Here is a 54,413-nt window from a genome sequence, read left to right as displayed (position 1 = left end):
AAAGGATATGTCATCTTCGGCATAGGATTTGATTATTGGGAAGATATCTTTATTTAGCGACTCTCGATCCCTTTGTTTGAAGCCATTTTATGTTGCATTTGTGTGTGAGAAAGGAAAGTTTCTAAGCAACCGTATCATTTGCTAACTGTCTAATCCCAGGAAAATCACCTTTCCCCCCTAGAAATAAGGCTACGTGTCTATTTCTTATAAACTGAATCCTTCAAGCATATGTTGCTTGGTTATCAGAATTGTTTGGAAATTGATAATATATTTGACATCAAAGTTTTCAGGTGAGAGAAAAGATAAAGCCAAAGGGATAACAGACAGAGCCCCTAGATCATTTTGCTCTGCCCACAAATAAAGTACCTACAGCGCATTCCCATTTGATCTCTTATCCTTGCCTACACATGGAAAACTCAGATGAGTTTTCTTTTTCCACCCAACAAACCCATTGATGGCTACGATGATAAACTGATGACGTGTCTGACGCCCAGAGGAATAACTGGTTTGGACTTGTGCAGACAGTGTTCCACCAGAAGAGATGTTTTCTCAAAACAAGGCAGTCTGGCCCATTTCTGTCATGTCCCCTCCATTTGTTAATGGAAAAAGCAATTTTTCTAAGCCTCCCAGTGAAGTTAGTTTTATCCCATGGCTTGGGGAGTTCATTTAGATGATTGCCTTTGCATGTTCATCTGCTTTGCTCCTGATAGATAGTATCTGGTTGTTTTTGACACAACAGTGTTCAATTCATTATATTCTGCTTACAAGACAACACTATAAGACAATAATTATAGGACCAATAATAAGTAGTGGCTCTTTTTTTTTTTTTTGGCTCCTTAGAGTTGGATGTTAAATTCTGAGAGGATATATTTCTGTAGATAAACATGCAGATTGGCAAGATGAACTACATTTACATCTTGGACCTGCCATTCACTACCTGTTTTTCTGGACAAATTAGCCTGTGTCTTTCCATTTCTTCTTTAGAAAATGGAGCTAACAGCTTCTCTTGTATTGTGATGTAAATGCTCAACTGATGTTACCTATTATGTTAGATTCTGTGCTTAGCATTACAATTTCTCCACGAAATAGATATTTATGTCAAATTTAAAGTGTGTGGAGGGTTTTATTTTCTAAAATTTCTTTACTTATATCTATACAAGGGATGGCACATTTGAGCATATCTGACCTCCATTTGGGAATCGTCTAATCTTATTGACGTGTTCTTTGAAATATTTACTTTGAGAAAAAATTTAAAAATTAAAAATCCTGGGCCCTATTTCTGACTTAAAGAGCAGAGATTTGGCTGACATAATTGTGACTTTTGTGGTCAGTGGTCCTGCCAAAGGATTTTGTATTTTGGTAGAAACAAAAAATATCTCTACTTGCGTTTGGACAGGTTGGAGGGAGAACAGTTTGGTTCTGAGCAAGACCATGAAGTGATGTGTCTTTGTTCGTCAGCATCCTTTCTCTGCTGCCCTTGTTTCACTGCACTTCTCTTTCAGTGGGAACTTCTCCACCAGAAGCAGAGTAACCAAGGAGAGACCAGGATAGAATACTAAATACAAAATGGCCAAAGGATTCAACCCTGGGTTCACTGCCAGGTCAGCTGGAAGCAAAGAGAGAAGAAAAGAAGCCAAGAGAACAACGAAGCTGCAAAGTGTGGAACTTGGAACAGGGCAGCCCTAAGTGGACATGTGCCAGGGAGTGTCTGAGCGTGCACTGTGCATGCGTGTGCCCTAGGAGGGAAGAGGAAAGAGACCTCATGCTTTGTGATCTCCTGGGATGCTCTAGTGACTAGTCTATCTCCATGTACATTAGTTTTTTAAACTTTGGTAGCACAAGATGTAGCTTTAGGGAAATGAAAAGAAAAAAACACCACCACCTTGAATACCCACTAAATGCACATCATGTACATCGCACACCTTCTCCTAGGATACAGGGGGCTTGATCAAGGGTGTGGAGGGAGTCACAGGAAGCAGGCATTCTCCAAACCCGAAAGAGTGGGTGGAGAAGCTACGTGGTCTTTGTGCTTCAGTTCCTGGGAGAATCATGGACTTTGCCAACTTTTGCCTGTGGCATTGAGGAAAAGTAGACAGCAACACAATCAGTGGCATATTTGCAAGAGCAGAGTGAAGGTAGGAAAGGATAAGGAAAGGAGAAAAATTATGTCCTACTGCTCCTCCATGTTCCCACAACCTATCTGGCCCCTACAATCATTCCGTCCTTGGGTAATTACACACCCGAGGAAGGCCGGGTTCCATGGCTTCAGTTAATGCCTATAGGTTAAAGGGGAGGCCCTGCAAGGAAGAGAATCTTAGGGTTGGAGATCCCTGGTTATCATTTTCTCTTTCCTGCAACACTGGGACCTGGAATGCCCCATGGAGCCCAGCTCCTCCCATTGACCTAGCCACCCACTTCCCTCTCCCTCTTCCTCTTGTCTTCCCCTCACCAAGACCTGAAGTTCCAGCAACAGGGAGTGACTGCCCTGGGTTCTCAGTGCTGCCAAGCCTCCTTTGAGGATGGGTGCCTTCACATCCCAGCTCTGTAACATCCCTGGATAATTTGGCAGAAAGCTCAAGGAAGGTCAGTGTGTGCTGCTGGCCCTCCTTCCCTCACTCCAGGCATCTGCATCTCAAATATTAATAGCAAGCATCCCAGTTTGTGGTTGTGGAATCATTTTGGTTGGTCATGATCCTTGTGTTTTTAATGAACTAGAATAGAGTAGAAACAAAATTCACCATATGTGGCATACAGTAAGCACTGGTATTACTTAGTGAACATTTTGTCCTAGGGTGTGTGTGCATGTGTGTGTGTGTATGGGTGGAAGCATGCACATATGAGGTTTTACAGCGTGTAAAATACATTTCTTAACATGGGTCATGGTCTAGGAAGTCATAGTTAGAGCAGAATTCCACAAGACCAGGACTGATATACATAGAACGTGACCACCCTACCTGGCACCCAGGCACACCTGATGTGAACGGGCAGGGGCTGACCTTTCCAGACATTGCAATTGAACTTGGCTCACAACTCTACTCAAATTACTCTTTAAGAAGTCACTAATGGCCCTGACCAGTTTGGCTCAGGGGATAGAGTGTCGGCCTGCGGACTGAAAGGTCCCAGGTTCGATTCCGGTCAAGGGCATGTATCTTGGTTGCGGGGACATCCCCAGTAGGAGATGTGCAGGAGGCAGCTGATCGATGTTTCTCTTTCATCGATGTTTCTAACTCTCTATCCCTCTCTCTTCCTCTGTAAAAAATCAATAAAATATATTTTAAAAAAAGAAGTCACTAATGACTTCAGATATAGCAAGTTTTCAATTTTCAATTATTTTCAGTTCTTACTTTATTGCATTTGATTCCTAATTCCTGATTTTATTTCCTTTGATTCCCTGCTTGGTGTTTCCTCATTCCCTTTCATCTCTTCTTCACATCCATAAAATAACTGTCTGCTGGGGCATGGCCCTTGGTGCTGTCCTCAGCTCTTAACAACCATGACTGTGATTAATATGACCAAACTAACTTTATTAAATGCAGGTGTTCAAAATGCAACATTTGACTGTGTGGTTATAGTCTTCTCTTACTTAGCATGGCTTTCTGCTCATAAACTTAATATAATGGGTAGACCCCTTACATGTGGTTACACAGTTTTCATAATTATGAAATTCATAATTTCAAAATTTACTATATATAAAATTAGAAAGAAAGAGAGACTTCCTGATATTCCCTTGTCAGTGCATAATGCTTGTAAAAAATGCTTTGCACAGCATACATCATGTGCCAACGTACTACTTGTAAAGATGTATAACAAGAACTCAAGTATAACAATAATAATGTGGACTCTTCAGTGTAGAGCCCCATCTCAGGTCAGGGAAAGCTTCCCAGGAAGTGACGTTTCTTGGAACTGATGGTTGGCCAGCCTGAGACTGCCCTGATAACTTGACACTCTTTGCTGGGGAGTGTTTAATACATCTGCGTGGTTGTTTGCAGGGACCACGAGGGACAATTAAAACACTTCCATGCTGCATGCTCTGCTCTCAAATTATTCCCACTGTCCAGAATTCTTCACCGAGTGATCTTTTCCTGTAAGTTCTACTGTGCAATTTTCTATGCAGCTTGTTGTTCCTAATTCTATAGCTAAATTGATCTTCAGCCCCACATTCAGAAGAGGGAAATGAAGCTTTCACAACTTTTATTCTCTCTATTGACTGACATCTATATTCAGAAATTTTCACAACTGCATTACATGGGCGGGAGAGGGAGGGGGTTGAGTATTACCCTGAGGATGCCAGTCTGAATAATTTGGACCCACGTGATAATTGCTAACATGGGGACTGAGGGTCCCGCTGTTATTTTCATTTGGTCTTTGGGTCTATAGCTCTTTCCCACTAACCTACTTCTTAATGGGAACAATAACTTAGTTACTCCGATGCCCATTCCATATGTGCCGGCATTTGTTATCTGTGTTCAGATAACAATGTGTAGCTCTGCTCTCACTGGGAGAATGCAAGGCTAAGTCCTTACAGTCACATGTGAATCTGTTGTGATGGAGGAAGAAAGTCCTCATTCCCTAGTTGTTTTGTTGTTCAAAATATTCACGTTTTCCCCCTGGGGCATTGCACTTCTTTGCCTGTGAATATCAGGGTTGGCCATGGTACTGTGATTCCTCTAATAGGAGAACTGGGAGGATCGCATAAGGCCAGCACCTACCTTGCTGTGTGTCATGTCTCTTGTGTGGACAATGTAATGTGAGAGGAAGTGACATGCACTGTCTCTGGGCAGGAGCCTTGAAAGCCAGCTCATGGGACCACTCCTTTCTCTTATTCTTCTGCAACAAGTCTGACAATGTTCCAGATAGTGGTTCCATTAGACTAGGTCCCAGATTGATGATAGCACTGAGCAGAGCTGAAGCTGATGCCAGATAGACATAGAATAGAAGTAAGAAATAAACCTGTGCTATTGGCCAACCTGAGTAACCCCTGAGAAGTCAGCGGCATTTGTTAGTAAGTAGTGTATCCTAGATCATCCTGACTGATACATTTTCTAATCTGTGAGCATTTCCCATAGAGTTACATACCTTGGAACCTGGAGCTACTATATATCATTCTCTTTTACCTCTCATATTACAAGATCTTAGTTCTATTTCTCCTCCTCAGTAAATATTCTGACAAATACATTTTTTATTTTTGTTACAAAGTTGTACAAAGACTTTTAAGGAAAGGTGTCTGCTCCAGCAATGGCAACCCTGGTGATGGAAGACACATGACCAAGGAGAGTAGCTGAGGTTACTTGGAGAAAGGTTTGTAGCCACAGTGCAGAAGGCACATGATAGAGACGGGATGTGCCTGTCCTGGGTGGAGGCTGCCATGGCTGCAGCTACAGGGGCTGGGCCAGCTCAGAGCTCTACTGCAGGACGTGTAGGGTCTCAAACACAAAATTCATAAACAGGTCGCCTCTCTGCATTCCACCACAAGTTTACATCCCATCTAATACTATGGCCTTTACAAATTTTTATTAAAGCTCAAAAGATAGGAAATACTAAATGAAGTCCACTGACACCATTGCACTGAGGTCATACGACTTCCATATATCAGATTCAATAGTGCCAGAGATAGACTGTGAAAAAAATTGGCAGGGTGAATCTTGATCACTTAAAAATATGTTCCTAAGTGAAACGCTGTGTAAATTTGGTGGGCCTATGATGCTTATCTGTCTATTTATGTAGTGAAGTGCATTGGTTTTGATAGGTACATTAAGTACAAAGAGCTTGTAATGTACACGGAAAAGAAGAAACTTAGGCCACTGTCTAAAATGTTAGAACATTTCAGAACCAAAGAGGAAGGTTTCTGGATGAGTCTTCAGAGAGGTGGAGAAAATGTGCCAGCAGGGTGGAGGTAGTAAGTTATATCTGATTTCACAATGATGCATAGCCTTGTCTCCCCAGACTGCACTGGCCTTGGAAAAAACAAGGGTGTGACGAATAATTATGAAAATACGAATAATTATGACTATCTAACAAAGCCAATAAAATTCCATAGTTTTGTGTTTTCCCCTTAAGGTTCTAGTTGCTACTATTCTGTTCTGAATAACTTTTGTCATTTTTCTATAGGGTTAGAATATAGACTCTAAAATTAGATCACCTGGGTTCATTCCCATATCTGATAAACTACAATTTCTTGGGCAATTTAACTAATTTGTCTTATAGATGTATTTACATCTATAAAATGGGCGTTTTGAAAACTACCTACCTTAGAAGATTGTTCAGAGTATTAAATGAGATGATTCATGTAAGTGCTTAGGATAGAGGCTGGCATTGATAAATATTATCTGCTGTACTCTGTGTTATTTTGTTTAATTTAGTCATTATTTGATACAGTTTTTTGATGGTTCTCTGCTCCATCTATTTACTCCTTACACTTACCTTTTATAACTTTAGAAAAATAGATATTGATTATTTTGATTTTTCTTCTGACCAAGATGAAGATTCAGGGACTGGATTTCTCTCCTAAGGGAAACAACAAAAGGAACAGGCAAAAATAAGGAACAGAGGTTTTCTGACATTAGATATCAGATATTAGCACAGGACAGTGATCCTGAGAGAAAGGAAACAAACAGGATAACCGTGTAATTGCCACCAGTACTGCCAGGAGAGTGTCTCCAGCGGCAGCATAGGAAGATGATTCCCCAGGAAGAACTGTTTCCCTGAATAGAGGAGATGGCACTAAGAACCCATAGAGGCCAAAGTGGATAGAGTACCCTCTGTAAAGTACCAGGGAGAAGAGAGATGGAGAGAAAGAGAGAGAGAGAGAGAGAGAGAGAGAGAGAGAGAGAGAGAGAGAGCACATTGAAGAGGGGTCTCCTTAAGTCTTCAGCGGAGGGTCATTGCATGCTCAAGAGGAAACTATCCTCATCTGGGGAAAGGATCACCTGAAAGAATCATGGGAATAGTCCCTGAACTTCTCACAAGACCAGGAATAGTGTGTTCCCACTAACCAGAGAGAAAAGCTTATGGTGTTCCAGTAGGGTGCTGTGAGGGGTTTTGCCTGAGTAGTGGGCACACATAACCCTGGACTAAAGATTGCTTTGGTCCCAGTGAAAGCAAGACCTAAAAAGACCAAACTATTCCCAAGTAATGCAACTGTGTCCTAGTACAAAGACTAAGGTTACTTACTAGCATACAGAAATAGTTATCACAGATAAGATACACGATGTCTGCCATTTAATGAAAAATTACCAGTATTAAAAGAAGCAGAAAAATAGAAACAAACCCTAAACAGATCTGAAAATAACACAGAGGATACAATTATTAATAAAAACATTAAATCAATTGTTGTAAATGTATTCTATATGGTCCATTCTATGTTTAATATACTATAGAAAAGACTTGAGCATGTTTTTGAGCATTGAGAATAAATCAAGGCAGAGACCCAGAAGATATAAATATGAGTCTAATCAAAGTTATAATGATGAAAACTATAATATCTTAGGAGAAAAATATACTAGATGAGAGTAGTAGTATACTAGACACTGCAGAGGAAAAGATCAGTGAACTTGAAAATGTAGAAAAAGAAACTATCCAGAATGAAACACAGAGCAGAAAACAATAACAACAAATAAACAAAAACAAAACAAAAAGAGGCTAGCAAAAAAAAAAAATGAACAGAGCATCATTAAATTGTGGGACAATTTTAAACAGCCTCAAATATGTATAATTGGAGTCCCTAAAGAAGAAAAGAGAAACAAACCAAGAAAACAATTTGAAAACTATTGTCCAAACATTTCCCAAATTTTGGAACAACTATAAAATTACTCCTCCCACAAGCTCAAGCAACCTGAGCACAAAAAAGCTTGAAGAAAGGGCACCAAGGCACATCATAATGAAATTGCATGAAGAGCTTTCTTAGACAAACTTTCAAACGTTTGGCATGACGGCAAATAGATATTTTAATTTTGCTCCCCAAAGGCAGTGTGCCCTCTTTTTATTTAGCTGGTTGTGACAAACAAGTCCCAGGACTTGATCTGGAGGGCCATTCATTAAAGCTCTTTGGGCTGAACAGGAACTTTGCCCTCAGACTCTTCCCAGGCACCTCAAGTCTCTTACTTCATTTGGAGTTTTGGGGTTAAGTTTCTCTCTCTCTTTTGGCTTTCATCCCTCTGCCTGGGGCCCCTCTGATTTATTCTGTCTTTGGATGTCCACTATAAACAAATTCCTGATGGCCTGTGCTGTTATTTCTACATATCCAAGGCAGACAATTGTACACTTCCCCCCCCCCGCCGCCTCCCCCCCCCCGCCTCCCCGTAGAAATGTAAGATACCTTTGTCTTTTTCACTTTTCTGCTTCTGGTTGACTCACATGTTCCTATTGATTATTGATAGACATTGAAAGATCAAAAGTAAACCTGTAGTCACCTTAACTATACTCCATGTAGGGCCTTTAGATATCATCATTTTCCCTCTTTGGACAGGACAGGTTTTATTTCATAAGAAGACTTCACATTTGTGTTTTCTTTCACGTTGGGAACATTCCCCTTTGCATTTCACAGGACTGGGATGTCTTCATTCACATCTCAGCTTGGATGGCCTCCCTATATCAAGTGGACTCCATTGTCATTCTCCATCAGACCACCATTTCTTTTCTTCAAAAACCTGATCACATCTTGTAATAAGGCAAATTTTGATGGAATGTTCTCTGTCACTTCCTCTCTGATATGTGAAAAGTCATAGGAGGGACCAAAATGTTAGGGGAGGGGATATTTTAATCAGGAACCCAGAAAGCTGCAGGTCAATGGGTGAATTCACACCACAGATGGAAAGGCATTGCCCACTTAGCCCTGGGAGAGAAACTGAGAGATCTGCCTTCCATGCAGCTTCTGAAGCATACCATGTCCACCTCCTGTTGATCACACAGATCACTGTCACCCCAGGACACAGCATTTTACCCCAGACACAGACCCAGCTCACACTGCATGAGGTGCTCCCCGGATGCACAGATGATGCTAGGCAGAGGCTGCCACACCACTTGTGCCCCTGGGAGGGTTTCAGAAGTAAACAAAGTTGCTTTAAAAACAAAGGGCAGGGATAGAGGAGGATGGGGCTTGCTGTTCCTGGAATTACTCCCAGGACGCACTGTATAACAGAATGAATGCATTTGTGAGTTAACTGGAAGAGCCATGAAATTCATGGATAAAAATGGAGTGTGTTTTGATCTGAAGGGAGGGGAAAATACCCTTTTCATGATGTTATAAAGTAGTAAAGTTTGGCATAACTGGTGAAAATGAATGGTAGTTTTACAGAATATACAGAAAAATATGTACTATAGTAAACTTAGGCAAATACTGTCAGTGAAAGGAATTTTCACATACTCATGATTTTAAAATGCAATAAAGAGTGATTCTTTTATGAGGCACAGGTAATTTGGTAATGATAGAATGTGCTAGGTGGGTTGTTTATTTTGCATTAATTAGAAGTTAGGGATTAAAAAACATTATTATAAACAAGGTGCTACTTTAAAAATAGCTCAGCCATATAAGTTCTCATTTTACTATAGTTAGGAAACTATTTACATTGCATTTATGTGCTCCTATACACAGATGGTAGATATGTTTCTAACTTCATGAATTTTATTATAATATTTTATTCACCAATTCTGTTTTATTATCTTCAACCTATACACATACATTGAGCTATCTTTTTATATTTGTCTGCTATTAGGCCTCTCATGTGTAAGAAGCATTTGAATATGTTCTCTCTCTCTCTCTCTCTCTCTCTCTCTCTCTCTCTCTCTCTCTCTACCTCCCTCTTTCCTTCTATCTCTCTTTCATTCTTTACTCAGCAAATTTGCCCTTCTCTGTACTGAAATAATGTAAAACACTTAGAATAACTTCAAAATCCACAAAAACACTACATTTTGAAAGTGGCATGTGAAGGAACACACTTCCCTATGCTGAGGAATTCTTTGAAATAGAAAGGAAAATCCCAACCATGAAAAGAGGTTCACTTAACAGTAAATTTAATCAAGAATAAAGATCAATAGTGTAAATGTTACAAAGGACAGATCACTTATTGCTTATAATTTACAAAACTACAAAAGATGAAGCATATTAATAAGACTCCTAATAAAATAATACAGCAAAACCGGGAAAGATTTTCAAATCCTTTGAAATCCCTAATTGGTTAATTCCTGAGAGTTTAGGGCTATTTTTCCAAGTTATATAGATGAGGAAATTGAGGGAGGCTATGGCTCAAGGCCATGAAACCAACAAATAAAAGGGTAAAACTTGTAACCGACAGCCTGTACTCAGACCACAGAGAGAGACAGCGTTCCCAATGTACAGAAAACAAAATGAAACAAATACGTTGCTGTTTGCTGAATTATGGGTTCAGCTGACATATGTATTTGCAACAGACAGAATCTGTTTTTTGCTCTCGACTTTCTCCCACACAAAGCACAGTGTTTGGCACAATAAGCATTTGTTAAAGGAATGAATGAAAAGAACAAACAGGTAAACAAATAGGCTTTTGAGAGAATATTTGGTGTGTGTTGTGCAAACTCAGTTACCGAATGTTTGACCATGATGTTCCTAAAGAGAACCTGATCACGTCAACAAAGTCAGAAAAGCCAGGAAATGAGTTCTTTGACAGATTAGCACTGTGGCCCATTCAAACGATCACATTTGATACTAAGCCAGAAGTGGCTGGGGATTCTAGTGGAAGGACAGTATGCCAGTGAGCGTGACATTGAGTCCAGGCTTCTCAGCCTTCCTTAGTCTACATACTAAAAATCATTTCATTTTATGTTTATGGACTAAGAATAATCCTGTTTAATGGCTAACATTTCCCTTTTTTTTTTCTTTTCAACTATTCAAAATGACATTGGCAGCAGTGAGCTCTATAGTCTTCTTCACTTAGATTTATGGGTTTTGTAACTGAGGTTGTGACACATGAAAATTCACTTAAACAGCAAAATTTAATCATGGAGTGTGCTGTTCTCCAACTTCTTTTGCCTGACTTCCCTTTCTTTGCTTAACATGGCCAAGTACACCAAATAATGTCTCCTAATGTTACACTGATCTGGCCATCTTCCTCTTGCTGTGCTCTCTTCTTCAGATAAGACTGGCTGCTGAATTAGAATTCAATGAAGTGAGGTGGAAATGGGACTGAACAGATATGTGCCAGTTATGGAAGCTGGCACCACGCTGAAGCTTCAGAGAGGAGAGACCAAGGAAATGCTTGAAGGACATCCTTCTTCAACATGCCAGCGTGAAACACACTTAGAATAAGAAGACCCTTATGGTTGGTTGCAAGTTAGAAAATATATGTGGAAGTCATCAGAAAAGCCAGTAGTGGGCCAAAGGAATTATGAACAAAAATAATCAGACCAAGATGAATTTCCTCTCATACAAGATCTCTTACTTCCTTTATCAAGTGTGAGAGGTACTTACTATGAATATCAAGAATAAAGCCTTCAGTTCGAGAGTTGTTTGTCTTTAGGAAATATAGACAAAAATAGATAAAATTATATAGAAGATAGGTAAAATATAGTCAAGGGAATATTTTTCTGGACTGCATAAAGTTACTTACTGATAGGTGTTTTATTTTAAATTTTTTCAAATATGGGTATGAAAATTTCTGCCAATTGGTTTAAATTGTTCTTTTTTTTTTATAGTGACATTAAATTTGAACATTAGTGACTTCCATGCTTGCTTTGCAATAGCATAGTACATTTCTAAATATGTTTATTGTAAATGTCTCAATCTATTATCAGCAAAATGTATTTTAATGCACTTTAATTTGAGAAATTTATTCCACCACAGTGAAAGAGGTTTGGTTATGTAGGCATGGGGAGTGTTGAAAAAACAAACAATGAAAAGGTTAGATAAGTCGCGAAGGCTTGAGAATCGCAGTCTGGATCCTCTTGAAGTTTTCTTCCCTACTTTCCCTTCATTCATTGGCCCCTGAGCTCAAAAATATACCATCACAGTGACATGAGCAGCTTAAAAAACCTGTCTGAATTTTCAACATCCTTCGCAATCTATATATATAAAGTCTAAGTGGCCATCCGACCATCCGACCATCCGACCATCTGACTGGCCAGGGCATATGATGTACACTGACTACCAGGGGGCAGACACTCAACGCAGGAGCTGCAGAGCTATGGTGACTTGGCAGTGGCTGTTCTTGGGTGATGCATCCTGGAACCAGAGAGGAGGGATCCTGATTTTCCACGGGGCTGTACGATTCCACCTTTGGCCACAGGTTATGTTGTTGCTGGGGCACTGTCGGCCCCAAATCTGGTTTACTGCCAAGCTGCAGTGACTTGGCAGTGGCAGTTCTCGAGTCATGCACCCTGGAACCAGAGAGGAGGAGTGTGGCCCCACTTCCTTTCAATGTGCACAAATCCATGAACCAGGCCACTGGTTGTTTTAGAATTCTCCCTTATGTTCCCATTCCTGGAGCTCACTTGGTGAACTGGCCCAGTTCTAGCACAGCACAAGGAGTATCTGTCAGGGCTAGTCAGCATCCATTCTCATTCTTCTTTGGTTAGATGGAAGCTAAGCTTTGTAGCCCTTGTTTCATGCAAAGAATCACATCGAGACAGATCTAGGTTTGAATTTTGACTTTCTAGGTTCTTTCTCACACTCAGCCAACTAGTCATCAACAGTCACAAGTATATGTAGGGCTCTTCTTTTTAGTTCCAGACACAATGACAGATGTTAGATTTTACCCCACAAAAAGTGGGGTTTGAAAGTAGTCTTTTGCTATCTCACATCTGGGGGCTGAAGTACCAGGCAGAAAGACCCATCAGAAATGTCCTCAGTTGTCCGGGCGCTAAGTGTTCAAGGCTTCCATCATTCTGGTTCTCTGGATCCTGATGGGTTTGTTCCTGGCCACTGCCTTGCTGTCTACCCTCACCCCATTCTTGTCAAATCTGCTGCCAAGAGCTCAGCCCTATTTCTGACTGTGCTGCTCATGTCAGAGTCATGGGCACAAGTTGATAAATTTGATAAGGCCACAATTCTCCCAACCCCAGCACCTTTTTCTTTGTTTGTTTCTGTCCTGTCTTCTCATAGCTTGAGCCTGAAGTTGGATTCCAGAATGAAAAGGTCAGCTGAACCAAGAAAGCAACACTATGCTTCCCTTCCTTGGCTTCTTTGTTGCCCTCTTTTAGGTCTATGGGGAGAGAAAGGATCCCACTTCCACTCATGATTCCATAGGCTAGTTCTTCTTGTCTCTGGTCTTGTCCTTGAGGGAATCTATAATGACCCTAATTATGTGGGTTTGGGACAAAGTCCCCTCAAGTGTAAAAAACATAATCTCTTCGCACTGGTGATTGCAATAATTCAATTTGGTAACATATGTAACAAATGCTCTATAACATCTCTATTTTCCTTCTCATTATGAAATAGTATCTAAAACAGCTAAATGCTCGATGTGACAACGTTTGATTTGTAGATACTGGATTATCAAAGACAATAAAAGAAAAGGATGCTCGCCTCAGCCCAAACTGACTTGAAGTTACAACAGCAAAATATGTTTTCTCTCTCTTACAGAAATACAGAGGATGTCATGGTGCCATGAACATCAGCCACAGTGGCATCAGCTTAGCTAGATTTTCAATACTACAATATCTTCTAGGAACAGCCATGGTCCCTAAGATGTTTTTGACACTATTTTAAATTTATGCATTATTATGCTTCTCCCCCAAAAGGCTGAGAGAAAGGATAATAAGAGCTGTACTAGGAAACTGTAGGCTATGGAAACAGAACTTCAGATGGGTGTATATTGTAGACCTCATCTTCTGAGTATTCACTCAGACAAATGGGCAGGGAATTCTGTCTGCTTGTTCAATGCTAAAACCTATTATGATGGCTGGCATAGTCAATAAAGATTTGATGAATGAATGATATGCATTTTACAAGGTCACAAGCAAGACTTAGGGGACACTCTATAAAAATAAGATTCAATATTGCCTGAGTCTGACATTTAGATTATAATGCATTAATGACTCAAAATATCCTTCTTAAATCTTAAAAATTAAGTAAACAAAAGTTGGTATTCTTTTCTTTTTAGAAGTTCTATTTTCATTTTGAAGCTTATCATTTTATTAGACTATCTGAAAGAAGGACAAGGTCAGCTGAACCAAGAAAGCAGCACAATACTCAATATAGAAGGGAATTGCAGCATTCATATCCATAAGAGCAAATTGTAATCCAATAACCAAAAAGAAAAGGAGAAATACAATGATAATATGGTGGCTAATGGAGACTTCCTATCTCCATTTTTGGCTGAAAATAATGCACTCGTCATTTTTCTCCTCTCAAAAATGAAAGCCATAAAACAAACGAGAAATCTAATCTTTATTTCAAATAAATGAAATGAGCTGAGATCTACTTAGTTCCTTAATAAAAAGAAAGAATACAAATGAAGTTGATTATGAGGCCTTTGGTAACCAATGATCAAAAGTCGATTATAAATTTGTGCTCGTTGACATTTGGTTAATCAATGCTGTTAGAAGAAACCTCTACCTTAAGATTCAACTTGGTCTAAAAGGGTGTGCTTTTGCTGCAAAGACTTGAATGTGCTCCACATTGGCGAAGAATGTGTGGTATTTCTGGTATAGATGGCTTTACCCTATCCCACTCCCATCTGTTTTTAATGCATAATTTCACAAACATCTCTGAGCTACCATTTTGGTTCAATGGGATCAGCTGCTGTGAATGAGGGCTGACATTCTTTTGGGCCAGGCTTGTACACTTGCATTAGCACAGACTTCATCCCAGATCCCATCCACCTTCTTCTAAATGCACACATTTCCTCACAAGGGTGTGTATGCAGAGTCTAGAGGGCATCAGCAAATATTTTTGAAGTTACCAAATGAAAAAACATGATTTAAGAATGTCAGATTAATATTCTCATCTTTAACTTTCATCTGAAGTCCAGATGGAAAGAGAAACATCTGTCTTACTGTTTACAATTTCCTTTCCTACTTGCCTCCCCTCTGCCCTCACCAGACTAAAATTTTATCCACCAATAGCTATGGGAAAACGTGGTGGTAATGATCAGATTCCTCATTCTGCACCATTTATTAAGATGACCATCTTGTTTACTAGGATTTTCACACACAACAACATTTTAGTACTTTGCATGTGCTATGACAGTTATGGAGTAGAAGGAGCTGGACTAAAAGTTCATTTGTAACAAGCTATATTTTAAATTTATTATATAGCCAAAGAGAATGGAGATAAACTTGTTTCAATCCACATTCTAGATCAAATGTCAAAATTAACTCTGATAAACAGCTTAAAAATAACCAAGAATTTATGACAAAACAAATAAATAAAAACATTTCTTACAAATTTGGAATAAGTATGCCAGACAAGAAATGAAATAATGAAAGAAATGGTTAACAGACTCTTTACTATAAAAATGTTAATCATATAAAAGATGGAAAGCAACAGAAATGAAAGAAATAAGAAAAACTAATTGAAAATAACTGTCACTTCTAGTCTGCCTCAAATAAATCAGATAAAGGATTAGTGTCTATAATAAATAAATTGTTCACAAACATAATAACATTATAAAGACCACAGTAAATGAAAGAGCTCAGGATATTAGCAAAAATTCATAATGGAATATAAATAGTAAGGAAAAATATCTATCTTTCTAGTTATCAAAGAACTGTAAATTACAGCAAGACTTACAACCTTTTTGTCCTTGATGAAAGCAATTGGATAATATTTCAATGCCCCAATTTTTCAGTCAATCTCTCATTCATTCAAGAAATACTTGCTGAGCATCTTAGATGTGCCCATGATTCTACCATATGTTGAAAATTCAGTGATGGAAAACACTAAACATATTATTGCCAATATATTTCTTACAGTTTCTCTAAGGCAGTGGTTCTCAACCTTTCTAATGCTGCGACCCTTTAATACAGTTCCTCATGTTGTGGTGACCCCCAACCATAAAATTATTTTCATTGCTACTTCATAACTGTAATTTTGCTACTGTTATGAATCATAATGTAAATATATGTGTTTTCCGATGGTCTTAGGCAATCCTGCTAGTGGTTCTCAACCTGTGGGTCGCGACGCACAGGTTGAGAACTGCTGCTGTAGAGCCTAAGTTTGAGTAGAGCCCAGCAGGTCAAGAGGGAAAGAGGAAATATTTCAGAAGTATAGCAGTAAGGGGGAGGCACTCAGGTAGAAGGGAGGGAGCTGTAGGCTCAGAGGGCTCCTCCACGGTGAGTACAAGGGTGACTGCAGGGTCCAGGAGGGTCTAGGTCATACAAGGCCAGTAGGCAATGCTGAGAATTTGCTTCTTTGTCCCAAGAACCATGGGAATCCATCTGGAAGGGATTAGGAGAGATGAGGCATGACTTCAAATTATAAAATATCCCTCTGGCTGAAATAAGCATAATATTGAATCTCCATAAATTCTTGCTTTTTTCAGTTCTCTTTTTGCACAATGTGGATAACCAGGTGAAACACCTGAAACAATGCCCATTGGGAGGATTTCCCCTCACCATTGATTTCGAGAGCCATCCCAATGGGACTGTAGTTCAGTACCAGTACATTTTCAACCTGTACCCATGTACTGAGACAATCCATTTTCCTCCCAAACAAGTTTTGTAAAACTTAAAAGTTTGCAATATGTAGTTATTAAAGGGACTTTCTTGGCCATTTTTTATTAGCTTTTTGTATTTATTGGATTATGAAAATGTACTTCTTAAAAATTTTACAATTCATGTATTGATCATATTTTAGTCTTTATTATTCAACAGAGACTTCACATTCTATTCAAGTGTGGTGCCTTTTGGTGAACTTATGGGATGCAAAGTAAGTTTGTTCAGATCTATCTAGACAAAGACTCCAAGATAGGATTAGACCTGTGAGAGATGGATTGGGGTGGGTGCAGGATATGATGCAGAGAGCATGCAGACCATGATACAAGTCTGACACCTATGAAAGGAGTGAGGAAAGGAAAAGTCTTGGATTTCAGTGCAGTTCCAAGAGAGGATCAGTGAGGACAGTGGAGAATACTGAACTAAAATTGCCCAGTAGAGGAATCCTGCATAATTATTATGTGAAAGTCTGCTGTGTTTAGTCATTGTCTGTGAACAGCCTACAGGAAGTGATTGTAGTAGTGCATCCAGAAAGGCAGCAGCTGGGGGAATCAGTCATTGGTGCTCCCTACAACAGGAGACCTGAGTACTGCATTTTCATGGCAACTATATCAACTCTCCTGGGGCAGGATCTCTTTTCTGTGATCTACACCTGGATTGCCACCAGGAGAAACAGCTATGCTGAAGTTGGGCATCAAAATCAAACAGGCCAAAGCTTCGTAAGTTACAGTAATGCTTTTTCAGTCTTACCAAAATGTTAAATGAGGATCATAAAATTTTATTTCAATGAAATAAAATGCCAGGAAAGATTTTCCCAGAAGCATGTAATGCAGAATCTAGGACTATACTTTCCTAGTGATTATAGGCAATATTAGCACAAAACACTAAGTTTCTGGAATATTCCTATCTTTCCATAAATTATTTTTGTAAACTCACCTCTGCTCTGCATGAATATAAAAACTTTGCTATGTCCCACCCCAGAGTTTCTTCCTGAGAGCTAACTAATATGTCCTATGATTGGAAGAAGTGTATGACCTGTGTTTTGTTGACTTCAAAAGGGTAAGTGTTATACTGTAATCACTGTGGCGTCTGTTAAAGCTTTATAGTAAGTAAACATTCATGAATGTACCTCGGCATGTAAGTTGCTATTTTTAGCCTAAACTGAGCCCCCCTTTTTAATTTATTTTAAAAATATATTTTTATTGATTTCAGAGGGAGTGAGAGATAGAAACATCGATGATGAGATAGAATCACTGATCAGCTGCCTCCTGAATGCCCCCCACTGGGGATTGAACCTGCAACCCGGGCCTGTGCTCTTGACTGGAATCAAACCCGGAACCCTTCAGTTCACAGGCCAACGCTCTATCCACTGAGCCAAACCGGCCAGGGCAAGACCTCATTTTTAGCAATAAAAATTTTCACTTTGGTTCTCACATTTTAAGAGTTGAAAAACCATTTCTTTGATTGACTATTTAAAAAAAAGCAATATTTTCTCATGAAATTACTTGGGGAGGGGCTGAAGCCTCAAGTCTTGTTTTAGGCATTTGTATTGTGCTTATAAAGTATGTTGCTTGGCTCACAGTCTTCCAGTTGATGGTAATGGAAAGTTTTTCTACGTTTTAAGTGGAGACTAAGTGCTTCCTCTGAATAGATAATCAGTGTGTAAATCAGAAAGAAGAATGATGCCCACAGTGAAACAGGAATCTGCCTCAGGAACTATTTGCCATTGCTTTTTCAAGTAGAAATTGCCTTTTTGCATCAAATACCTCGTGGCAGGGACACACATTTTAAGCTTGGATTAAAAATAATAAAGAACTACAGAGGTTTTGTAAACATATTTAGAAAAGTCAGCATAAATTCGGACATAAATCCCAAAATAAGCAGAAGAGAAAAATAAATAAATAAGCTAGTCCCAAACTGAGGTTTCTTTATTTGAAGTTCTAGCTTCTAGTTGAAATAGTACATTTAGTAGATGCTGAAAAAATTACATGTGGGAAGAAGGTCTTGACACTTTTCTAACTCTTCTTATGAGGTGTAACTAACACTTGAAATATTACTAAATTCAGCTGGCAGTTGTTTCATCTGAATATAAAGGAGATGGTCTTTTTCAAAAAATAAAGGTTGGCAGGATGACGGACCATTTCACCTTATTCCCGATGGACTTGGAAACCTCTTCCAGTTTTAAGTTCCTTGACCGTATCAGACCTTACAGCCCTTGTTTTCCAAGAAAGGCAGAAACTAAGGGTCACCTACCTCCTAGCTATGGCCAATTCTCCTTCCTAGGAAAGTTTACATACCCTTTAAAGGGGCCATGAAGTTAGGGCAGGGGGCACAACTGCAATTCTTGGAGTGGCTCTTGCTTAACTCAAACCATCCCTGGGGAAAGATTACTCTTTATTGGAATTGAGTTCAGGCAAGGAAATGTGATGTAATTGTAGCCAATGATGTTAAAGAACAGATTTGCTAGGGAAATTTGGGAAGTTCTTTTGCTCTTAAAAAACACTCTGAAAGAAGTAAAGGATAATTATAACCATGCTGTGATGCTTGGCTATATGGGAGCTACCTTCTTACCATGAGGGGCATTAGGCTAAGATGTCTATGTCGCAATCCCCAGAACCTGTGGATGTGTTACTTCAATGGAAAAAGAGACTTTGCAAATGTGACTAAGTTAAGAACCCTGAGATGGGGAGACTATTCTAGACTATCCAGGTGGGCCTTCTGTAATCACAAGGACCCTAATCAGAGGAAGAAGTAGGCAGAAGAGAATGAGAGGAAGATGTGAGGATGGAAGAAGTTAGAGTGATGTGATGTGATGTGATGTGATGTGATGTGATGTGATGTGATGTGATGTGATGTGATGTGAGAAGGACTCACCCACCATTGTTGACTTTAAAGGTGACTGAAAGAGGCCATAGGCCAAGGAAGGTGGGTGCCTAGAAGCTGCAGAGATAAGAATACAGATTCTCCTCTAGAGCCTCTTAAAGGAATTCAACCCTGCTGAACCTTGTCAGACTTCTGACTTATGGAACTGTTAGATAATAAGTTAGTGTTCTTTTAAGGCACTAACTTTGGTAATGATTTGCTATAGTACCCATAGAAACTTACTATAGTGTTCAATAAATATTTATTGAAATTGAACCAATGAACTTACAAATATATAATACATTAAATATACATGGAGGGAAAAGAATTTTAATGGTACAAGTTCCAGTTATTAAGTTCTTGATTTTCATGTTTCAGGGTCTGAGACAAAAGATTCAGAAAGGAGAAAATTTCCCAATTATGAGACATTGAAACCAAGTTGAAGAAACATTATGCACCAACTTCTTTGAAGCATCTCCTGAAATAGTGTTTGAGAAAGACAAAATATTAGACAAGACATAGAAATCGCTATATTTCCATTGCTTTCATATCTTTGTTGAACTTGCATTTCTGCAGCACATTAAGAAGTTATTTAAAACCCAGTTAGTGGCTTTTCTTTTGGAATATATTCCTTAGGAATCCTCACTCCCCTTTTCTGGTTAATGACTTCTCTCTGTAAGCCTTTGCTTTCAAGAGCTCTGCATGAGAAATAATGGTTTCTTTAAGAAAACTATTTTGCAAAGTAAAAGGCATATCTGTCCTCCCATCATTTGTGTCTGATGACATAACTGAGGGACATTACATTTTCCCAAGATAAATTTTATAAATCTAATTCTGATACATGGTCATAGTGACTAAACACTGAAATCTATGTTATTGTAAATACTTCCTTAACCCTCCAGGAATGGTATATTACTTAAAATCTTTATTTTTTCCCCTAATAGTCATATAGATCTAATGTTCTATAATGAGACTTGGAAAAATACCCCAATTATTTTGAAAAAAATGGGGTGTTTTCTTTTTTTATCCTTTAATTTCTAAAAATAGGCTGGAATTAAATGTCATGTACCTTTGGAATGCACTTTATAAATACACTTGGTAACTAGGAAACTCACATTGTCATTATTTATAATCGAGGAATTCTTTCCATGGTAACTGTTATAAGGTCACAATTATGGAGCCACCATGGAGGCTAAGAGGCTATTTAAGAATTCACCAAAAAAGCCTATTCACAGAAGGTGGTACAGTCTGATGTCCTGATTAACCAGATTAATGAGGTGAGGGCTTATGGATTTAAGTGAGTGTCCACACCTACAGTTCAGCTGTCTTCTGTGCCATGGACCTTCTTTCAGCCAAGAAATGTTGTTGCCAGCAGTACCAACCCTTTCATTCACAGCCCTGGGAGACTCTGTGTGCCATTTATAGTGTTTTCTTCTTCTTGAGACATCATGTGTAGGTTAATTATATATTGGCACACAGTAGGGCTGCCAAAGCCCAAGATTTTGAGAAATGGGAGGCAACCTCCATCGGAGGCTCGGTCTGTGCAAGTTCAAGTGCAGCCTTCACTATGTCCCAGAGCTGTGCTAGGCAGCTTCTGAGGGAGCCCGGGGAACAAGCCCCAAAGAATAAGTCCCTTTAGAAGCTTTTACTCAAGTCCCAAAAGAGGTAGAATTTGTCTCTGAATTTTTCACACAACTAAAACTTGCTCCAAGATGCCTTCATAATAATATGGGACGTGACCTTCTGTCATTAAGCTGGCAACCCTTATAGTGCGGACATCTGACCTCACCCCTCCCAAATGTGGGAAGGAAGTGGAACCAGAACTGTAAGGTGATCACAGACAGCAGTCAAAGAAGATCCAGGTATCTAAAAATGACAAAGAATTTTGATTTTCTTACAACCAGAGTTGTTAAGGACATAAACCCCATTCTTTAGATGTAACAATAAGGAGAGATATTGGTATAATCAAACACTTAAAGAGAAATTATGTGAATTAATAATTTAGAGAATAAAATTCATTAAAATTAATACCTCATGCCCTAGCTGGTTTTGCTCAGTGATTAGAGTGTTGGCCTGAGGACTGAAGAGTCTCAGGTTCAATTCTAGTCAAGGGCATGTACCTCTGTTATAGGCTCAATCCCTGCCCCTGGTTGGGGCATGTGCAGGAGGCAACCAATTCATGTGTTTCTCTCACATTGATGTTTTTCTCTCTGTGTCTCTTCCCCTCCTTTCCACTCTCTCTAAAATCAATAGGAATAATATCCTTGGGTGAGGATTAACAACAACAAGAATAAATAAATAAATAAATAATAAATACCTCATAAATTCTAGAAAAACATACAACTTCAGAAACATCTCCTTGGGGTAAATCACATGGTTCATGAGATTTGTTCACATAATTCCAATGAAATTAGCAGTAGCTGTCTGACCCAGCTTGGCCTCACTAAAGTTTGTTATTGAAAGGACATGAACAAGCAGTTTAAATAAATATCAATATGAAGACAGGGAAATAAGCACCACCTTACTCATAATTAAATAATAACAAATAAAAATAAGATGCTATTTTTCTAACCTAACAGATTGGCAAGGACTAAAAAACTGTATTTCACAGTGTACAGAGGATATGGGCCATCAAATGGTATCATCTGTTATTGGTATGAGTGAAAATTGGTGGGATCTCTTTGGAGAGCATTTTGATAATATCCAATAAAATAAAATGCATATTTATTTTGACTTACCAATTCCACTTTAGGAACTTAACTTAGAAGTATTTTTTATTATCTGCATGAAGGCCTGCAAAAATTTTCCTTGTAGCATTGCTTGAAATGCTAAAAGTGAAAATGCTATAAATGTCCATCAATAGGGAATTGATTAATTAAATTATGGTACATCTAGAAAGTAGAGCTAGTTTAAAAATAAGATAGATAAATCTGAACAAATATGGAAATCTATTCAAGATATTAATTTTTAAAAAGATGCACAGCAATGCAAAGAATATATTCCCATCTGTATCATAAAACAAAGGAAAGGAAAAAATATATATGTTTTTATAGACCTAGAAAATTCTGAAAGATACATAAGAAACTGTTAATGTTGGTTGGTTTCTTCCAAAGCTAATAAATATAGATCCATGAGAAAGATTTCTTTTCATTTTAATTCTACTTGACTCTGTGAAGGGGGGAAAGGTGTACAATATACATATGTTTCCTTTATTGTAAAATAAATCAATTAAAATTATTCATTTATTAATGAAGCATGCCGGGGTATAGCTAAAAGGAACAGTACAATTAGAGGAAATTTTCATAAGCTCTATATCTTGACTCAGTATTATTACTTTTAATAAGTAGTCAAAGAGAATCATTTGGGGTATTTGTATATAGAAAGCTAAACATATATCCACTGGAGATTTGTTTTTAACAGCAGAACAATTTTACAAGTGAAACAAGACAACTAGTTTGGGGCATGATAAAGTAACTGGGACCAGAATAGATCCCCTGTCGTAAGCAACTACAAAACCACAGAACATAGAAAAAACAACAACCTTTTTCAGTTATCAGAAAACAGGAAGTGTAGGACTGTGTTCCTAGAGAGAAGAGAAATGAACAAGTTAGTCCCAGATTACCCCAGTTTTCAGCTTAGCGGCCCTTGTGGACTGAAGACAGGGAAGTAGAGCCCACGCAAATCACCATTGGGGCTGCTGAGTAGCTGGAATTTGTAGGCGGGACATGAGAGAGAAGGAAGCTGTGCAGTGAAAGAACTCTAGAAAAATGCCTAGGGTCCTCGCAAGTCTTTGGACAAATAAAAGCTGTACTTCAGGATGGGACTCCGTGGAGCCTGAGAAAGAAGAGCTCTGGGAAGCTGTGAGCTGCAGCAGATGCTGGCTGGCATTGCAGCCTGCTGGAGACAGAAATTCCAGCCAGCCAACCAGAGAGAAGATGCCTCACAGAATATCCAGGTTATTCAATCTTGACCCAAGAAAAAGCATGTCTTAAAGAGGGTTACTCTGGTCTTTTCCTAACAAATTTTAAATAAACCTTGAATGGATCAAAGTGGCAGAAAATACCCAAGACTAGACTGTCTCATACAATGAGCTACTATAAATATATCAATATGATGTTAAAAAAGAATATTTAATAATGTAAAAATATATTGTCTTAGTCAGTTTGGGACTCTATAACAAAGTCCCATAGATTGGGTGGATTAAACAAAAACCACTTATTTCTCATAGTTTTGGAAGCTGAATGTTTGAGATCAGGGTGCCATCTTTCTGAAGGCCCTCTTCCTGGTATTGTCCTCACATGGCCTTTCCTTGGAATCTTGTGTCATCCTCTCTTTATAAGGACATTAATTTCATCATTGGACCCCATCTTACTGACCTCAGCTAATAACCCCCCAAAGGCCCCATCTCCAAATTCCAGCCCATGGGGGATAAGATTTAACACATAAATTTTGAGAGAATAAATTCAGTCCATAGCAGGTATTCACCATATTATATTCAATAAAATGTGTGTGTGTGTGTGTGTGTGTGTGTGTGTGAGAGAGAGAGAGAGAGAGATCTAGAAACACATAACCTGAAATGTTAATCATGTTTATGTCTGTATTTTCCATATGCTCACGTATAACAATTTTCTCCCCACCAAAACACCTCCATTCTGCCAAACCAACTTTCTCAACATTGCCCAGGAGTATGTAGGAACTTCTTCTGGTCCCTCTTTCTTGGGAGTGCTAATCCAGTCTTTGTCTCTAACTAAACACAAAGTCCCACAGAAACAGTGCATGGTACCTCACAGCAGAATCTTCTCATTGGGTCTTGTGCGGGGCCCACCCAGTGGTCATTTCCCAAGTCCTTGAATGTATAGTTGGATTGACTTCTTCAGTATTTGGTGAAAGGGCATATTAGGTCCTCTTCATGTAGGATAAGGACTGTGATAGTGGGGATAGCGCTATGTACACTTCTGGGAAGCTAAGAGAGCTGGCTTCCCTTCTACTTGTCCCAGACACTTTCTCATGTCGCATCACCCTCCTTTCTGAGGTGGCAGCAGTTACCTTTCCATTATCTTATGCTATTATGGTGGTCATACGGCCAGGAAAAATCATTTTTAAGAAAGAGGTATTTATTAAGCATTTTGAAAATGTAATCTCTGTTACACAAAACATAAGGGGGGAAAGGAAGAATGCCCCTACTGGGAGATAATTCTCAGTGGTCTCTCATGCTTCTCTGTGTTGTATGAACAGAGCCACAAATAGCTGAGTTCTGAACTCTGTCTTGAAGAATGTTTTTGTAGCACATAGTCTTAGAAGATAGAAGTGGTAACTTCTTCCAGAGCAAAGGGTTAAGTTTGCTAACAGCTTCGGAAGATGAAGATAATGTCTCTCCAGAGCAAACTGAATACTGGTTTATTTGTTTTTTTTAATATATTTTTAATTTGTTTCAGAGAGGAAGGGAGAGGGAGAGAGGGAGATAGAAACACCAATGATGAGAGAGAATCATTGATCAGCTACCTCCTGCATGCCCTCCACTGGGGATTGATCCTACTACCCAGGCATAAGTCCTTGACCAGAATCGAACTCGGGAACCTTCAGTACACAGGCGGACACTCTATCCACTGAGCCAAAATAGCCAGGGAGTGAATACTGGCTTATTGTCCAGTATAATGACTTGGTTCCTCTCCTCTAAAGGCACCTGCTGTGTACCCATCTGTATTGACCCTTTGGGACATGGGGGCAAAGAAAACAGATGCAAATAGGTGCATGCTCCTGCTGCTTATTGTGCTGTGAATATTAGTTTTTGGCCTCTGACTCAGGAGTCTTGTGTCTTTTGCCAATATCCACGAAACTATGCCAGTCTAGCTCCATGGCTTGTAAATAAAGTAGAATCTCAGGCTCTTCATGGCTCTCAACAGCTCTAACAGAGCCTAGAGGCAGGCATTCTTGCATATAGATGCTGAGCCACCTGTTTGATTAAGTATGGACACACTCTATTCTTCTCAACTTCCTTTGATATTGAACATCACTTTATTATGGCTGAACTTGGGTATAGGTGACAATGTACAGCTTCTGACTCTGGATGCTGGTCTCTGTGCTTCTCTCTAAGCTCAGTGAGTCTCCATATTTGTTAAGGCACATCCCCACTGCAGGAACCACCTTGCTGGTGCATGACTCTTGCTGGCAGCTCCACCTGAGGGCTTCAGCCGAATGGGAGCAACGTAGCAGAGGATTACACTGAGGGTGGAAATGGCAGTTCTAAGACAGCTCTTTGATCCAACAATAAGTCAAATAAGTTTTCAGGACTCTCTGCCAGAGTTGGTCAAAAGGAGGCTATCTCAAAGGGATCTGGAGTCTAGGAGAATTTGTCTACCTCTCACAAATAGAACATGCTCCATAATAATTTATTGAATTAATGAATCAATGAACTAAAGCCAATTATTGGTCTTTAGACATGAAATAATTATAGTCTCTCAGCAATTTTATGGAGAAAAAGCAACCTAAAGGAAAGTTAAAGTTTAATCTGAAAGATAGAGTATAAGTTGACAAATGATCAACAAAGAGCTTGGATAACTTTAAGGGGAAAAAGATAGAGCTAATCTGTAGTCTTCCAATAGGACACTAAAAAAAAATTATAATAATACGAATGTTGCATTGGTTTCCCTGTGTCTTTGATCTGGTTAAAATTGTATCATTCTTCTTTACACTAATGTTAACTTTCCATAAACATAATTTGGCTTTAAAATAAGATCCTTTAAATAATCAAAGTCAATCATAAATTAAAGAATTATATGGATGTGTTTCTGGATATTTTTGCAATGAGAAGCTTTTGTTCAGTTGTGGTATCAGATTGGCTGGTGAATAAACTATCAATAGAAATCAGTTTTTAGAAAAATAAAAATATGGTAAAAGAAGAATCGGAAGGGTTATTGTCTTTTACTTTAAAATGAGCTATCCTATATAAAAAAGAGGTAATATGCAAATTGACCATCACTTCAACACATAAGATGGCCACCCCCATGTGATCAAAGATGGCCGCCCCCATGTGGACACAAGATGGGTGCCACAAGATGGCCATCAGGAGAGGGCAGTTGGGGGCAACCAGACTGGCAGGGGAGGGCAGTTGGAAGGGACCAGGCCTGCAGGGGAGGGCAGTTGGGGGGGAACCAAGCCTGCAGGGGAGCAGGGGAGGGCAGTTGGGGGCAACCAGGCCTGCAGGGGAGGATAGTTAGGGGTGACCAGGCCAGCAGGGGAGCAGGGGAGGGCAGTTGCGGGTGACCAGGCCTACAGGGGAGGACAGTTAGGGGTGACCAGGCCCGCAGGGGAGGGCAGTTAGGGGCAACCAGGCTTGCAAGGGAGGGCAGTTAGGGGCAATCAGGCTGACAGGGAAGCAGTTAGGTGTTGATCAGGCTGGCAGGGGAGTGGTTAGGGGTGATCAGGCTGGCAGGCAGAAGCAGTTAGGGGCAATCCGGCAGGCAGGCAGGCGAGCGGTTGGGAGCCAGCAGTCCTGGATTGTGAGAGGGATGTCCCAGATTGGAGCGGGTGCAGGCTGGGCTGAGGGACACACCCCTCCCCGTGCACGAATTTCATTCACTGGGCCTCTAGTTATAGTAATAAACTTCCTAACATAAAATTTATTAAGTTAGTGATACAGTTGTGGCCTAATTATTTTATTTTTTTAAATATATTTTTATTAACTTCAGAGAGGAAGGAAGACAGAGAGAGAGAGATAGAAACATCATTGTTGAGAATCATTGATCGGCTGCCTGTTGGCATGCCTCTACTGGGGATTAAACCCACACCCTGGGCATGTGCCCTGACCAGGAATCGAACCCTGACCTCCTGGTTCATAGGTCGATGCTCAACCATGGAGCCACATTGGCTGGGCCCTAATTACTTTATTGATGACTGTAAATGCATCTTGCTTAACATTTGGCTGTTTCTCTGTTTGTGAACAGATAGAGTAAATACTATTTCATGGCTTGGGTCACAGTGCATAACATTTTAGAGAATAAAGTCTTTACAATGGTCCATATTCAATGTAGAAAGGAAAATAGATGCATTGTAGGTGGAGAAACAGATTTTAGAACATGTGTGCATGTGTTAAACCATGTGTTAAAATTAGGGTAGAAATTATATGTGCAGTATGAATTCCAAAGGTATGAAAGCTATGGTAGCATCATGGACAAGGTCTTTATTCTTAGGGCTTAATTACATTTGGATACAATGAATGGAAGGGAAGTTGAACTGAATTCACCACCTTTATGTGTATGTCTGTGTGAATGCTGTGGTATGGTTGAGACCTCTTACAATATGGAACCAGATAAAAAGACTTCTTTAAAATGCTCATTTTTTAAATCATTTTTCTATGAAGGCCAAAGATATGAAGGGATACATCTAAAAATACCTGAACACAAAATAACAAACAGCAGGAAATGAAAATAACCCAACAAGCAAGACAGTAGTGCCCCCACCACCACACACACACACACACACACACACAAACACAAAAAAAAAAAAAAAAAGGTCAAAAAAGGTCCTTTAGTGTGCATCTAACAAATAAACCCCAATAACTAATTAAATTTAGAGATTTAACTTCTAGTAGGCAAAACTACTTCAGAAATTAAAGAAGATATAGTGCTGCTGTTTGGAGACGCCTGACGGCTTTATTTAATCAACTTATCTAATGAAACTGAAGAACTCGTGGAATACAGAGGTAATAGATACCCTGGTGGTCAGCCAAGTAAGGAGACCTTCCCTTGTGCCCTTGGACTTGAAACCTCGCTCCCTCTGTCACGGTCCCATCGGCCTTATTTCCTGCACCCACCTCTGTTTGCTGGGATGGCTAAGGTAGACAGGGAGGATGTGTGCTCCAGGCCAGAACAAAAATAAAGGATGACAGTGTTTCTTTTGTTGTCTCTTCTAGACTTTCATTGGTAACATTTTCTCTCTCTCTCTCTCTCTCAATATGTACACATGCACACATATATATGTACATATAGTATACATACATGTATATGCATACATCCAAATATATGCATTATATATTATATATACCGATTGTGTATCTATGCTTTATAATTCCAAAATATCTTCACATCCATTACTTACTTTATGCTTTTGCAGACAGCTGGTTTGCAAGATAAGGCAGATATCAGTTTATTTGTTATTTATAATTCACTTAATAATAAAAGCAAAAAACACTAGGAACATGTTGCATAGCATAAAGAACTTAACAAGAAGGCTGAAAGGAATAACACAGAATGAAAGGAAAATTAAAAATTGTAGTAGATAAACACGATTGAGGATGTCAAAAGGATTGCAGATAAAACTTAAGAGCCAAGAATTCTAAAATTTTAAAATTCTCACTACCTAAAGGGGGGAAACCATAGGAAATAGTGGTTTTGTTTTCCAGACACAAAGCTGAGACACAGGGTGATTTAGAGACATTTTCATGTCACATGACCATCAGGCATGACTCAGTTGAAATCTGGACCTCCTGATTGCAGTACTGTTGTCTGTCTACCGGGCCCTGTATTAAGATAGGCTTATTCCATGCTAGTTACGATTTTAGGTGATGCTACTTCCATTTAAAAGAGCCTGAGTTTTGATATTTTCAGCACAGTCATTCCAGTAACTTAGGATGTCTTTTAGCTCAATGACAATTTTTATACAATTGAGTTGGCCAGAGTAATGGGTATTGATTGTGGCAACTGGCCCAAATGGTGATTGGGTTGGCAAAGCCACATTCTGATTCATGGTTGATAAATAGACAGACAATACCTACAGTGAGGAAAATTTAAATGTTGTTTTAATAGCAAGAAATGCTTATCCTTCCTGGGTGTTGCTCGTTCCCAGGTGGCTATTGAAGCATTCACTATCAGGAAGTCCGCAGACTGCAGCCACCTGTGGAACAGACACATGGTTGTCCATCTCGTGCATGGACAAACATGGCCTACGTGGGCTGACCATGGTGGCCCACACACTTGTGGAGAACAACCCCCAGGAATGCATGTAAGTTCACTGTGCAGAAACTGGTGTGGAAGAGGGGGACCTGTGGTGTGCACCATACCAGGGTGTGTGTTTGGATGTGCCTGACATGCTTTGGTTTGGAAAAACAAAGCACAGAGAACTTAATTCACCTGCGCAAAGGCTGTGCACTCTCAGACTGGGATGAATAGAACACAAAGGCAGCTTCCAGTCTGCTCCAAGCACTCAACAGCAAACCACAAGCTCTCTCAACAGCTGGTGACGGGTTTCCACCAGGGATGATTTATCACTGACAACACTCACATTCTCCTGTTATCAAAGTGCTTGCCTAAGCTTAGAGCAGGCAAGCAACCTTCCTACGAGTAGTTCTAACTCAACTGTCTTCCTACATCTCTCCATAGCTTTCAATTAACTCCAGTTGAATTCCTCCCCGAGGATCGGAGTTAAACTGAAGCGTGGCAGAACCATTCTTTTCCTGAAAATACATTTCATTTCCAGCTCACTAGAAGTCAGTTCTTATTTGGCTTGTTATTTTGTTCAACGCAGATTAGAGGGAGTCTTTGCATGTGGGAAACCAGTTGCCACTGGACGTGGAGGGCATCCTCTGGAAGGCGAAGCTCCCATTAAGAGTTTCAGCAGCCGTCATCACCACGCGGGAAAAAGTGCAGTTTTGTTTTAAAAATCCCTCTTTTCATTTTCAGGAATTACATTATTTTTATCAGCTACAGAGATACTTTTACTCACTGTGTGTTTCTCTTCTTTATGCCATTTATAGCATTGAACATCAAATTCTATTCCTCTTTTACCTTACCAATAATTGTAATTGATTTTTTGTAGTATCAAAATCCTTAAAATGTTTATTTTAAGGTGCTAAGAATTTATTTAAATTTGCCCATATAATTTTAAATGATAGTTTCGATAAAAACTGGGGTTAATTTTATAAAGAAAAATTTTAAAACCACTTTGTTCTTAAAATAGTTATACCAATTTACCAAATAATTCTTGCTCCAGGTGATACAGATGGGTATATGACAAGAGGAGTCAAATGGGATCACAACAATGAAAATAAAATCAGAGAAAAAAATCTAGAGGGAAGTAAGCCAAAAATTAACCTTGGTTATATGGAATCATGTGACTACTAAGTGACTTGTTTTCTTTCCTCACTTCTAATTTTTCAATGCGAGGATATTTTGCAGAGGGAGAAAAGTCTCATTAACACTTATTCTTCATTTTTCACCAATGAGAATGTGTCAGTAGATGCTGGACAGTATAAAAACTGACAATACATTTTTTTGAAAAATTCTTCAATGATATAGTTATAATTATTCAGGCTATTTTGCATACAGGTTAGGTGCTCAACTGTTTATGCTCTTTGGTCTTTGTGGCCAACGTGCCTGTAAGTGGATACACGTGCTCAGGAATCAGCTCGCGCATTCCCAAGTCACCATTGGCTTGCACACAGGCCATGAAAGTAGCCCCCCCTCACAGCCTTCCCACCAGAAATTTCTTCCTTGTCCTGAAATCAAATCTCTCTCCCTGTTTTCATTTTGTGTCTACGTAGCTACCGAAAATAAGCACATACCACTTCTACCTCACAGCCATTCACATATCTGAAGATAACTCAAAACACTTAAAAACAAACAAACACAGTTTTGAATCTCAGATTCTCTAATTCCTTTTTTTCTGTATATGGAATGATTTGAAATTTCCCCACTAGGCTTTTGTCTCTAATCTGAACATGCATCTGTAGAAACTTAAAATGCATGAAATTCCCTTTTCTACTTCTGTTGTTGGTAGGCACAGATGTATTATTTCATCTCTGTCAACTAGATGTGGCTGCCTGGGTTTGACTTGGGAGCAGATGATGGGAGAAATAAGAATGGTAGGTCATATCCAAAGAAACCTGAAACATTAATTCAAAAGCACATGTGCACCTCTATGTTCATTCCAGCGTTATTTACAACAGCTGAGATTTGGAAGCAGCCCAAGTGCTATACCAAGTGGATAAAAAAATCTGTGGTACATTTACACAATGGAACACTACTCAGCCATAAAAGAGAAGGAAATCTTACCTTTTGCAACAGCATGGATGGACCTGAAGAGTATTATGTTAAGTGAAATAAGCCAGTCAGAGAAAGACAAGTATTATATGATTTCACTTATTTTGTTCAATCTAATGAACAAAAGTAACTAACAAAATAGAAACAGACTCATAGATAGAGAACAGACTGACAGCTGTCAGAGGGGAGGAGAGGAGGGGCTTTGTGAAAAAGGAATCAAGGAAAACAAACAAACACCTCACAGACACAGACAACAGTAAGGTGATTACCAGAGGGAAAGGGGGGTAAGGGTAAATAGAGGAGGATAAAGTGGAGATAAATGGTGATGGAAGGAGACTTGACTTGGGTGGTAAATCTCCAATGCAATATACAGATGATGTATTATATAATTGCTCCAGGTGATACAGCAGGGTACACTGAATTGTACACTGAAATCTATATAATTTTATGAAATAATGTCACCCAAATAAATTTAGTAAAAATTAAGAAAAAGAATGGTAGATCAATATCTTAATATTACTGTCTCTCTCTCAATATTTGTCTCTGTCTCTCAATATTTCTTCCCCCCTCCACCATTCCAGCAAAGAGAGGTAATGTTGCAATTGCTTTCTTCACCAGTACTGGAAATTGTAGTTTTAGAAATTGTTGCTAGAAGCTTTTAGCCCCAGGCCAGGGCCAAAACTATTCTAGTGATTCTGTAAACCCCACAATAGGCTCTCAATAAATTCATTTACTTTCCTGAATTCAGCAGGAATCTGTTTCAATTGTTTATAAATAAGAACTCTAACAAGTCATTCTCTCTCTAAGGAAGAGCTTCCCCAAATTTTCTCTATTCATGGCACCTTCAATGGCTCAGTATTTTTTTTTTCACAGCATGCCTAGGCCAAAATAAATATATATATATACTTTAGATACTTATTTATACTTATTAAATACTTACTTATACTTAGTATTTATTCAGCATCTTAATAAGTGTTTTTATCCTAACAACTTAGTTGTCATTTAAAAAATAATACATACATGTTTAAAAAATATTTACTTCACTCTTAAATAATCACAATTACTTACCAAAGGATGTGCATGCCTGCTGGGCACTTACAACTTGTCTAATTTTGGATTGGACTGAATAAAATACTCCCCTCTTCTGTTCACATTGATATTCATAGAGAACTTGCTTCTCATCACAATAGCCAAAAATCCAGCTTTACCAAGATACGATGTCATAAAACAAAGTGTAACTTGATCTAATGTTGAAACTGAATTATTTTGAGCTGGTAGTTTTTGAGATGCCCAACACATGGATAATAAAGTTATATTTCCCTCAAATCTGCAAAATATCCTGGAGGCACTTCAGCATACTGTTTAATAACCATGGCTCTCGGGCAATATATCATTTCATCAAAAATGCATGATACAAGATAATATGCAACTCAAGATTGATTCATATATTCAACAAGCATTTATTGAGTGCTGCTCTATGCCCAGTGCTGCACTAGCAGCCCAGTTGTAAAGATGCATAGTTCCTGCATTCAAGGACCTTGGAGGCCATTGAGAAAACAAACATCTGCAGAACCTATTATACAGTAATACATTTTATTTTTTTAAAGTATGAAAATGGTATTGGGAACACAGAAAAAAGAGAACTAAACTCTGTACAATATAAGAAAGGGATTTGTGGAAAAGTCAACATGAGGTGAGACATGAAGGATGGGCAGAACCTTTGACTGTTGGGAAGACAGAATAAGGGCATTTCAGGCCAAGGAAAAGATGCACAAAAGCCAGAGGTCATGGGAAACTGGTGTGACATGTTCTGGAATCATAGCTTGAGTTGGAGGAGGGAGAGGCAGCAGCTGAAGCTCAATGCCCAACATGACCCAGCAGGACTGGTCATGCGATAGGTTTCAGACCATAATCTGTGGATGAGGCTGCAATGAGAAACTGTGAGCAGGACACTGCTGTCTCATTTTCGTGACTGGATGATGAACAGAGACATTTTGTCATTTGGGAGTTAGACTGGGGGAAAAGGGAGATGGAAAGGTGATACCAAAGCTAATAAAGTATTACTATTATATTAAGGAAGTATAATGTAGATAAATCACCAAAAAAGACACAAATGGAACTTATGTTTTTTTTTTAATAGACAAGGAGAGATAGATACTAAACAAATAAAAGAGGTAAAATGGACAAGTTGGGGATAAATACTAAGGAGAAAATTGAAGGAGATGAATGAGATGGAGATAATATGGGGGTCCAGTATGGATGCAGGATGGGTTGCAGTTTTAATAGGATGGTTAGGTATGGCTTCACTAGCAAACACTGTGGCATTTGGGTAAATATCTGAGGGAGGCAAGTGAACAGAACATGCCTAGATCTTGGAGAAAGCATTGCACTGGTTCTCAACTGGGCATGCTTTTGCCCCCGAGGAGACATTTGCCTCTTTCTGCAGACATTTCTGATTGTCACAACTAGGGAAGGGGTGGCAGCTGATAATCAGTGTATAGTTCCCAGGGATGCTGCAATGCACAGAACATTTCCCACATCCCTACCACAATCAAAAATATAATTTACTCCGAATCCAGCCCAAATTGTCAACAGTACTGAGGTTCAGAAACCCTAGATAGAAAGAGAAACTAGGACCTAGTCCTACACCACTCCAATAATTGAGGCATGAGTGTCTGACCTGAACATGTAACAGTGGAGGTAAAAAAGTCAGTGGTTGTATTAGAAAATATGTTTAAGGGGTAGAATTCACAGAACTAGGAATTGGCTAGAGATGAGCTAGAGGAATAAGGCTGGATTCAGGATGACATTCTGGTTTCTGAGAAGATCAGTCCTGCAAATGGTAGTGCTATTTATCACAGCAGGGAGCATTCGGGGAAATAGCCTGGGGAAATGCAACCCATCCTGCATCCATAAAAAAAAATCTAGAGATAAGTTAAAGAAAGAAAATCATGGAGATAGAAATATAAATCAAATTAATGAATTTTACGCTTCTGTAATGCCTTGACCTGGTAGGAGATCAACACCTGTTGAGTGACTGAAAATTGATTTTGAATGTGTTTGAAGTCCCAGGTGGAGATATTGAGTGGTGCTGCCCTAGGAATCTATCATATCACACAACATTCTCCTTTTCTTATATCAGTGTCTTAAGGGGGTTTTCTTTTTATACATCTGTTCACTTGTTTATCATCTTTCTTTCTTCTAGAATGTAAGTTCCATGGATGTGGGACTCTTGTCTACCTTCTCAGTTACCATGTCCCCAAATCTCACAACTGTATTTGTCACACTGTTTATGAGGGTGCTGAACATATAATTGTAGAATGAATGAATGGATGGATGAATGAATGAATGAATGGGTACATACATACGTGCATACGTAAAAGAAATGTGTATGGAACTTAGCAAAGTTCTAGGATGGAAAATCAATGGTAGAGTAGGTGCTGCATGTGCTTTGACATGATGATGATAATCTTGGGAAAACTCTTACAAGAAAAGAGAACCAAACATGAAAACCAAACTTGGCAAAACTCAATTTTGAACATTTGAAGTCGGGGGAGGAAAACTCTAGAAAGAAGTTAAAGAAAGAAAATCAGGGAGATAGAAATAAAAATCAAATAAGCAATCCATCAAACAAACAAACAAACAAACCAAAAAAAAAAACCAAAAACACAAAACACACACACACACACACACACAAAAACAACAACAACAACAAACTACCAGAGGAGGGTTAAGGCATCCTGGGAGGGAGAACATGTCCCATTACACATACTGTAATGATGTCATGAAACACTAGTTCATCAAGGAATGGGAGGTGCCTGTTTAACTTGTCATGAGGGGACCACTGGTAGCTTGAGAAAAGGTTATTCTATACACATGACCCTCCCATATATGCAGCTTCCTAATCACAAGCATAACCCTGACTAGAACCCAACCCTACAAGACCCTGCCTGACTCCAGCCCCATCTAACACTTCTCCCCACTCTCCTTACTGCAGAATATTGGCCTCTTTCACCCCCTTCTTCTCCAATCCCATTGTGACAAAATTTTACTTCATCTCTGAGGTGCTGTCCCTTTGCCTAGCAGATTCCATCTGTCACCCCCAGTGCTGCCTTCTCAGAAGTTCTTAACCCTTATTACAGTTTCTCATGTCTCCATAGCATCTGGCATGCAGTAGGCACACAATAAGTAACTGTTAAACTAAATTTAGTGGTGCATAGAGAACTCATAGCATGATGGGTTAAGGAAGTAAGGGCAAGGGAAGGAACTAGAGAAAGCAAAAGTAAACCATTGTTTATGGAAGTGTGATTTTTTTAAGAAAACTAAAAGTGTGAGGATACTAATTCTCCCAAATATGCAATTATACAGTCATTCCTTCATCTTGTCCTCCAAAATAAGCATAAAGAAATCTTATAAAAATGCCCTGCCCAATCAATTGCAGATAATATTATAAGAGCAGCAATTAAGCTAATATTTGATGGACATTTTCCATGTTTGAGACAATAAGCTCCATAATACGATGTAATTTAATCCTCACTGCATTCCTGATGTGGCAATCTTGTGTTTTGAAAGGAGACCCTGTCTGATTTGTGTGCTGTTGTAGTCTCAGCACCCAATAGTGGGGCTGGCCCATAGCGATGCTTCATAATCAACATTTGTTGAAAGAAAAAAATAAATAACTTTACAAATGAAAAGCTGTGGCTTTATAGAGATTAAGTATTTGCCAAAGTTCTCACAGCTGGTCAGTGAGCATCTAAACCTAACTCAAAATGCTCCTGGACAACATCTCTGATTTTCTTAATCCCGTTGGTTGCTGGTGGTCCAACGTGAAGTATTCTAAACTTCCAGGAATTACTGTTTTCTACGTAATGACTCACTACACATACTGTGTTTTAAGATTTCACTGAAATCTTACTCCCACCCGCCAGCTCCTATTGTGGTAGATTTATAGAAGATCCTTGTTCTCTCTGTAGATGACATTCGGGCAACGAAACAAGAACCGAAGGCTCCTATTAAACCTGATGAGTCAGATGCTGTCATCTTTAGGAGAAACTAGACCCACCCCTTTCCCAGGCTGCCTCTTTTGTTCTTTCTCAAGAATCCTGGGATCAATAATACAAGGAAGTCATCTTCGATCCATCACCGGTTTTTACCTTCCCACAGATAAGAGATTATTTCCTGGGACTATTGATTTCAGGATTCTTGAAAAAAACAGCCAATGTCCCCATGTGTGGAGGGTGGGGCAGCAGTGGTTGTGAAGTGACTGCTGTCTGTGTGTAGGGAAGTTTCAAGTGCACTGGAAAATATAAGCATTCACATCGCCCTGTTTTTTTGTAAATGCCTTGCGAGCACAAACTCCACACTAAAATTGCAGTGTTCAAACTGCTAAGATCAAAGGTCCCCTGTTATTTAATCACAGTAAAGCTCCTGTCCACGTAGTTAATGAAAGCACGTCATCCTATAAGCCTGTTAAAAACGATAGAGACCAAGTATGGAAAATGCTCAGCGGGGAACAGTTTTGGGCTGGTCCCTTTGGGGATGATTGAGATGAACTAATAGTTATCTTTCATGTCTAATTTATATGATTCTAATTATAGAGTCATTTTCATTCCTGTGGTTATTCTCATCTGCCAACATAAATGTGCTATACTTGTGACCCAGCCAGCCCTTCCTCCACTCGGCAAGTCTCTCTTGGGTCTTTTCTCAAACTTTGATATCAATCCTTTTAGGAGACATTTTGTGAATTGCAGACTTTCTCAGAGCAGCACTGTGCATTTAATAGAGAAGGAAGAAACCCAAGAGAGAGCTCTTTTTCTGAGATGAGCAATAAAAACTTCTTACGGGTAAAGAGAGGGAAATGATAGAGACCCTCATGCCAAAGGAACGGGTGGATTTCTCGATGGAATCTTTAATCCTATTCATTGGTTGTGACTGGATATGATGTATCACACAATCACATTAAATATTTATGCAAATACCTAGTATCATTGCAGATAGGATGGAGCATGTTCTGGATCTAAACTTCTGGTAGCTTTTTGCCTCAACTGTAATTCAAGAGATTTCAAAATAGTCAAGGAAGCGCTTTAGAAAGCACCATGCAAGCCACCTAGTCTCTGGCTTATGCTTAGGTTGGGGCAAGCATGTGGGGATGCTCTTAGAATAGACCTGCTTGGTTCAGGTAGTACACTGTGAAGAGAACTTTTGAAGCCTGGGTAGTTTGCTCTTTTCTTGTCTCTAATCAGTCAGAAGAGGAGAAAACCAGGTAGCTGGAAGGACTCCAGGCAGGTCGCAGACCCCTGAGACATGGCTATATTCCAGGCCCTGAATTGCTGGGGTTGTGCTTCTCCGTGTCCTGCGGGGCCTTGTGGGAGAGCCCTGTGTGCAGGGAGGGGGAAAGAAACAGACTGAATAACTGGGCATTCCTGCACTAGGCTTCCTGGTCTTGGTCCCATTGTTAACTTAGTGGAGTTATTAAATCCATTGCCAAGGTGACCCCGTGCATATTTTACCTGCATTGTCCTTGTTTTTATTTATCTGTCCATAGTGCTATTTCCCTTTTCTCCCTGCAAAGGCTACACCGTGTTTCACTATGTTTGATTTTCTCAAAAGATTTAAGTGGCGGCAGACATAAATATTCAGCCTTGAAAATCCATGCTAATCAAACAATTTCCCTATGTCGTTTGCATATTCTGGTTAGTAACAGATGAAATGAACTCACCAGGCAGTCTTTACACACACTCTTTCATCACTGGAGAATTTGAAAACAGTGTCCTGCATGATATACATTCTGTTCCACAAGGACACTCTATCCAGATGGGTATTTTTGTCCAAAGTGTACCCTGCCCTATTGAAAAAAAAAAGAAAAAGAAAAAGAAAAAGAAAAAGAAAACAAAAGAAACAAAACAAAACAAAACAAAACACTCCCACAAAATAGTTTTCAGCATGGTTTTAAGTGTGGCGGGGTTCCTTGGGCCCATTAAAGCAGTCTGTCTCAGCAACAAAAGATGGAATCAGCACAGAACAGGATAGAAATTATGCATGTCATTTATAATGAACCTCATTATACAAGGGGGCCTCATTCTATTATGAAGCACTGCAGTTTACAATCTTATTGCTATTCAGCTTTGAACAATGACAAAGAAGAAGAAGAAGAAGAAAAAAAAAAAAAAAACCTTACCCCATGTCAGAGCTAATCTTTTTTAATGCTCACAATTTTGTATTGTTTGTATATTCCCCTCAAGGAGAATGTCCCTGCCTTGTTCATTCCACGCAGCAGCAGCACGTTTCCTTCCTTACCCACATTTGGCATCTCACTTTCACTTTTCTTCAGAAAAGCGGAAGAATTGCTCACACCGTTTTGCTTCTGGGAATGAATGACACAATGGTCACCCCCACAATCTAATCTGGCATTGTATTTATAAACAATAAGGTCCATTTACCCCTCCATATCAGCCTCTGATTCCATCAGGGGTGTTTATGTGCCTCTCCTTGACAGAATTACAGCTGGGTGCACATTATTTGGCCCAATGCTACCTCGTTGCTGTTTGCATGGCTCTTAGGCTTAATAAGACTATGCAGCATCAAACCTTTTTCTACACATTTTTATTACGCCGCAATAAATTCAGAGGGCAGATTCTGTTGGGTGCACGCATATTTTGAGGCATTTTGGGGCCATTATTTTTAAGCACCAACTCATAAATTCCAGAATATTGTTTTAAATGCCTGAGCATTTCATCCCGGTGTGGCTCTCATTTCCAGTAGAACACCCTGGGGACCGCACATGCCCACTCGGAACTGTTTACCGGAGGTATTTGTCAGCATCATCATTTATCTGCACTTGGAAGAGTGTCATACCAGCGCCTGTGCAGAGGTTGAGAAGAACAAGTAACCCTTTTGCTAGAAGAGGTATCTGTGTATTTGAGGAGGTGGAGGAACTATCTGTGATATAACGCAAGAACACTTAAAAAGCCATGAACAATTAACTGAAGAGGAATAAATACAGTGAACTGTGAAACTAGCTTTCTCCTTCTATTTTTTTTCCCCCTCTGGCCCTTTCCTCCTTCCCCTCCACTCTCCATTATTCAGCAGAGATTCTGTGCTACGTAGGTTTGGATCCCAACTCCATTAGTTACTAGCTGACTTTGGGCAAGGTATTTAATGTCGCTCAGCCTCATTGTCCTCCGCTGTGGAATCAAGGTAATAATAGTTCCTACTTCATATGTATGTGGTTAAAATTTCATTCACATGAACGGTGTATATAAAGCACAGTGTGAGGTTCATAATAACCACTCAGTAAATGTTAGCTATTATTTACATTACAGCTTTTCTTTTCCACTTATATCGATTTTAATGGACTAGATGAAGGCATTGAATTGAAACTTGTGTTTTGTGGTTAGCAGGGCAAAAAGGAAAACAATGTGTTACAGGGTCTTATTATCTGAGTTATCGTTGCCAATGGTGATCAGAGACAAATCAGAGATCAATCTGGAGGCTAGTCAGTGATAACGGATCTGCTGTCTCCTGAACCACCTCCCTGCTGAAACATTTATGAAAACACAGGAGGATATTCGGTCATAAAAAGGAATGAAGTACCAATATATGTCACAGCAGGGCTGGATCTTGAAAACACTGTGCTAAGTGAAAGGAGCCAGTCACAGAAGACCTCATAGTGGTTTCCAGGCACTGCGAGAGGCGGGGCTGAGGACACAGTGCTAATGGGTATGGGGTTTCTTTTTATAGTGCTGAAAATTAGATAGCTGTGATGGTTACACAACTCTGTGACTATACTAAGAACCACAAATTATACACTTAAAAAGAGTGCATTTTATGGCATGTGAATTATATCTCAATAAACTCCTTATAGAAAATGCATGTTGGACAGAGCAGGGCCAAGTTCAGAAGGTGAGGCTCTTGCTAGAGATCTTATCAGAGCTTGATAACTAATGGATTGTTTAATGTTTTTTTATGGGACTTATTTCACAGAAATAAATCCAAATAGCAGCCAGCACGCACACAGGTGCTCCCACTCCTCACACACACAGGAGATGTGAGGTTGCAATATTTCTGAAAACACAGAGAGTGCCTGTTAATCCAAAGGTAATACATTTCTGGATAAAAATGTGTACTAAACCTGGGAGTGGAAGAGGACTCTCTGCCTTCCCTTCTCTCAGCACTACTATTCTACAACCTTGTTTGCTACCAAAAAGTTTCCAGAAAAGCAAGATATTTAAGTAAGGGAAATTAGGATATCGTGAATAATTTTAATACGATACTGTTTGAATAATAAAACCTGAAAAAAATGTCTAGAGGGTTGATAAAGCCAATGAAAATATTTAGAATGAACCACCAGAATTTTAAGCACTATTTAGTAGTATAAATTATTATTTTAGACACTAAACATTAAATAGAGCTTTAAAAATGATTAATATCAACAGTACTTCATTGAAAATTAGTTATGAACCCTGTTACTACAAAACATTTACCTATTCAAATAAGATAGTAACTTCTTTGAAAAACATAAAAACCAGTAAAATTTCAATCAGTATTTATGACATGCGCTTCACATAAAACTGTTTTAATAATTTTATGTGCAACTCAATGTATTTAAACCTAGTAATGTTTTCTGGTGATCCTGGGAAGCTTCAAGGAATGGTACCTGGAAACAAAACATCAAATCTTATTCTTGGTACATGGGAAAATATTTTAAAGAGAAATATTTACAATAAAATTGTATTAAATTTTGTACAGTTGCTATCAAGATAAATCTAGGGAGAAAATTAGAAATTTCAGCCAAAATTTAGAAACATTTATATACATTAAAATTTGGCAACATCAAAGTCATGATAACTATGCCTGGGTATACTATAACAATATAAATTAAGTCACTGTATCACTGACTTAGTTTATTTTGTTATAGTATACCTCATATTTGTACTGTGTGCCAAATAAACAAATAAAAGTAACATAGCCTAGCCAGTGTTGCTCAATGGTTGAGCCTTATCTTTCCTATGAACCATGAGGTCACGGTTCATTTCTTGGTCAGTGCACATGTCCGGTTGCGGCTTGATCCCCAGTGTATGGTTTGCAGGAGGCAGCCGATCGATGCTTCTCTCTCATCATTGATGATTTTATCTCGCTCTCCCTCTTTCTTCCTCTCTGAAATAAGTAAAAATATATTTTAAGAAAAAGTAACATATATGAAGAGATAGGGATTCAAATAAAGTAAACTGGAAGAGTCCTGGCTGGTTTGGCTCAGGGGATAGAGCATCAGCTTGTGGACTGAAGGGTCCAGGGTTCGATTCCAGTCAAGGGCACATGCCCGGGTTGCGGGCTCCATTCTCAGTGTGGGGCGTGCGGGAGGCAGCTGATCAATGATTCTCTGTCATCATTGATGTTTCTATTTTTCTGTCCCTCTCCCTTCCTTTCTTAAACCAATAAAAATATATTTTAAAAAAAGAAAACTGGAAGAATATTTGGATGTCAATCATAGTATGGTACTAGAGTTGCAAAAACAGTTTGCAAAATATGTCAAAATTTGTGCATTCACTTTAATAGTAATTGAATGTGGAAACAATTAAATATTAGAAAATAATTGTTTTTGAAATTTGATTTTAATAAAACTCATTAAGAAAAAATGTTATTCTCTTTGGCTTAACAATAGAGACATGTCTTCAGTTATTAAGGGTGATTTATTCCTGCAAGTCTCCTTGGATTGAAAGTGAATTAATTAATAAAATTAAGTCAACAAATGGCTAGGGCATGTTTATGAATGATATTTGTGACTTTGATAACAAAGATAACATATATATATATATATATATATATATATATATATATCTGAGGTTTGTATATATACATATATATATATATATATATATATATATATATATATATATATATATACTAGAGGCCCGGTGCACGAAATTCGTGCACGGAGGTGGGTTGTCCCTCAGCCCAGCCTGTACCCTCTCCAATCTGGGACCCCTTGAGGGATGTCCAACTGCCCGTTTAGGCCCGATCCTGGTGGGATCGGGCCTAAACGGGCAGTCGGACATCCCTCTCACAATCCAGGACTGCTGGCTCCCAACTGCTTGCCTGCCTGCCTTCCTGATTGCCCCTAACCACTTCTGCCTGCCAGCCTGATTACCCCCTAAACCACTCTGCTGCCAACCTGTTTGCCCCCAACTTCCCTCCTCTGCCAGCCTGGTCACCCCTAACTGCCCTCTCCTGCAGGGTTGATCACCTCCAACTGCCCTCCCTTGCAGGCTTGGTCCCTCTCAACTGCCCTCCCTTGCAGACCGGGTGCCTCCCAACTGCCCTCTCCTGCTGGCCATCTTGTAGTGGCCATCTTGTGTCCACATAGGGGCAGGATCTTTGACCACATGGGGACAGCTATATTGTGTGTTGCAGTGATGATCAATCTGCATATTACTCTTTTATTAGATAGGATAGAGGCCTGGTACATGGGTGGGGGCGAGTTGGTTTGCCCTGAAGGGCATCCCGGATCAGGTGAGGGTTCCCTTGGGGTGTGGGGAGGCCTGAGCGAGGGGCCTGTGGTGGTTTGCAGGCCAGCCACGCCCCCTGGCAACCCAAGTGGAGGCCCTGGTATCTGGAATTTATTTTCCTTCTACAATTGAAACTTCGTAGCCTGGAGCGGAGCCAAGCCTGGGGCTCCTTCCGAGGCCAGCCGGCAGCCATTTGTATTGGGGTTATAATTGAAACTTTGTTGCCTGAAGCGGGTGGGCCCAGCCAGGGTGTGCAGAAAGCTTTGCTTCCACTGTTGCCGTCGGCAACCCTGGCCTGCACTCTCAAGCTCCATTCTGCCGTCATTTGTTTGAATTTGTTTACCTTCTATAATTGAAACTCTGTAGCTTGAGTGGAGGCTTAGGCCTGGCTAGGGCAGGCAGAAAGCTTGGCTTCCTCTGTTACCTAGGAAACCTTGCTCTCTGTGGCTGTAGCCATCTTGGTTTGGGTTAATTTACATACTCGCTCTGATTGGATGGTGGGCGTGGCTTGTGGGCGTGGCGGAGGTATGGTCAATTTGCATATTTGCCTATTATTAGAGAGGATGAGGTTTGTATATATATATACATATATATATATATATATATATATATATATATACATATATATATATATATCTGAGGTTTGTGTAGATATATATATATATCTGAGGTTTGTGTATATATATATATACACAAACCTCAGACTATATAGCTGAGGCTAGAAAATACTTTGAATGTAATTGTTTGTGCAAAAAAAAAAATTGAGAGTATTTGACAGAAGGACCAATAAGATGGATGATACAAATTCTCTACTTCATCAGACCACAAGTTATCTAATGATTATCAACTCAATAGATTTGTCTTTGGAAGATTTTGATGAAGTCTCCTATGTCAAATCATAATATATCATTTACCTGGTAATAGTAGTAAAAAAGATTACATCAGCAATTCCTAAACTATCAACAAATAATTAGTATGATGATTTTTAGAGAAAGTTATACTAAACATTTCATGAGCTAAACATTTTTTAACATATGTGCAGTTTAATCCAATCAATTAATGGGGGGAAATGAATGAATTTATTTTTATTCATACAGATTTATTAAAAAATGATTTATATGATCATAACAGTTGTGGCAAATTTAATATCATAGAAATGACCATTTTTTTCACAAAGAGACATAAAACAACTTAAATAAATAAGTGGTAAAAAATTAGAAAACAAAATATTTGTTTCTCAAAATGAGCTGATAGTGTATATTTAGTATAATTCCAATCAAAATCCCCATGGGAAATTTTAGGGGGTGGAGGTTATTGGCAAAGTGATTCTGAAGTTTATCAGGAAGATGAACCATATCAATTAAAGTGTAAATATTTGAGAAGGAAGAGTAATAAGGGGCACTTTTGTCCAGACATACAGCTTTGGTAAAGAAATCACTTTGGCTATGGTGAATTTGTCAACAGGTTAAATAGATGAATTGCAAACATACTGACGTATTGCAAAAACAGTAAATAATAAGAACAGCATCATTAAGTTATGAAAAACAGAAGAATTACATATTACATTTTTCTGAAACAAGGTTTTACCCTTTGAGAAAAACAAAAACACATCCGTCTATCATTACATAGAGTGGAAAATGTAGGGGGACTATTTCTGTTAACAACAAAAGTGCTGGAAGAGAATGTAATGGAAACAATCAATACAGTCAACTGCATAAAAAGCTTCTCTATTTCACTAATCTGCATAGACAATTAAAAGGCAAACAACAACCTAAGAAGGACTGCAATACATATGGCAAACAACAAGTGAATGTCCTTCATGCATAAAAGCAGGTGTAAATCAAGAGATGACACAATTATACATTTGGGAGAAAAGCTTGCAAAAAATGTGAATGGGCAGCTTCTTAAAGAAAAAGCATGTAAACAGCATATGTTAAACATATTGTTCAAATTTAACAATGTTTTCTCTCATGTTAATGGCATTTCCCCCTGAGGATGCTTATTAAATAAATTTGCTATGCTTTCCCACTGTAAAGTTACTATTCCCCCCTTGTAATTAATAAGTACCACACAGAGATAATTTAAGCTTATGTAAATACCTTGTTTCTCATCATATTTTGGGTACTACTTTCAACATCCAGTGATGATTTTTTCCTTGAAACAATATATACTGTGGTGTTTGCCAAATGGGAATTTTCTATGTTCATCATTCTTTCTATATTTAATACTTGTAATTCTACCAAAAGGTCAGATTTCTCCACTGGTGAAGAAACCTGGCAGACACCACCACCTATGGTGTCTACCAAATGGTGATTTTCTATTTCTATCTTTCTTGCTACAGGTAGTAATTGGAATTCTACTGTGAAGATGAATTTAGCCATCAGTGGAGAAAACAGGCAGAAGCCACATTAACCAAATGATCAGCGTTAAGATCATCAGTAATGGGGCAAACTGACATGTGTTTCTAGGTGTGATGCACCAAGAAGCTCACATCTCTTCTGTCAAGAATACAGAATTGAAATTTAGTTATGAGGAAATATTAGATAAACCAAAATGGAGGGACATTATGTAAAATAACTGGCCAGTAGTCCTCCAAAGTGTCACATCCTGAGGAACTAATATCCAATTAAAAGAGGTGAACAAAACAGGGCAACTAAATGCAAACATGTGATCTCGAATTATAGCCTGGACCAGAAAATGGACATTAGTGAAAAAGTTGGTGAAATTTGAATAAAATGTGTAGGTCAGATAGCAGTATTGTACCAATGTGGTTCTTTCCCCTAATTTTCATATCTGTACTATGGCTACTCAAGATGTTATCATTGGGGGTGGTGGGTAAGGCCACTGAGGTGAAGGATATACAGAAATTCTTTGTAATATTTTTGCAACTTTTAAAGTCAGCTGTTATTTCAAAATGAAGAGTTTCAAATAAAAAAATTAAGGTGGAAAATAATGTATACTGTGGTATGGTGGGACTCTGTATCATATGGCTTTTTGAAAATATTCTATTATTTATTTCAAGACACTTAAGTGTTTCAACATTCCTCCACTTCACACTTCTGGATAACTAACCTAAAGAAATAATCAGTTACAGGCAAAAAATATATAAAAATCTTCATAACAGCATTTTAATTTCCATGTAAATGCAGCATCTATATGCTAGTATATAAAAGGCTAATATGCTAAGTGTCCCTCCTACCATCTCACCAGTCACTATGATGTGCACTGACCACCAGGGGCAGATGCACAATGCAGGAGCTGCCAAGCTGCAGTGACTTGGCAGTGGTGGTTCTTGGATGATGCACCCCGAAACCAGACAGGAGGGAGCCCGATTCCTCGTGGGGCCACACGATTCTACCTTTGACCGTGGGTTAGGTTGTTGCTGGGGCACTGTTGGCCCCAAATCTGGTTTCCTGCAAACTTGTGTTTGCATTTCACACCCTGTACCACAGCAACTTTGCTGAGTGCCCTCTTGCACTCTGGGACCCCTCAGGGGATGTCAGAGAGCCAGTTTTGGCCTGATTCCCTCAGGCCAGGCCAAGGACCCCACCTGATAGAGGGACCCCATTCACAGACACTGGGGAGGGACAGCTGGAGGTTGGCTCCAGGGTGTGTCCAGCCAGTAAAACCCTGCCGGCCACCTTCTAATTAATTTCCTTTAAATGTGCACGAATTTGTGCACCGGGTCATTAGTATTCATATAAAGACCACGATAGAAGCAACAAAAATTGTGTTTTGATATTGAAAGCATGGTATTTGGGAGCTTGGTGGAGGTTTTATACACAGGGAATCTCAAACCAGACGAAGAGCCTCAAAAGAACATGCACTTAAATATAAAAATAAGTTTAAAGTGTTTAGATGTATTTCATTGTTAAGTAGGTCTCCTGTTGGGTCGACATGTTCAGCTGAATCTTGTTATTTTAAAAAATATCACACACTCCCTAGCTGGTTTGCTCAGTGGATAGAGCATTGGCCTGTGGATTGAAGGGTCCAGTGTTAGATTCATGTCAAGGGCATATAACTCGGTTGCAGGCTCCATCCCTGGTGCCTGTGGACGGCAACCAATTGATGTGTCTCTCTCACACTGATGTTTCTCTCTCTGTGTCTCTTCCCCTCCCTTCCACTCTCTCTAAAACTCAATGGAAAAATATCCTTGAGTGAAGATTAACAAAACAATTTTTTTTTTTTTTACATCACACACATGGAAGAGAGAAAAGGCAGCTGCTCAGACCTCAGGATGACTACTTGTGGCTTTCAGAGCTTCTTGGGCTCCTCAAAATTTTCTAAAGACTGATGTTAAATATAATTCTTGGGGGCCTAAGCAGGATCTCCATCTGCATATGGATCATTATACTGAACTGCAGCCTCCTCGTCTTCATAATCCACTGGAGGTGGTGGTGGTGGAGATGGGAAATGAATTGAGTCTCTAAAGTTTCCATGTGAAAAATAAACAAACAAAAAAAGGATTACCTGTAATGTTGTGATTTGTACTTAAGTTTTTTAATGAGTGAATTTGCATTATAAATTTTTTTCATTCACAAATACACAAGTGAATCAAAGATACTGGTTTACTAAAATCAACAAACAAACAAATAAAAAAAACATTCTGTACTCTTTAACATCTAAGCAAAATAACTGCTGATCATGAGTATGCTATTCAAGTCATTGAACCACTTCACAGCCATTCTGCCTATAAAAGGTTCATGATAGCAATGCAGGTTATAATATACACTATACTTAAATATTTTTTGTGGACATATAGAAGGATGGGTGGTTGGGTGGATGGATGATAGATAGATAGATAGATAGATAGATAGATAGATAGATAGATAGAGAATGGGACTGCCACACCCCCCTTCAGTGCGGCTTGGGGTTCCAGGAAATCTTGGGAGAGAAAACTAATTCCTAAAGGGGTTTGAGCCAAAGTCCTCGAGTCTTAATCTAGATCATGTGGACTGTGGGCCTTCTGAACACAGGTCTCTTCCAAGAAGTTGATCAATGGAGGTGGACAAAGGTATGTTTAGTATTGATCTCCCATTTCCCATTATATTGCCTCTCCTGAAGAGTTCTCACTTTGTAGGGGAAATTAGGATCCAAGTGTCTGCTCTGTTTCGGTTAAGATGTTACCCAGGAAACAAATGGTTTACTCAAATAGCAAAATTGAGAAGAGTTTAATAAGAGGGACTATTTTCAAACATAGGGTTTGAAACATGTTTGTTAGAAAAACTACTGAAGAATGGGACTAACAGCTGTAGAGAGCCTTTATGGTCCCCTGGATTGACTGGCTGAGAGGTGGGAGTGTGTGCAGAGCCTGAGAAGGCAACTCGGTAAAGTGTGATGAAGTGTGTCTGCAGTGGAGGAATGCCCTGAGTCTCAGAGATTGGAAGGTAGGGCACCCAGGACCAAAGACTCCCGCCTGAATCTCCACCCACTCTCTCATTTCTCATTCTGACTCAGTGAACAAGGAAGTATTCTGATGCCCTCCATGTAGATCAACCTCCAGGCAGAGTGTGGTGGGGAAAGGCAGAGGAGAAGTGTCCAGCTCAAGCCTACACCCACTTCTGAACATTTAATTATTCACTCTCTCAGCACCCTGTCAAGACAGATAGGCCCCCAGCCTTTCTTTCCTTATGGCCTGGAGGTCGCTCTGGTGTAAGCCTGCACTCTAATTCACCCAGCCCACATTGGGCATGTTAAAGGAAGAGATGGTGGAACTTAGTAAACCCTTTCTAGGGACAGAACAATTATGAATAGAGAAGTGTCAATTACTGTCCCCTCTGAGCCTGAGATGAAGACAAACAAAACCCTTGCCTTTCTCAGCAGTGTCTTATGGACCAGGGATTGCCATTTTTGAATGTCAGGAGCTGCATCTTTCTCTGGGCATCTCTGACAAAAATCTTAATCTTCAAAGACAACTGTAGAGTTTGGAGACTACAGAGGCGATCTCATAAACAAAAGTGAAAGAAACCCAATACATTAATGTTCATATATTTTTCAAATTATTCCTCCTCCATAGGAGGAAAAAAAACCTAGAAATAAAAAATGACAAATTAATATGGTTCTATTCAAGAAATGGTATCGTGAGAAATTGTTACTTTTTCTTTTATGCTTCTATTTCCCGCCCCCAAATATTCACAGTGGATTTTATTTACTCTTGTAATCAAGAAAAAAACACACACACTTTTCTTCAGTGATCAGGGTAATATTGGGTGACAGAACACTGGAATCAGAGAGGTTGTATTTGGGGGAATGAGGTAAGTCTAAGCAAGAGGCACATTGCCCACCATTTCTCTGGGAACTCAAAATCCTTTTCTTTGATAAATTATTATCTTTAGAAGCACACATAATTTCATTATATTAGATTTTTGCAGAATCACATTTTCCAAATTCTGTTATAGCCTTGCTTTTTATTTAATGCTGCTACTCTTCGACAATTTGTAAGACTTCACTTGCATATGTTAAAGGATATCTCATTAAAAAATAGCTCTTTCCTTGGAAACATCTGTTCCCCGTATGTGGCAGTTATAGGGCAATTTCCTGGAAAATGTATTATTAAAACAGGAGAAAGAAAAAAAAAATCTCAGGATAAACTCTGGAAACTATGGTGTGAGATGCAAGATTAAGAGAGAATATGCTCTCAAACGCTGGAGTTCTGGACAGGCTTTATTTCTCTTCAAATTTCCTTGCTTTAATGCAAATAACTTGAGGTCATTTTTGCCTCAGTTTCTTAGGGTGTGAGATTAGTTTGAATACATGTTCAAAGACAGTTGAACACAAAATAATATTTATAAATTTAAAATATTATATTCACTTTCTTTCAAAAACTGTCAGTTAAATTGATATTTTATTCAAGACACCATAACAGGTATCAAATTAAAAGGCAATTTCTGCAAGAAAGAGCTCTGTATCCTTAAGTTTTCATTTTATTAGACAGGAATTAGAGCAATTGCCCAAAAATTTACTACTTGGAAGAACTGAGTGGCCTGGCCAGTAGTTATTGTTAAACATTCTTTCTCCCTTTTTTTTTCTCTCTTCTCTCTCTCTCTCTCTCTCTCTCTCTCTCTCTCTCTCTCTCTCTCGCACACATACACACATGACACAATTTAATGTTGGCAAACTGCAAGGCCCTCTAAACTTCAAGGCACTATTCAGGATAAGAACTATACTTTTTTAATATGCCTATACTCATATTTGTTAGAAACAAGAATGTATAAGTTTTAGGGTCTGAAAAATAAAGTTATTTTTTTCTAACATGCTATATCTTGAGTACTAGCCATATATCTCTTCGCATTATTATTAGATAAACAATGTTAGTCTGCAAAAATCAAATGTTTAATTAAAGTAGACTATTTGACCAAACCTATGGTGACACACTTACCTATGTGAAAGGGACAAGCTGAGAAGATGAGGAAATTGGAGGAATCGTGGTAAAATACATTTCCTACTAGTGAGGAGCAGGTAAAGGTACTGAAACTTATTCATGTTTTCCAAATTAGTTTTGCAAATGTAGATAAAGAATTATATAGACTAGATTAGATTGGGCCATACTCTTTATATTCTCTTGACATGCAGGAATATATTTAGTTCTCTTTCTCTCCATATATATATCCTATCTAATAAAAGAGTAATATGCAAATTGACTGTCACTCCAAGACACAAGATGGTCACCCCCATGTGTTCAAATATGGCTGCTCCCATGTGGAGCAAAGATGGCTGCCACAAGATGGTCTTCAGGGGAGGGGAGTTGTGGGCAGTTAGGGATGACCAGGCCAGCAGAGAGGGTGACCAGCCTGTTGGGGGTGACTGGGATGGCAGAGGAGGGCAGTTGGGGCAGAACAGGCCAGCAGGGGAGGGCAGTTGGGGGGGACCCTGGCCTGCAGGGGAGGGCAGTTGGGGGGGGACCAGGCCTGCAGGGGAGGGCAGTTGGGGGGGGACCAGGCCTGCAGGGGAGGGTAGTTGGGGGGGACCAGGCCTGAGGGGGAGGACAGTTGTGGGCGAGCAGGCCAGCAGGGAGGGCAGTTAAGGGTGACCAAGTTGGCAGAGAAGGGCAGTTGGGGGAGATCAGGCCAGCAGGGGAGGGCAGTTGGGATGAAGTTTTTGGCGAAGTTTGACACACCAAGCTCAAAAGGTTGCCCATCACTGCCCTAACCACTCCCCTGCCAGCCTGATTGATGCCTAAATGCTCCCCTGCCAGCCTGTTTGCCCCTAACTGCCCTCCCCTGCAGGCCTGGTCACCCCTAACTGCCCTCCCATGCAGTCCTAGTCCCTCCCAACTGCTCTCTCCTGCAGGCCCGGTTGCCCCCAACTTCCCTCCTCTGCCAGCCTGGTTACCCCTAACTGCCCTCCCTTGCAGGCTTGATCGCCCCCAACTGCCCTCCCCTGCAGGCCTGGTCACCCCTAACTGCTCTCCCCTGCTGCCTGGTCCCCCCCAACTGCTCTCCCCTGCAGACCTGGTCCCTCCCAACTGCCCTGACCTGCTGGCCATCTTGTGGTGGCCATCTAGTGACCACATGGGGGCAGCCATCTTGTGTGTTGGGGTGATGGTCAATTTGCATATTACTCTTTTATTAGATAGGATATATATATATATATATATATATATATATATATATATATTGAGTAAATATATATATATATATATATATATATATATATACACTGAGTGACCAGATTATTATGATCTCTGAATGCATAATAATTTGGCCACTCAGTGTATATCTTATTTAATAAAAGGCTAATATGCAAATTGTCCCCTCGACCAGGAGTTCGACCAGCAGGCAGTCCAGCCAACTGCCCATGTCCCCTCCCACTGGCCAGGCTGGCCGGACCCCACCCATGCACGAATTCTTGCACCAGGCTTCTAATATATAATATATATATATATACACACACACACACACACACACACACACTGAGTGGCCAGATTATTATGCGTTCAGAGATCATAATAACCTGGCCACTCAGTGTGTGTGTGTGTGTGTGTGTGTGTGTATACATATACATATATATATATATATATATATATATATATATCCTATATATATTATATATATAATTTTCTGAGAAAATAAATGAGTTCTATGTAGCAGGGTTTCATTTTTAGTTGAACTTGACCTATAGTACAACTTCTTCTCATGCAAAATATCTCCTCAAAATGCACCTTTTGGAAAATATTAGTCCATTCTTTGAAATGGGAATTTATGATTAGTTAAAAATGAGCAGGGTATAATTTATTTTTCCTGAGAGATCCTTTCAAAAGTCTGAAAAATGGAGTTCTAAAGTTTTCTCTTAGTTACAATGAAATGCAAAATAAAATGTCTTTCATTCTGTATAGTAAAAAAAAAAAAAAAAGCAAGTTATTTTTCCCATGGTGTCTGATCTGGAAAATCTGTTAGCCATGGGGCATTTTTGTTCTTTGAAGATTTCATTATAGCAAGCAGAATAACACATAATATAAAGAATGCACATCCATTATGGAGAACATGTAACATATAAACTTTTATTGAGTTAATTCCTTCATTAAATAGAAGTTACTTTGAACTGCTGGGTTAACACCTGCGAAGTAATCAGCTTCACATGGATTATAATATTTCTATTTGATGTTTAAAGTTTCTTGGAATCACGGTGCACATCTAAGGTTTTGACTTTGAGGTGAAAACTGGTGCATTTACAGGAGGCCTAATTGGGAACTGTGAACCACCGAGCTGTTTTAAAGCAACCGTGTTTGAACCCCTGGCTCTGTGTTTCTGCACTGTCAGGCTCAGGCTCCTTCTCAACAAGCAAATTCGGGTTCATCATTAGCAAGCAAGTGCTCTTTCACAGATAACTGCTGCGCCTGGGTGAGCCTTTGCTTGCAGCTGGCCGCTCACTATGGGAGAGGGCCAACTGCTCTGCAGAATTAAGGGACAGATGCAGTGTCCCTGAGTCAGTGTGACCCTTGCAGCGTTTCTGCATCAAGCGCTTTTGGAATTTAAACATTTAAAGGAAGCCTCCGTGAAGGGCTGCAGGAGTGTGCTTTTGGTGTTGAGAATAACAACCAAAACATATGGTCTCTCCCTGTCTAGACAGAATGGTACTGTCCCAGACAGAAAGGTCTCCACAGGCCAGACAGTCCATGTAGCACTGCAGTGCTGAGAGCGCCACGATGCCCCGGTGCGAGGGAGCAAAACACAAAAACAACCATCGTGTCTGAGGGATAATTAGCAGGACCCAGCTCAGCGGACAGCCTGTGCTGTGTATGTGTGTGTGTGTGTGTGTGTGTGTGTGTGTGTGTGTGTGTATGCGCGCGTGCACGTATATGCGTGTGTGTTTTTCTGCATGAGGCTCAAATTTAGACACAAGTCTGATGCAATAACAATTGACATGAAGCTTTAAATGCTATAACTGCAGAGAGTAGATTGAGATTGCTTATAAGGAAAAAAACAAAATTCTGTTTTGATATTTTAGCTTAATATCAGTTTTCAAATGGAGAATTAAGAATTCAAATAATTATGTAAGCCACTCCTAAGTTGTGTAGGATTTTTGTGTTCAAAGGAAAAATGGTTCAGAATAAATATTATTGGAAGGATTTATATTTGTAAATCTTGACCCGGTAAATCTCACACTTAAAAAAAAAAAGCAACAAAACACATTTTCTTTTCTCATTTTTACACCTGGTTCACAGTTGCAAAAGACAGTGATTACCCGTCTTCCTGTGGGGGGTGTCCTGTCCCTCAGGTGACACAGGGGCACCCATTCGTCATTCCCAGCAGCTGTTGAGTGTTAGTAAACCCAAGGCAAACATCTGTGTGGATTTTGGGTACATTTATTTCTTTAGGGTCTTACTTTGCTCTTAGACAAAGCTATATGGAAGACCACGGAGAATAGCAATTTGTCCCTTTTCTGATTTTTCCTTTTTCTGCTCTAAGGAAAACAGCAAAATGTACCTGGCTTTAACCAACTTGTACTACGTGATGACTCGGACACAGATAAAAATCGTCATAGTGTATCTCAGGGTTTCTTCTGGCTGGTGTCCTTTACGTGATAAAACTGCTTCCTCTGCTTACAGACTAGGACGATTAATTGTCTTTGTCTAGAAATGACACAGATTTGAGAAACACTGCCTAAAAGAAGGCTATGGTCCTAAACATGTTCACTGCTTTACTCAAAACATTATAAAAAATTTAAAATATAAGAATGTCACCCTGGCTGATTTTGCTCAGTGTTTAGAGCATCAGCCCAAGCACCGGAGGGTCAAGGATTTGATGCCAAGCCAAGGCACATACCTAGGTTGCAGGATCCTGCAGAAGGCAACTGATTGATGTATCTCTTTCACGTCAATGTTTCTTTCTCTCTCTCTCTCCCCTAAAAATCACTTCCACTTTCTCTAAAAATCAATGGAAAAAATATT

At 39.4% G+C, this 54,413-nt stretch overlaps 1 long non-coding RNA gene across 1 annotated transcript; it reads left to right on the top strand.

Moving 5' to 3' along the window:
• The first annotated feature begins 20,677 nt into the window (after nt 1-20,677).
• LOC129150095 (uncharacterized) lies at nt 20,678-30,110 on the top strand. The gene is made up of 3 exons (XR_008556833.1): nt 20,678-20,762; nt 29,329-29,484; nt 30,007-30,110. It is a non-coding gene; the product is annotated as an uncharacterized LOC129150095 (long non-coding RNA).
• Nucleotides 30,111-54,413: the final 24,303 nt, after the last annotated feature.

This window comes from Eptesicus fuscus, chromosome 8 (assembly GCF_027574615.1).
Source record: "Eptesicus fuscus isolate TK198812 chromosome 8, DD_ASM_mEF_20220401, whole genome shotgun sequence".
In the NCBI taxonomy this organism is placed as follows: Eukaryota; Metazoa; Chordata; class Mammalia; order Chiroptera; family Vespertilionidae; genus Eptesicus; species Eptesicus fuscus.
The sequence above is the reverse complement of the archived record's forward strand: the minus strand, read 5'-3'. Positions and strand labels throughout refer to the sequence as shown.